Below are 71,210 nucleotides of genomic sequence, written 5' to 3'. Positions count from 1 at the left end.
TTGTGGTATTTTTACACAATGGAATACTACTTGGCAATCAAAAATGAGGAAATCATGAAATTTGCAGGCAAATGGTGGGATCTAGAAAAGATCATTCTGAGTGAAATATCCCAGAAGGAGAAAGACAAACATGGTATATACTCACTTATATAGACCTACAAGATATGATAATGAAATCTAAACGCTTAAAGAAGATAATCAAGAAAGTGGACAAGGGTGAAGATGATCAATTCTCGTTTAGAAAGACAGATGGGATGTGCATTGAACATATGACAGGAGTCTACCGCAAAAGGCATCTGAAAGACTCTAACTAGCAGTGTTTCAAAGCAGATACTAAGTCTCATAACCAAACCCTTGGCAGAGTGCAGGGAATCATATGAAAGAAGGGGAGTTAGTATGATATGGAAAGGATAGGAGCTCTACAAGGACCAAATATATCCAGGCACAGGGTCTTTTCTGAGACTGACACTCAACCAAGGACCATCTATGGATATAACCTAAAACTTCTGCTCGGATGTGGCCCGTGGTAGCTCAGTAACCAAGTAGTTTCCCAAAGTAAGGGGAACAAGGACTATTTCTTACAGGTTCTCAAGGGCAGGCTCTTTGACCTCTCCCCCCCACCCTCCCAAGGGGAGGAGCAGTCCTGTTAGGCCACAGAGGAGGACTTTGCAACCAGCCCTGAAGATACCTGATAAAACAGGGTCAAATGAAAGGGGAGGAGGTCCTCCCCTATCAGTGGAAGTGGAAAGGGGCAAGGAAGAGACCAGGGAGGGAGTGTGGGGTTGGGGAGGGAATGAGGGAGCGGGATACAGCTGAGACACAGAGTTAACAAAATGTAACTAAAAAGAAAAATAAAATTTAAAAAAAATGTAGCATTTTAACCAATAGATGCTTGCCAGGCAGGAATCGCCCCTGCCTTGGGCATGCTGGGTTGGACTAGAATCTTTAAATCACTGAAACAACCTGGGCATGGGGCACTCAGCTCCCACCATTTTGGCGGTGGGTGTGTGTGGGCCCATGCTGCAGCTTATACTTTACAATAAAAAGAACCTCGTGTATTTACAGTGGAGTCTGTATATTCCTGGTCTTTTGGGGTTTGTGAACTGGGCAGAATATAGCCAACATTAAACTAAACAGAGAGAAACTTAAATCAATCCCACTGAAATGAGGGACAAGGCAGGGATGTCCATTGTCTCCATGTCTCTTCAACATAATTCTTGAAGTACTTGCTAGAGCAATAAGAAAATGAAAGGTGTTCAAGTGGATACACTTTGGAAAGGAAGAATTCAAAGTATCACTATTTGCAGATATAGTATACATGAGTGACCCCCGAATTCTACCAAGGAACTCCTTTAACTGATAAACACCATCTGCAAAGTGGCCAGATACAAAATTAACTAAAAAAATATCAGTAGCCCTCCTGTATACAAAAGACAAATGGGCTGAGAAAGAAACTAGGGAAACAACACCCTTCACAATAGCCACAAATGACATAAAGTTACCTTGGTGTAACTCTAACTAAGCAAGTCAAAAACTTGTATGAAAAAAAAAACTTTCAGTCTCTAAAGAAAGAAATAGAAGAAGATATCAGAAGATGGAAAGATCTCCCATGCTCTTGGCTTGGCAAGATTAACATAGTAAAAATGGCCATCTTACCAAAAGCAATCTACAGATTCAATGCAATTCCCATCAAATTACCAACAATTCTTACAGACCTTGAAAGAAAAATTCTCAACTTCATATGGAATAACAAGAAACCCAGAATAGCTAAAACAATCCTCTATAATAAAAGATCTGGAGATATCTCCATCCCTGATCTCAAGCTGTACTATAGAGCAACAGTAATAAAAACTGAAAGGACCTGGCATAGAAACAGACTGGTGGATCAATGGAATCAATTCAAAGATCCAGAAATAAACCCACACACCTACAGATACTTGATTTTTGACAAAGAACACAAAACCATACAATGGAAAAAAGATAGCATCTTTAACAAGTGGTGCTGGTCTAACTGGATTATCTATATGTGGAAAAATGCAAGTATATCCATACTTATCACCCTGCACAAAATGAAAGTCCAAATGGATCAAAGACCTCAATATAAAACACAATAATCTGTTAGAAGAAAAAGTCGTGAAGAGCCTTGAACTCATTAGCACAGGAGACAACTTCCTGAAGAGAATACCAACAACATAGGCTCTCATATCAACAATCATTAAATGGGACCTCATAAAATTGAAAAGTTTCTGTAAAGCAAAAGGCACTGTCATCAGAACAAAAAGACATCCTTCAGACTGGGAAAGGATTTTCACCAATGTTTTGTGTGACAGAAGGCGATTATCCAATATATATACAGAACTCAAGAAAATTAGAAAATAACAAATCGAGTAATACAATTAAAAATGAGGTAAAGAGCTAAACAGAGAATAATCAATAGAGAAATATCAAATGGCAGAGAAACACTTAAAGAAATGCTAAATGTCGCTGGTTATCAGGGAAATGCAATTCAAAACGACCCTGAGATTTCACCTTACACCCATCAGAATGGCTAAAATAAAAAACTCAAGTGACAACACATGCTGGAGAGGATGTGGAGAAAGGGGAACCCTCCTCTATTGTTGGTAGGAATGTAAACTTGTACAACTATTTTTAAAATCAATGTGGTGCTTTCTCAAACAATTAGGAAAATAGCTACCTCAAGATCCAGCTATACCACTCCTAGGCATATATCCAAAAGATGCTCAAGTATACAACAAGGACATTTGCTCAACCATGTTGGTAGCAGATGTATTTGTAATAGTTAGAATCTGGAAACAACCCAGATGCTCCTCTCTTTAGGAATGGATACAGAAATTGTGGTACATTTACACAATGGAATACTACTCAGCAATTAAAAACAAGGAAATCATGAAATTTGCAGGCAAATGGTGGGTACTAGAAAAGATCATCCTGAGTGAGCTATCTCAGAAGCATAAAGATACACATGGTATATACTCACTTACAAGTGGATAGTAGATCTATAAGATAGGATGATCATGCTAAAATCTGTACACCTTAAAGAAGCTAAGCAAGAAGGATGACCCTGGGTAAGATGCTCAATCCTCATTTAGAATGGCAAAGGGTATGGATATTGGAAGAGAAAGAAAACTTGGAACAGGACAGGAGCCTACCTCAGAGGGTTGCTGATAGATTCCACTCTGCAGGGTGTCAAAGCAGATGCTGAGACTCATAGCCAAACTTTGGGCATAGTACATGGCATCTTCTGAAAAAAGGGGGAGATAGAAAGACCTGGAGGGGACTGGAGCTCCACAAGGAGAGCAACAGGACCAAAAAAATTCTTGGCCTAGTGGTCTTTTCTGAGAATGATACTCCAACCAAGGACCATGCATGGAGATAACCTAGAACCCCTGCACAGATATAGTCCATGGCAGCTTGGTGTCCAAGTGAGTTCCCTAATAATGGGAACAGAGACTTTCTCTGACAAGATCTCACTGGCTGGTTCTTTGATCACCTCCCCCTGAGGATGGAACAGATATAACAGGCCACAGATTAAGACAATGCAGCCAGTCCTGATGAGACCTGATAGACTAGGGTCATATGGAAGGGGAGCAGGACCTCGGTTATCAGTGGACTGGGAAAGGGGTATGGGAGAAGAAGAGAGAGGGAGGGTGGGATTTCGAGGGGGTGAGGGAGGGGGCTATAGCTGCAATACAAAGTGAATAAACTGTAATTAATAAAAAAAAAGTTTTAAAAAGTGGCAGTTGTGCTTTTACCACTGAATCCACTTATTCCTTTTGGTGTTTTGTCATTAACATGGGTCTCATGTATACTATGTATACTAACTTAACATTGTATTACTCACCTATGACTTCAGTCTTTGTAGACACTGTCCATTTTTTAGATTTATTTATTCTCTTATTTAATGTATTTGTGTGTTCTGCCTGAGTGCATGTCTGTGTACCACATCCATGCCTGGTGCTCAAGGAAATCAGAAGGTTTTGGATTTCTCCTTGCTTTCTTCTCTCTCCCGTCATTTTTCTTTCCTTATCTCCCTCCTTCTATACCTCCCTCCCTTCTTTCCTTTACCAGTATTACTTTTGCTACATCTGTGTCAAAACAACAGATCAGTACTTCTCCTAAGCTTCAAACTTTAATAGAGAATACTCATGTCCATGTATATCGACTCACTGAAAAATTTCCAAAGAGAAATGCCTGGCAACTCCAGTTGCTTGTGCTCACCAGGCAAAGGCCTTATGTCCAACCATCCTTTCTGACCTCTAGTCTTAGAATATTTCCACCTCCTCTTCACTGATCCTCGCATAGATTAATGCACTCCTCTCAATTCTCATGAGAGAACATACTGCAATAACGGTTATAGTTCACTGCAAAAAGAAGCTTTTTTGATAAGGACTAGGAGCAGCACTCACCTAATGGGCTTGAGGACAGTTTTTTTTTTTTCCTTTGTTTACTTTGGATTATGTATATATAATTGCTTCTTCTTCCTCTTATTATTTTACAATTTATTCACTTTGTATCAGAGTTGTAGCCTCTCCTTACTCTCATTCCAGTCCTATCCTCTGTCCTTCTTCCTCTACTGTCCCTCTCCCTTAGTCCACTGATAGGGGAGGTCCTCCTCCCCTACTGTCCAACTCTAACTTATCAGGTCTCATCAGGACTGGTTACATTGTCTTTCACTGTGGGCTATCAAGGCTGTACCTCTCAGGGGGAAGTGATCAGAGAGCTAGCCACTGAGTTCATGTCAGAGACAGCCCCTATTCCCCTTACTCGGGAACCTGCATTGAGACTGGGTTGCCTATGAGCTACATCCGAGCAGGGTAGTCTAGGGTACTTTCTATACATGGTCTTTGGTTGATGCATCAACCTCTACAGCCCACACCCTGGGCCCAGCTTTTTGGGCTTTGTTGGTCTCCTTGTGGGGCTCCTGTCCCCTCCGAGTCCTTCTATACTCCCCTTCTTCAATACGGTTTCCTGTGCTCTGTCCAAAATTTGGCTGTGAGACTCTGCATCTGCATCTGGTTGGAGTATTTTAGAGGTCATCTATGGTAGGCTTCTGTCCTGTTCCCTCTCTTCTACCACTTCCTGTGTCTATCGTATTTTACCTTCTGAATGAGAACTAAGTATCTTCCCTAGGGTCCTCCTAGTTATTTACTTCTTTAGGACTGTAGATTTCAGTATGTTTATCCTATATTATATGTCTAATATCCACTTATAAGTGAGTATATACCATGCGTGTTTTTCTGCTTCTGGGTTACCTCACTCAGGATGATCTTTTCTTGTTCCATCCATTTGCCATCAAATTTCATGATTTCCTTGTTTGTAATAGCAGAGTAGGATTCCATTGTGCAAATGTACCACAATTTCTCTATCCATTCTTCACATGAGGGACATCTAGGTTGTCTACAGATTCTCGGTATTATGAATAAAGTGGCTATGAACATAGTTGATCAAATTTCCTCTATGAACGGTGGAGCATCTGGGTATATGCCCAGAAGTGGTATAGCTGGATCTTGAAGTAGCTCTATTCCTTGTTTTCTGAGAAAGCACCAGATTAATTTCCAAAGTGGTGACACAAGTTTACATTCCCGCCAGCAATGGAGGAAGGTTCCCTTTTTTTCTACATCCTTTCCAGCATATGCTGTCACTTGAATTTTTGATCTTAGCCATTCTGATGGGTATCAAATGTAATCTCAGAGTAGTTTTGATTTGCACTTCCCCGATGATGAAGGATATTGAGCATTTAAGTGTTTCTTTGCCATTCAATATTCCTCTGTTGAGAATTCTCTGTTTTGCCCTGTACCCCATTTTTAATTGGATTATTTGTTTTGATTTTGTTAAATTTCTTGAGTTCTTTATATATTCTGGATATTAGCTCCATGTCCGATGTAGATCTTTTCCCAGTCTGTCATTTCGTTATGTTGTGTGTGTGCATTGCTCAATCATATATATATGTAATTATATGTGTGTGTGTGTGTGTGTGTGTGTGTGTGTGTGTGTGATCTTAGCAATGACCACTTGGTGTTGGATAACCAATTGGGGTGCTTTTACCTGGAAATATCAGAGAGGTTATCCTCATGAAGTCTCATCAACATGGTGACTACACAAGATATGAACAATGATGACCTCAATAGACATGCTAACATGGAAGGGGGAAAACTTGTGGGACACCAATCCCAGACAAAGAGCTACAGGCAATTGGGAAATTCTGAGTGTGGTCTTTACCTGAATATTTTTATAATTTGTAGTTTGTGACTATTTGTTTGTATCCCAGGTTCAACTTGGATTTGCTATGTAGGAAAGGATAACCTTGAACTCCTGTCTCTACCTCCCAATGGCTGATATTAAAGGCTTATGTTATCATATTTGCTTTGTATAGACCTGGAGATGGATCTCAGGGTTTTCTTCATGCTATGTAAGTGCTCTGTCAAGTGAATTACATATACAGCTCTGCATCTTTTTAGATTAGTGCAAAAGAAATAAATATATCAATATTTATAAATATATATAGCACAATATATATAAATATATATAGCACAATATATCAAATGATATTAAATTGACCTTGAATATTAAAAAAAGAAAGCACAATACCTAAGCATTTAAATAGCTTGCCTTGGGTAGACTTGTTGTGAATGTTTATTTCTAAACATACAGGTCTTATGCTTTGTGATAGGAAACGAAAGGAAAAAGTCAGAAGCTGAAACAGAAAGACATGCCCCGTGCTTATGGAATTAGTCTGATATAAATGGATGAGGAAAATAAAATGTCAAAGTGGTCAATGCTCTACAGAAAAGACACAGAACGAATAAGGTGATGTTATTTTTTTAGATGGGACATTAAAGTAAAACAATTGAAAATATACAGAAGAGAGAGCTGATGAAGTGGATTCATTGAGTTAACCTGCCACTTTCCCATGGTAATCTCAGCTTTAGCCACAACGGCTCTTGTCCCTATCGCAGGTCCTTAATTCCACCCAAACTGGTATCAAATGATCAAACAATGGGTAGACAAGGGTAAGCATGTTGTTTTGCTAAGGAATCATTTCTATCCTGAAGCAAAAACAATCTCAAGCCTGTAGCTTTGTTCTCAGAGAAAGAGGCAAACATTTAAGCTTGCTCAGGTTGCTAAAACAAGGTACTCAAGACTAGGTAACTTATGAATAATGAAAACATATTGTTCATAGCTCTGGAGAATGAGTATCATGAATTTGACATACCATCACATCCAGATTCTTATAGATGGAGCCTTCACATGGTCCAAAAGAATCTTAAGCTTCACTGATGCTGTTCTTGAGGGCTGCATTCTCTTAAGGCTTCACCTTCAATAGTATCACATTGAGGATTATGTTGCCACATATCGTTTTTGGAAGTTTGCACACATTTAGACCATGACAGGGACAAGATGGAAAATCCTTTGGAAGAATAAGAAATTCATGTCAGAAATTGCCTCATGGTAGCCTTGCCTAAATGAGGTAGAGGGAAAGGGTTCTGTGACAGCTTCTGAAAAAGCTTCTTTGGGAGGACCACGGTACATTCCAACAGTTGAGTAACCAGTGTGCATTGTCATACAAGGTTGCCTGGGTGTCAGAGTAGAGTACCTCCTTTATCTCAAACATGTCACTAACACTTCCCTAGGGTCCTTTGCAGGTGTCGTTCATTTTTCTAGAATATTCTCCAAATAATGTGCACAACCATTATTCTTACCTCCTTTCCATGGAGCTCAAACGCTACTTTCAAGTGAGCCGTTAGAGCAGTGAGCTCATGTCTGCCATCTCTACTGCTTCTCACCACAACTTTCTGTTCAGCTCTTCCTCACAGGCCTGTTACCATCATATTACCAGAGGCCAGTGAGCCCAAGACATATATATTCTACATATACTTCACACTTCCTATTCTCAGTTTGTGCATCAGGATCTGAAGTGAGGGTTAGTTTCATATGACAATACTACATCTGCAGGCAAGGGTCAGCATTTGGAGAAGAGACTCCTGAATAGACACAAGTCATAGACAGGACTTAGACAAGTGTGAGTCTAAAAGTGACTTATGAGAGGGCAAATTTGAGCAAGTGCGTGTTCACCACTTTATTCTGCCTGTAGTTTACTATTAAGCAGAGTACTAGACAGAGTTATGAGGGTAAAAATCAGTGGCTGTTGTATTCTAAGCAGAAAAGCAAGTACTGCACCACTGCTCAGTTGGCAGTTCAGCTTAATTGGTAGGTCATGAAATTGTTGTCACCTTTAATTTGATGGGACCTGATCTATACTATACTACACAGTATACTGATCTATACTGTGCTTATTTACCAGTGTGTCATCTGTCTTCCTTGTTGTGACAGCCCTGAAGGCACAGTCTTCAGTGTTCTTGGCCTATTGCTCTGTTCTCAGCATCAAGAGCATACCTGTCCTTAGTGGAGGCTCATGAAATCCATGCATGAGATACCATGACCTGACAAATTTCAAGCAGAATGGACACTGTGTGGCCTTCCAGGAGGCACTGAGATTGACCTTCCTATAAGACCTCTCAAGTCTATCACCAAACTTCTCACTTTTAAAGTGGCCATTTTTGACTGTCAGAAGTTCATTTGTTTTTTTTTTAATTTTATTTTATTTTTTTACTTTGTGTGTTTCATATCCAAGGCAATGAAGTCTTTGTTATCCTCCTGCCTCTCAACCTCTGATATGCTGAGACCACAGGTGTGTACTGACTAGCAGAGAATTCTGATGGCTCAGATAAAAAAAGAATGTTTGCAAAGGACTGAGACAAAGACACAGAGAAGGGATAGGGGTAGGGGTATTGAAGATGGGATAGGGTGAAGAAGAAGGAAAGGAGAAGAGGGAGGGGACGGAGACAGAAAGAGATGCAGGGAGATAGACAGGGGGCCACTGAGATAGAGAAAGAAGCCTTCAAGGGAAAATGCTCGGGCTAGAGCAATAGTTGTGGAAGTTTGATACTCCCACATTGAAGTCACTGGACACACTGGGTGGGTGTTGCTTGCAGAGTTCTAGTTCCCCTAGACTTCTTGGACCTATACACCATACAGATGAAGACACGAGAATAATATGGTTGCAACGAACCCAGGAGACTTCTGTACATTATAGTGTCTGCAAGTGCTAGTACAGTGGCTCCTTTACCCTCAAACAGAGCAGTTGGGCAAAAGAATAATGATCATTCAGTAAAAGGCAGGTAAACCAATACCACTGAAGAAATTTCTTTATTTTATAAGGCAAGCCTACAGCCTTGGGTCATTCCACAGATATTTCTGGACTCTCAGGGCCTCAGCCCCACTGATGAAGACTTTCCACGAAACACTATAGGCTATGTGTGTAGAAGCAATTGTTGAAAAGTTGTTCAGTAGGGGCTGAGGTAGGCGTAAGCTGACCTAATAACTCTAGCCCCGTAATTTCTACTTCTTTGCCTCTTGAGTCTGTTTATTCTATTAGTGTTTTTCAAGAGAAACTCAGATACTTTGATTTTACACATAGTAAGTATTCAATTAGAAGTGAATGTTTTTTTCACTTCTTGGTCATTGTAAACATTGCCTCAGGAAATATAGAATTACAAGTAGATCTTTTGAGTGTACACTCAGCATCATTATATGCTATGGAGGATATGACAATTCTATTTTTAATTTTTGGATCAATTTCTTCATTGATTTAATAACAACTGTGTTAATTTATATTCCAATCCACAGTGTGCATATCCTTGCAAAACTTGGTATTAGGACTATGATGTATACATACAATGAAATAATTCATTTGTTGTAAAACCAAGGAAATCCTGCCATTTGCAAAATAAAGGCAGGAGTCAAGGGAATTTATGCCAAATGAGAAGAATCCAGGCACAGAAAGAAAAGTATTACATGCTTTCCCTTGCATGTGGAAACTAAGGAAATTAAACTCATACAATCCTTTAGAGTGTTGGTGGGTACTAGGAGTTAAGGTTGCAGAGGTTAAGAGAATGGGGGGATGGTTAAAGGGCACAAGGCTTTTCTTTTTTTTTTTTTTTGAGAGGAGGATTTGTTCTGGGGGATCCACAGTGTATCCTGGTAAGTACAGACAAAAATATGCATTGTATCCTCACCACATGCTGGAAAAATGCTAATAATGTAAGTGTTCTCACCACAAATAAACAATAAATTTATTCATTGGCTTCACTTACTCATCTCCTAGTGCATATTATTTTCTATATTATTCATTTATTTTAAAAAGGAGAAAAGGTTCAAGGACAAGAGTGCAAAAGGGCTGAGAGGTTGCACCTCAGAGAGTAGCTCTTGCAGTGGTAATGCTCGGTGGTGGGGGCTAAACAGAATAAGGGAACTTAAGGCAGCTTTGGTGGGGTAAGGTGACAGTGATGTTGGTCCATCCATCCCTCAGGTTCACAATGAATCCAAGGCATGGGATGAGCAGTTGTCAGAGAAGGCTTCAAGGAGCTGCCATTAGACTTGGTTAAATGTGCACACTTGTCGTGATTTTGTGTTGACATAAGTAATTCTAGACCCAATGTTTCTACTTCCTAGCATTTTGCTCTTCTCACTACAATAGATGCTTACTTCTATAAGCAGCATCCTTCTGGAATCTTCCTTTTGTGCCTCCAGCTCTCCAACAGCCAGCTAGGGATCCTGTGTGTGGTTCACCAAATTCTGGCTCTCCCTAAATTCTGGCTCTGTCCTTACCTCCTTCCTTATACAGCCAGAAGTTGACAATTAGTTGTGTGAAGTTTTTCCTTAAATCCACATACCTTTTGAGCAGTCCTCTGCTGTGCTCATCTGTCAAAACCCCAACTCTGATTCTGCACCTGTGTGATTGAATGTGGCTGCAGAAACCAGCACAGATGCACTGAATAAATACTTTCACTTTAAAGTAAGGCCCATTAATCCTCAAGTGGGTTCTTGATGCAGCCCGGCAATCATACCACAGTTCTGGAGAACATGAACCCTTCTGTCTCCCAGGAGACTATTTCAAGTTTTCTCCCCTCAAATCACTAGCCTACACCCCCCTCCCCGCTCAATACTCACCTGGGCTGGCATTCCTACCAAGTCCAGGATACTCTTAAACTCAGTCTTCTGTATTAATCTCCCAAGGGAGGTTTTGGGATTACAGGTCCCCCTCCAAATTTTCATGCTACCATTGGTTGGTTTCCTCCATATCCTAGTGGTTCATCTCTTGCCAGCCCATCCTTCCTTTCTGCCTTTTGCATCTGCTCCACATCCTCTATTCTGCCTTAAAATATAGGATTGTTTAGGGCTTAATTCTGAAGGTGCTTTCTTTCTCCACATACAGAATCTTGCTGAGGGTCTGACTTGTGGCTTAATATTAACTAAATGATAATCTTTCTTTCCCATCTCCAGCCTTGATATTTACTCAGAACTTTAGACTTCTGTATGTCACCAGCTCTACCTTGTCTTCTGCATCTTAGTTAAAGTATTAAATCATTTCTGTTTCTTTGACTAAAGCTCTGAACACCCTCCTTGACTTCTGTTTGTAGATCTTCACTAAATTTAATGCTGTCATTTAATATTCATGTATCTTCCATCAAACTCCATCTATAATTTGTTTTCTTTCTCACTGTTTGATACAAGTCACCATCATCCCTCTCTTGGATTGTTCCAGCAGCCCCCAAAATTATCTTAGCTTCCACCCCTGACTTCACGTTTTCATTAGGAAATCAGTCTGACAGCTTACTTGAAAGTAGAAAAGATTATTATTGTTCTTTGATTCAGAGTCCTCAGTTTATTTCCACATCATTGAAACTGACAGTCAAAGTTCCTCATGATAGCCTGGGAGGACTTGTGTGATTCCTGCCCCTACCCTAAAACATACCAGATGAAACTCTGCTTTTGCAGTGCTTACACTTATAAATCTGTCTATCATGTCCTTCAGGTTTCGGCAAAAAAAGAGCATACTCTCAGTAAAGCTGTTCATGACCACCTTACTCTGCCAGTCATCATTCACTATTGTACATATTTGACTTTCTTGGGGGGGGGCTTGCCTAATGTCCGTGAAATAGCGGTTTTTGTTTGGATCATTGTCATCTCTAGGTCCTGGAATAACACCTGGAAGGTAACATCACTGAAAGTACAGGTTATATGACTTTGGGATATCAGAGAAAAGCCCCAAAGTACAGTGACTTGAACAGGAATATATATATATATATATATACAGTTTTTAAAGATGGAAGTTGAAGTTCAAGATGCTAGCAAGATTGCTTCCTTCTTGAGATCTCTCTCCTTGGATTGTAGATAGCTGTCTACAGTGCCCTCACATGATCACCCTCTGTGTATGACTGTGTCTTAGTTGTACTTTGTAATAAGGATCCCAGTTACACTGCACTAGTGCCCACCCCAAAGATCCTGCTTTACTTTAGTTCCCTCATTAAAGACCTTGTCTCCAATACAGTCACAGTCTTAAATACTGAGGTGAGGGCTATGATATCAAGGACTGAAGGGACACAAATGAGATTACAATCTAACCAGTGAATGGTGTGTAGAGGGTGAAGAATTTGCAGAGAAAACTTGAGTATTTTGTGGAGTAAAGATCAAGGCTTTCACTTGAAGATTAAGTGAGGCTCAGAAAGAAAGATTCACAGAGGAGTTAGATTTTGATGAATGCATGTCAGGAAAATAATGTGTCTACAAATAGTTATAGGAAGGAATGCAAGAAGGGGTAAGGGAAAGAAATATTAGGAAGACGAGGTGATAGGATTGGTGAAATTGAGGGACAAAGACAGGGTGGTCAAGGCTTGCAGAAGGAGGAAGCAAGTTAAACCTCTCATCTACAAGGACTTAGCAAACATCTGTTGTGGATGAGCCTCTATACTGGATGTCAGTGATGTAGAAAGCTACATGATCCCTAGTTCCAAGAGGGAGGAGGCACCCAATGTACAGAATGCAAGCAAGAGTTACTGTGTCTTAAGCTCACTTGTACGTACGAGGCCTGCTTTAACTGATCACTGACTTTCTGAGCAACTCTTTGAAGCAGGCATGGTTAGCTTCATTCCTACTTGGCAGATAAACAAACTGAGGTTCAGAGATGCCCAGTTACTTGCTAATGATCACAAAGTAATATGTGGTCCTGTCTAGAGGTGGAGCAGGGCCCTGCTCTTCAGGTCGTGCTTGCCTCTTTCCTCTCCCTTGGCATACACAGAGGTCTCATGCTTCTAGTCCCTATAGACAATGTTGAGAATGCAATGGTCAGTGTGGGAGGGTGTGGAAAGCCTTGCAAAGATTTCATTGGTACTGTGTGGGCAGAATGAACAAAGTACACTGACCGATAGTGGGAGGAAAGATATTTTGAGTGGAGAAGGAACTAGAAGTAGGCTGCTGTTGCTGGAGCAAGAAGCTCAAGTGGAGATGCTAGGCGGACAGTAGATGTCACATATTCTTTTTGTGCACATAGGTATACTCAACTCTGCCACCTTCTTTGGGGTTGTGTACCCAAGGGCCTGTGTTGAAATGAGACCAGGAGCAGGCTGATGGTCTGAGAGACTAAGGTTAGCTTTGAAACTGCCTTAATCATTTTCCCCACTGACCATGACTCCATCCAGCAAGAACATCTACCCACAATTGTTTGTACTAGCCAAAGGCATTCTCATCCCAGGGCTTCTTATTTTTCTTTGTGCAACCTGCCTATGGGCATGGCTGTCCTGACCTTCCAAGGGGTAAAAGTTACAGAGGCTCTGCCATGGGCAAGGAAGCCTCAGGAATCTTGGGGGAAAAAAAAAAAGAGGGAGGACTCTGAGTCCAGGGACAAGTGAGGAACAGTGGTGGTGGTTCAGGAAAGAAAGAAGTATAGGTCCAGGAGCAACAAAGAATAAACCCAGGAAGCTGGGGCATCAGGGGCTGTGGGACCATTTTTCCATCCCTTATCTCATAATCTTGGGCTCATTCTGGCTCATTCCCAAGAAATTTAGTGCCTGGGGGAGGATGACAACCCTAGGTGCAGGGCTATGACAGAAAGAGTTCTTTCTGTTAACCCAGTAAGGCACACTGGGCCTTGGTGCCTAGGCTTTCCAAGACCCATGCTTCTATCTGTGGATCAACGTAAATTCCCAGAATAACGCTTTTCTGTACCAGAGCTTTCTCCATCCAGGCTGAACCTCCCACAGTACAAACTGAGGTGTGCTCCGCCCCAAACCCTCTCAGGCCCACAAACTTGAGTCTCCTTTTCCTTTCTTTCCTTTCCTGGGCCCGTTTTCCCTCCTTCTAGCAGTGGCAGATCTATGAGGAAAGCAGGATTCTCCCCATTTCTCGGATTTCACAAGAGAAAACCCTGCATTCCTTAGTCAGGGTAGGGCATGTAAGTGAGGAAACCAAGGTCACTCATTTATTGGCAGAAGGAGTGGAGAGGGACCTGAACTTGGCCTGTTCTCTGCTGACCTAGGAGCCTCACTAGGCGGCCTCGGCCTATGGTTACATACCCCTCTCTTATCCACAGGTACCCTGGCCAGATTGGCTGGAATGACAGGTGAGCCTGGGTGTGGCCCTAGAGGCAACTCAACTGTGCGACTTCCGACTCTGAGATGCCTGGAGAAAGGGCCTTGAGCGAGGCAGCTACTGTGCTGGGTCTTTGCAGGGCTAGAGCCCTGCATCACCACTGGGCTAGACAAGTGTCCTAGGGTCCCTAGGGAGTCCCAGGCCCGCCGGTCAGGCCCCGCCCCCCAGCTGCACGGGGCGGCGCCGGTGGAGTTGGGCGCGGGCGCGCGGTGCTTGGTGCGCGCCACCGCCCCTCGGCCTAGCTTGCTGGCCTTCCCCACCTAAGCCCTTGGCCGGTTCAGCTGGCCCCACCCCTTCTTCCTCTATTGGCCGGGAGGTCTGGTGCGCGGTGCATCGCGACGATCGCGGCCTGGCTCTCGGGGCAAGGCGGTTTTGGCGCTTGAGGGTGGCACGCCAGGCACGGGGCGTGAGGCAGAGCTGGCGCGGCAGGGTGCTGGGGGAGGGTCCGGCGGAGCCTCCAGAAGAGAGCAGGGCCAGGCGGGGGGTGCCGAGGTAATGGGCAAGGCCTCTGCGCCTGGTTGCGAGGGGTGGGGGCTCCAGGCGCTCTTTGGCCCTGGCCTGGCGGGCTCTGGGGATCCAGGGGCGGCGGGAGGGAAGCGGGACAGGGAGGGACTAGGACTAAGGGAGGAGACTGCTGGGATGGGCCGGGGGCTTGGCCGACTGGGAGCAGGTGGGCGGGGACAGGGGCCCTGCTTGTAGAGGCTCAGGAAAGAGGTGGCGGGCTGAGTGCGCAAACAGGGCGGCTGCCTCCTGGGCCCGGAGAACGGTGAGGCCATTTGGTTGGATGCCACTGATCTGGGAACCTGGCACTGATGGGGAGGGAAGATTAGGAGTTTAGGCAGGCCAAGGTGTTTGGAGTCCTGAGTAGACCCCGGGAAAAGAGTGTTGCTGGGCCAGAAGCGGGAATTCTTCACCAGGGCGCTGGTGTACAGCGAAGGTGGGCAAAGCCAGGCACTTTCAGGACCGGCATGAGTGGAAGGGGACAAGAGACCCTAGAGTTTGAGTTTGAGCACAAACTGGGAGTTGCCATGTCACTGGGTGGATCGATGAATCACAAGATTTGGAAAGCGCAGAACCCTTTCCTGGCGAGCAGATCTGAGTGATGAAAATCACAGGGGCTTAGGATTTGGGGAAGTGATTTTGGAGGCCAGGTCTAGGGGCACCAGGTGCTCAAGTGGGCCACCGGTCTCTGTGGGAGGTACTTTGGGAGTTTTGACCCAGGGAGCTGGGATTCAGAGGCCTCAGTCTGGAGTGTGGTTAAAGAAGGTCTTTGTAGTGGCAAATTCCCTACCTTCCTTCCTTCCTTTCTAGAATGTCAGGATTCAGCTGTGTTCCTGTGGGGAGTGGGTTAAAAATTCTTTCCAGCCTGTAATCAGTACAGTATCCACCAGGGGCTGGAGGGACATATACATGCGTGACTGCAGCTGCGTTTTTCTGTCGTGGATCCTTCATGCTTCCTCACTGTTGCCATAGTAACTGCCTATTGATGGTGTATTTATAGGGGAAGAAGCAGGAGATACATTTTGGGGGAGTGGGGAGCAGCCCTCGTAGCAGCAGCAGCAGCAGCAGCAGCAGCAGCAGTGATTGATGGTGGCTACAGAATTGCTAATGGGGTGGGGGATGCCATGTGAACTGTCTGGGGAAGATCCTGGCTTCTTTGAGTCTCAGAAATGAACTAATGGTTTTTCCAGGCCAGGAAAACACAAACAAGGAGCTATGATGCTTGTATGTATGACCGCATGGAAGTCCATGTGTTTGATTGGGACCAAAATGGCTGTATATAAAGCTATTATGTAATTTTTCCATGTAAATTTTTTTGAAAACTCCACCGTTCACTTCAGTATGCAATGGATGTGTTTGCTTTCTTATTATATGAAAGCTTTGCTCACTCATTTCAAACTCTGATATGACAGATTTATTTATTTTTAAACAAAACACCCCTATCATATGGAACCCATAGATCATAATGAGGCCAAGTTTTGCAATATTAACTTTTTTCTCATTGTGAAAATTGAGGTATTTTAGTGAAACCTGTTGGTAGTTTTTCATGAGTTCTAAAGAGAAAGCCCCTTGATACAGTGATGGCTGTTGGTTCGTCACTTTCCCCGCCATTTAAAATGTACGCATGATTTTTATCCTTCTTGTTTTCCAAACAGACTAGTAGCCAGATTTTAAACACACAATAGGAATATGGCTCTGGAAGAATAAATAGAATACCGTACCAAGTTGTGGTGAGAAAAGCATATGTGAGTAACAGCTGGGCTTCCAGAGCACTTGTATTTGGCCATCAGTGTTAATACTGAACTTCCTGTCAGCCTAGGCAAAAAGAGTAGCATAATGGGTTACAAAGCTCATGTGTCTTACATCCCATTAGCCATAAAACATGAGCTTCTGTTTGGGGAGGGGAGCTGAGGGGTGATTGCTCCCAGATGTTGATGGCTTAGACAGTGCTTCAGAATATGTGTATGAGTAGGACTTTATCAGAAAAAAAGGCGGGCTTTATGGCAATAGAGGCCTAAGTTACCTTTGTTGATTTTTTGTAATTTATTTACTTGTTTGTGTGTTGTGGTCCTGAAGAACAAACTTAGAGTCTTAGACATGCCTGGTATGTGCGGTATGAAGAAGCTAGATCTATACTCCAGACCTGTGTATTTGTGCTCATCTTTTATGTATGGTGTTTACAAGGTTTCTCTGTTGTAGTAGTAGTTAATGCAAAGAGAAAAGATGTACTTTCCTCCAAAGAAGTTCAAACATCTTGTCTCTCTTTCTGAGCAAGATGCGATGAGCAGATTGTCTGAGTCTGGTCCCAGTAGATTAGACCAGAGGGTGTAAGAATATTTCTATGTTGTACATGATGGGTCTGACCCTGTACAACAGATATCCACAGAAGATTATTATAAGTCAGCCTCAGCTAGATTAGGATATTGGAGGTGTGTGTTGTTGCTGCATTGAGTTTGGTATTCAAGGAACACATTCATCTTTAGAGGTATCTGGGACTCACCTTCACCATCAGTTTCAATTCTAGGTCTTGTTTCTGTCTATCTTAATTTGCTTAACCTTAACTCTACTCAAGCCCATATCCAGGATTGATTTCACATCTGTCTGGGTTTTTTTTTTTTTTTTTCCATTTTGAGTGGACAAGGATTCATTGGAGAGACAGGGAGTGTTAGTTCTAAGATGCTTTCTCTTGAAACTGACCAGACTCTGTGTGTATGTGTGTGTGAACAAGGCACTGTTGGGATTTGGGGAGCTCTCGAGGTTTTGGAGGAAGTGACTGTATGAGGGTGTTGTGCCTTATGGAATATTGCTTTAACCTTTTAGCCAGGTTGGGGGAGGTCACATCCTAAACTTAAGTGGGTTTCACCACAGCTTTTTTCCCTTGCCAGGCAAGTGATCCTCTGGAGCTGAGGGAGCATCATGGCTGGTGAGTGAGTATTATTGGAACCATGCGAGTTGGGCAGGCTCATGCAAAAGCAACCCATCCATCTTTTCAGCTTTTCTCTCTTTGGATGGCTCTGGGGTACACTAATGAAACAGTTCATGGATCTTGGGAAAGAGGGCCCACAGGCCAGACCTATGAGCCTGGGCATAGAGGGGCATCACTTCCTGTGGGGAGTAAACAGTCTTACCATTGGGTGATTGTTTTCATCCTCCAAAGCCCAGATCATGACTGATTTTAGTCCTATTAGTGGTAGCCTGGAAAAGGAACCAAAGCTCTGGCTTTCCTTTTTCAAGAGAGATGTAGAAGCTACTGGAAGTTTTCTACCCAAGACTACAATACATAGAGTTCTTGCTGGTCCTTCTTCATGTGCCATCTGATGTTCCTTCTCAGTTGGGTCTAGTTTTCCTTTGTATAGTGAAGGACCTGGACCATGTCAGGACCCTGAGGATTTGCTGGAGAGCACAGCATCATAGAAAGTCAACCCTCCTGTTCCCATTGCAATAGGCCTTTGGTTGGAGTCCCGGCTTTAGGCTTGCTGGATTTGCCCCATTTCCCCTCATAATTGGGCCAGTCTGGTGTGTAGGGACTGACTTGCCTCACTGTAGTTCTCTCTTCAGTGTTTCTGGAAGCCAAGAATGCCCATGCAGTCCTGAAACGGTTCCCTCGTGCCAATGAGTTCCTGGAGGAGCTACGTCAGGGCACCATCGAGCGGGAGTGCATGGAAGAGATTTGCAGCTATGAAGAGGTCAAGGAAGTATTTGAGAACAAAGAGAAGACAGTACGTACTGCCCTGGGGCTGGGCTCTGGGTGGGGATGCAATCTTGGGAATAATAAGAACAGGTCTGAAACAAGGGAAGAATACCACCACAGCCTATATCCTGCTTGTTGGAACTCCAAAGGAACACTGGGGTGTCCCTCAACAGCCTTTTGAGGCTGTTGCATGATTTATGTGGACTTCCTCACTTGCGAGCTTTGTCTTTCTTCCTTGGTGGACTTCCTGAGCTCTCTGAGGGCTCTCTCTAGCCAGTAGGATGCCTCAGGGTGGAGAAGGAGTCACAGGCCTGTCCTTGGTACATATTTGTCTAAAGCATGGATGTTAGGTGAGCATCTCCTTGTGTCTGTCTTCCTCAGGAGTGAGTGGCCCTTCTTCTTTTGCAGATGGAGTTTTGGAAGGGATACCCAAATGCAGTCTACTCAGTCCGAGACCCTTCCCAGAGCTCAGACGCCATGTATGTGGTGGTGCCCCTTCTGGGGGTAGTCTTGCTGATTGTCATTGCCTTGTTTATCATCTGGAGGTGCCAACTGCAGAAAGCAACTCGTCACCACCCCTCCTATGCTCAGAACCGGTACCTAGCTAGTCGCGCCGGACACAACCTCCCCCGAGTCATGGTGTATAGGGGCACTGTGCATAGCCAGGGAGAGTCCTCTGGGCACCGTGACACAGGGAATAATCCACAGATTGTTCTGGGGCCCAGCCGGGGAGGTAGAACCACTGTCCGGTTGGAGAGTACCCTCTACCTCCCTGAGCTCTCTCTCTCCAGACTGTCCAGTGCTACCCCTCCCCCATCCTATGAAGAGGTGACTGCACCCCAGGAGGGTAGCAGTGAGGAGGCCAGTGTCTCTTACAGTGACCCTCCCCCAAAGTATGAAGAGATTGTGGCAGCCAGCCCCAGTGCAGAAAAGTAGCTGAGCACAGGCCCCGGCCTGTAAAAAAGCCTCTGCCAGAGGTAGACTGCTTTCTTTTGGACTTCTGAAAGACTGTGCCACCACAAAACAGCCTTAGCCTCCTTGTTGCCAAATAATTCCCTAACCGTGTAGGAAGTCATTTGGAAGAGACAGTTGGTATGTGTGCTCTTAAGTGCCAGGGGTAGGGGGATGGGAGAACAGGGGCACAAAGGACAAGTGCATGATCCCCCTGGGAGGAGCTACAGACTTGAGAGCCCAAGTCTTCCAGATCCCCTGCCCCCATCACCAAGTCCCCACTATCCAGCCCCTCATTAGGAACTGGCTTCTTTTAAGCCAAAGGCACCATCCTATGGTGTTGATTGTGGCTAGAATGACCACAGGCTCATCACCTGGGCCTTTGGGGCTCTCTGGGGACCCCTGTATGTCTCGGGACCTAGGTCAAAGCCAGCCCTACAGTTCTTCATTTCTGAATAGTCCATGCTTACTGTTCTCATTTATATTATGAGGACAGAAATAAGGATTGAATTAGGAACAAAACACACATAGTAACAAATAATGAATCATAGAAGAAAACAAGAGTACCTGGACTATTTTAGCCCTCCAAAAGAAATCAATTGAAAAGACCTTGGCACAGCCTTCCTCCAACACCCACCCCTATGCTCCTGACCAGGGTGAAATTTATATGTAGAACAACCCGCAGGAGTACAGGGCATGGGAAGGAGGAGGGGAGGGGGCTGGGTGGCAGAGCTCTTTTTTCCAGATCAATCAAGGGGCCCACTTGAACTCTGCCATCTTGTTTCTGATGTGTACCAGATGTGCTAAAACATGTAGGGCTGGCATAAGCCCCAAGTGTGGGGGAAATTGATAACCCCTTTCCCCATAGAGTCCAAGGCCTTTCCCTGGGTATTACAAACTGGCACATAGAGCTCAAGATTCCTCCTTTTGGGGGTTGATAAATCCATAAGGTAGTTAAAACCATGAGCTCCACCTCCTTGGCACTGTGCTAGCTGGCTTTGAAGTTTTAGGATACTTCCTTCTCTTGTAAATAGGTGCATTGAACTTGAACTTCAGCTTGTGAATTCTCCTAATGATGGTGCCCATTTAGGGAGAAGTTCCCGAAGTGTCTCTTTAAATTTCTCATAGTTGGGGAACCCTTGACCTGGGATCTAAAGCCCACCTGGGATTTGCTTTGCCATGGCCAGGTGCTGCTCTATTTTCATTGAGGCTTTGGAAGACATTGGGAAGAAGTGACTTGCTCTTTACCTGTCAGTGATGAAGTAAAAGACATTGTTGATACCATCTCTACCCACCCTAGCTCTATTCTCCTGGTTTCTGTGCTAAATCATTTTTCCTCTGTGGTGCTTTAAAAAATGTAGCACATTTTTGTTGGGCTCAAAAAGAGTGCATAGCGTGGGTCTGTTGGCAACTGAAATGGTTTCCAACCCACAGAGTTGATAAGCTTCCTTCTGTCTAAACAGCCCTCCAAGGCAGATGCTGAGACACATTCCTTGAATGCAGCCCTGTCTTGAGGCCTCAGATAACTTTTAGAGGCTGTTCTAGTGTTGAGGACTTTCCCGGGAGGGTGTTTTTACTCAAGCTTATGTTCTTACCCCAGTGAGGATGCCAGCGTGGATAACTCAAGCCTGTGACTCCCCTACCTCACCATCCCATTAGAGGCTGATGAAACTAATGTTTATGAAGTGTTTGAAGCGCCATGGAACCAGTGAAGCTTGCCTTTACCAAGATTCTTCTAGAAATAAGCAGTAGCTATAAGAGACTGGTTTTAACTGAGGGCTTCAAGTGCCTCTGATGTTGAGTGTCAACCTGAAGTGTCCGTCTCTTTCCATTTGACCCTTTGTAGGCCTTCCTCTTTCCCCAGAGGTTCCTGACACCAGAAATGCTGAACAGGTGGCATTCCTCCTTTTTTCCCTCCATTGACCTTCTTCTTCTGTCTCTTTCTGCTTTCTTTTCTTCATGTCTTCCCTCTTCCCTTTTATTTCCTTCCATTTTTCTTTTTATTCTTTTTCTTCATTAGTGTTCTAGTATTGCACTCTGGCCTTTCCTTATGAAGGAATTTGGGGCTCAGAAGTCCCCTACTTTTTCATGATGGAGATTGGGATCAATCTCATCCAGATATGTTGGAGATCCAGAGCTAGAAGCTCCGGTGCCAGCTCAGCTTCTCCCAGCATTTTGTTAAGCTAGTGCTTGATTGTGACTTGGGATACATGAAAACAGACTTAGCCCAGTGTAACTCCTCTCCAGGTTGCAGAATGTCAGGCATAGGCTCCCCTGACTAGAGCCACATAGTGGATGTCAAGGAATGCCTACTGCTTTTGGCATCTGTTGAGGTTTTTCTTTTGAGTTGCCTGGCAGCTAGAGGCTAGGGATGTGTGGGTAAGAGCAGGAAACTGACTCCCAAGGCCTGTAGAAAGTGACATGTAGCCCACATGGGCTGAAGACTTGATGCAGGGTGAGTGAGAAGCAGCTCCTTGGATGTGGCCAATGGGCTCTGGGTCAGGTGCTTCACAGAGCTCTTTCAGGTGACTTGTGCCAAGGCCTCTGCAATGGTTTTCATAGCATAGTGTTTAGTACATATAATGGGCATAATTCCTCAAGGTGCACACTTGGATTTTACGAATGCCCTGTACATATCTTTTCAAACTCTGTCTTTGTATAGACATTGATTTGATACAATGCTAACACTTCAGTAGCCACATTTTGTTTGTTTGAGATGTGTGAGTGTGTATGTGTGTGTATACATGTGGGCACGTTGTCTTTTCTCATTGCTTCTATGAAATGATAGCTGGTGTGTGGTTGTTTGTCCCAGGAGAGATCTGCTCTGAGGGGAAGACTGTCTTCGTGTTATGAGGCCTGCATTCTGTGGGACCCCTTCCCACTCACATGCCTTTTGGCATGGTGCCCCCTGCCTCAGCTCCTATTCTGGCAAATCTGAGCACTGTGTGTGTGTGTGTGTGTGCGTGTGCATGTGCTTGCGCGTGCGCGTGTGCGTGTGCGTGTGCGTGTGCGTGTGTGTGTGTGTGTGTGTGTGTGTGTGTGTGTGTGCGCGCGTGTGTGTAGATGTGTGACTGTTGACTTTGGAAATGGTGGGTGAGACTAGTTACTTAGATATTTTTCACTAAAAATGAAAAAGGCTTTAAAAATTCCTTAAAATATTACCGTCACTTGTTTTCAACCAAAACCTTTTTAATACTTTTAAAACAAGAATGGCAACCTAGTCAGTCCCCTCCCAGACTGCCTATCACTTTGGGTTTTCAAAATGAAAGCACAAGAGAAAGAGTGGGGTGCACAGGTGCCTGGCATGTGCATACCCTGCACAGCTGTGTTGTGCCCTCACTGAGAGAGCTGTGATCCTGAGCAGTTGGACCCAGGAAACTGAGGCCTCCGCTGCTACTTGCCAATCCCACTGCCATTGGTGTGAATTCCTTAGGGTGCTCCAGCAAACAAGCATCTGCCCAATTGTTTGGACATCGTCTTTTTGGTAGTTCAAACATTAGGGACTAGGGACAAGCAGTGAATTCTGTTTAAGCAGTTAGTGCCAGATGCTTCCCCTCTCCCAACTGGATGATAACTCCCTAGATCCCAGACTTGATGGATCTTTTGACAACCAAATGCATCCCATGAGAAAACCAAGAAAAAAATCCAACATTGTCACTAGATTGTCTTTTAATTCAAGTGAGAGCAAGATTGCAGAGAGAGGCTGACTTGCCATGATTGTGTCTTTTTGAAACAGTGGGTATGCTCTGACTGTGTGTCTGCTGGGCACACAACAGACACATAGTCTCAGCTTGTCAAATGCTGAAGTTCCATTCCCAGGCGTCACCTATTCTGAAACAGTCACATCTTCCCCATTGAAGTCTCCTAATACTAATCAGTATAATTAGCTAATTTTAGATTGCTACAATCAGACTGCTTCCAACTACAGTAAAAACCCATTAATTTGAGCCCACTAATTCAGGACCTAGAGGAAATCCAAATTGGAGATAATTCACAGTAACTGCTGTTTTTGCTACATAAAAGTATTTGAAAGTCTCCCTTTCAGTCAGTCTTCAGGGACTTCTGTATAAAAGGAATTAGTTTTAAAATGGGTACACTTTTCAAAGGAAAAGCTTGAGGTACCAAGGATCCCGTCATTGTGCCTTCAGCTTGGAGTTTAGCAGTTCTTGTGTTTGTAAGGCTCTTTCTGTCAGGGTTATCCCTTGTTCTCTCTCCATTGTAGGGATGCTAGTTATTGCAGCCTTTTGCTCCGTGTCGTATTTATCCTGTGAATAACATAGTTTGTGATCTTGACTGCAATTTAAACACAAGTAGGTGTCTTTCTAAGAGTTCTGTAAAGCAGATGTTGCACTAGCAGACTGCCTGCTCTCATTCACTCCCATGTCTTCAAATTTTGGAGCTTCTCCTTTCCCAGGCCGTGGGAGGTGAATCTCTCTCTAGCAAGAATTTCTCTGACAAAGATCTCCAAATAGCACAGCCCCTCAGCTCAATGCCGCAACAGTTGTTTCATTGTACTGCTATCTGACCGCTAAATGTGCCTGCCCTTTTCCAGCCCCCAGCAAGCATTAAGACTGATATTGGGACCAACCCTCCAGCTGCTTTTTGCCACCCAACCTGTCTTGCCTCACTGATGCCATTTTCCCATGCCTGAATCCACCTGCTATTTTACTCTGTCATTATGAATTTGTGACAGTGGCAATCCTAATACGTGTAACTAAGCTTATAGAAATGATTGCTGTGAAACGGATTAATTTTGGTACCATTTGAAACTGTACTTGTATTCATGTGTTGACTGATGTCAGCTGGGGCATCTGTATAGTCAGTCATATGTTGGGATTTCAAATGGAGCCTGGGGGCAATAAACCAACTTGCTTCTGACCTTTCTCATGCATGCTCTCTGGCTCTCTTTTTATAATTGTTGAGTTTAGCTGTTAACTTTTGTCTCTTTCTGTAAAAGAAAATGAGTAAAAATAAAGATCAAATGGCATCCACTTACACCTTGTCCTGGTCCATTATAGATCCTAGATGACTCCCCAAATTCTGCAGAGTATGGAAGTCTGGTGGTCAAACTTCTGGAACCAAAGGTCAGATCATATAGATAAGGAACCAGCTCAAACCAGTTTAGGAGCCAGTTGGAAGCAGAGATAGTCAGAAACCTAAAGTTTGTGCTCACAGTGTGTAATATGATCTTTCCTCCCATCCCCCTGTGGGAAGAGGTTAGTAAGATCTGTCACAGATCTTGTTTTGCAGCTCCTAGTCACCTGATCCCTGGCTAAGTGATTGCTGGGCTAAGGCTTTGAAGCTCTAGGTAGCCCCCTTCCCCCTCCCCCCAAAAGAGATAAGTACCTTAAGGCTACAGGTTAACACCTACAAAGAAGCTAATACACCAAAAGGACATTCTGAAGTGTCCATGATGAGGAGGATGCATGCACTGTTTCTAAACTATCACAGCCAGAAATTATTGAATACTTACTTTGTGATAGGCCCTGTATCTTTGTGAACTGAAACAGTCCTCCCAAGTTATGGGATTTATTTCACAGCCAGAAAGCATAAGCCTGATTGGGCATGCCATTTGACCGGGGTCTTATGGGAAGTAGGTGCTATGCTCAATTCTGATCATAGATATTTCTTCAGTTATCTTACCTCATGCTATTCTATAAACACTATAGGGCCTCCCCCAGCAAAAGGTCTGAGTTTGGTCTGGTGTTAATTGTCCATTCCTTAGGCTTTTCCCTGCCTTTCTAGTTTTACAGTTAGCCTCAGAAGTGCAATAACTATGTAAAACATTTTACTACTTCTTCCCTAGAGTACAACATGGCTTACAGTAAGTGTTCAATTAAAAGAAAATGTGCTGACCAGTTATATTCTCTAATTCAGAAGTCTCAGTGCCATGACTTAGCTTTCTAGGGCTACCATCACGAACAACCAGAGTCTGGTGATTTATACAATAACTCTTTTCCTCACAGTTCTGGAGATTGGAAGCCAATATCAACATCTCTGCAGAGTTAGCTCCTTCTAAAGCCTATCTCCTTGAGCTATAGATGGCTCCCTTCTCCCTGTGTCTCCACATAGTCTTCTTCTGGGCTTATCTGTGTCCTAATCTTTTTAGGAGGACCAGTCACACAGGCTCAGGAGCACCTTAAAGAGCTTATTTTATCCAATCTATCACTTGCAAGATCTCGATTTCTAAGGGTATAACTCAACATATGAATTGGAGGTACTGTTCAGTCCAGACCACTCCACTCATGACAAGGGCAGTCTTTGTGCTTTTCCTCCTAAACTTGAGCACACTGTAGACAGTCAAAAAGAGCAGTAGGATTGAATAGCTTAGCTTCTCTTTGATGTTGCCAAAGATGTGTCTACCTTCTAGTTTTAAATCAGACACTGGATCTGTTCCTTGCCTGATCCTGGCAGATGGACTCAGGACAACTACCAAGGGTCCCTATGAGCTAGTAAAGCAGGGCGGGGAGAAGTTGAGCTTCAGAATGGTTTATTTCTCTTGGGTCCTTTTGAAGGCTATAAAGTGAGAGTCTAACACCCAAAGAAAAGATAAAATATTTGGACCCCTCTTATGATTTTTCTAGATGACAAATACCATTTTAAAGAATTCACAGGAGTAATAACTCCAATAATAACTAACTTCCTGTGGTCTTGCCAAATAATTCAAACTTGGGATTTTTCAGTTCAAACCAGTATGTGTATAATATAAAAACAAGACACTGGGAGTAGAAAGATGTTTCAGCAGTTAAGAGCACTGGCTGCTCTTCCAGAGGGCTCAGGCCCAGGTTCCAGCATCCACATGGTGGCTCACAACCATTTGCAAGTCTAGTTCCAGGGGCTCTGACACCTTCACCCTTTTCTGGCCTCTGCTGGCACTGTACACATGTGGTACATATACATGCGCGTGGACAAAAATCCATATATATAAAATAAAGCAAGAAACAGGAGAATGCTTTCTCTTAGGTTGGTAGTACTGGAACCCAGGAACACAATGGGCTGGGCAGTCAGTGATGATACTTTAAAGCTGAGAGCACATACAAAGATAGGTGCTGGTAGAGCATCAACAAGCTAGGATATTCTTGCCTCAAGCCAAGCTACAAGGTTCTGTAAAGTGCAGCATGCCAGGTCCCAGCCACTAGCAGCACCGAGTACAGCTTGTATATAAAAATCCATAATTACAGTATACTTTGAATTTAGAATGTGGAGAAGACCAGCAGGGCTGGGTAAGAAGGCTCCATGAGAAAGCCTTCTTGAGGACACCATGGCCAGCTCAAATAATTATTAGACATCATCCAGACAGAGAACATGAAAGTGAAGTCAATGGCAGAAGGATAATATATGAAATTATTGGGGTCTAGCAAGCCCATACTGTTGTTAAGGAAACAGGAAGCCAGGGTTTCATGTGGGAAAATCCTGTATAAGATGAGGTAAAAGGCCAAGTGACAATGGGAAGACACAGAGAAGTGCTTTAAAGAGCAAGACCTGTCTAGGTGCACTCTTACCTGTTATCTGGATAATTGGCTAGAGAAGATCAGAAATCAAATGGCCATGTAGGTTGGCCAGGTGTTCACAGTCGCCCTGACAGGAGACAGCAGCTAGAGAGTACACACGGCCATGTCACCATTTAAAATGAAGAATATAAAGATTTTGAAACCACACTGTTACCCAAATAAGCCCAGCTGATTCTTTTGTTAGACTATTTGTGTCACACTGGGAGAAATACTCTCCCTGGCAGAGATCCCTGCAAGGGAAGTGATAATTAGAAAGAAGGGAGGATACATTCAGATTTAGATGGTGGGGCCATTCACTGTGAATACTTTCATTGGAGGAGCAACAGGTAGGGGAAACACAGACTGAAGATTCATTCTGAGATAAGTCATGAGTGTGATGTAGAAGATTTGGACCTGAGGAGGAATCCTGGCTTGGAACAGGAAAGATCAGTGTTGCTCAAGTTACAGGAAAGATAGAGAAGGCTTGAGGACAGAATCCACAGAAGCAATGGAGAAATGGCAAGAGTTTGATGTCTTAGACTCTTTCTTGAAGGAACATTTGTAGAATGATGTGAAATGCTTCCAAGAAGTGAGTAAAGGTGACACCTATAGTTGATTTATTAGACTGATTCAACAGAGGTATCTGCAAGGGCTGGTTTCAGCTGTATGACAAGGCAAGAAGAATTAGGATGAGTAGTGGGCTGTGCATTGGAGATGAAAGAGTAGAAGAGACAGGATGTAAAAGCCTCAATTTCAGAGCCCAAGAAAGGCAATGGTATGAAAGTCATGTTTTCAACATGAGCAACAGGTCATCTTGAAATCACTAGGAAGATCTCATGCACTGTGTGAAACTTAAAGCAAATCCCATGCCCTATGTATTAGGAAAAATTGCAGCTCAGGACCCCAAAGATCAAGTTTTTAACACAAAGGAGACTTATTTGCCCCAGAGAGACAGCAGAAAGCAAAGAAGAGACAAAGACAAGAGAAAGAAGATGATAGAGAAGGGGAAGGGAAAAGGGGAAAGAGCAAAGGAGAAAGGTGGAAGAGCTATTTGTCTCAGGGGAACAAGGGACTGCCTCTGGATGGAGAGGAGACAGATGAGGCACATAGGATAATGACAGTTTATAAAGGTAAAATGAGAAACCTTGTGTTAGAATGAAGTGTTTAGTTTTAATTGTGCATATTAATTAGGTGAGTCAAGGAGGGCTTCTGGTTGCTAGACTTCAGTACTTTGACAGCTGGACCTTGCTAGTCAGCCTCAGGAGGAGGAAGTAGCCAAATAAGGGACTTGACCTTGGATGCTAGCTTTAGGAATGTAATCTAATGGGTTTGTTTGTTTGTTTGTTGCTGTGTGTGTGTGTTTTAACAAGGCAGAGGGAATTTTCGAGAAAAGCAAAGCCTGCCAGAGTCATGCTCTCAATGCTGAAGCTGGCCAGAGTTACAGTGAAAGTTTTGGAAATTTGTTTTCTTTGATAAAACAGAAATATTATAAGAATTTGTTTTCATTTTAATCCCAGGTGTGGGGATATGAGGCTGCTTCCTAGCAGCTGACTACAATTTGCCTTGTGCAAATCGTAGCACAGGCATGGTTTGCCAGCAGCAGACAGTTTCTGCAATTGTGTGACTTTTGGAATTCTGGGGACTTTTCAGAAGGTATGTAAATGATAGGACTCTAAGAGGTCTGGTGAGTTGTTGGTGATTTTTGGTTGTTCAGGGGCGTTGTTGGATGGTTGGTGGTTGTTGTTTGTCAAAGTTTGTTATGTAGTAATGTGCAAAGAAGAAATGAGATAAAGAAGAAATTAGATATCCTGCTGGTGAAGATTAAACTTGCTCCAAGGAGCTCAATGTCTCTAATCAGCAGGAAGTGGCCTTTCTTTCTGACCCCTGGTTTTATTCAGGGATCTTTTTCCTTTCCTCTCTGACTCTCATATATATAGTGTTAGGAGGTTGAAAGGGAAGAAGGAAGGGGTGGAGAAGGGTGGAAAAAAGAAGAACCCACAAGACAACAAACTCAAGTTACAAGCCATGCCCGTACTAGAGCATGAGGCAAACCATAATCAGATGCTGCAAAGTAGCTCCAAATCCCCACATCTGGGATTAAAATATTTTTATAATAGTTCTGTGTTTTTAAAGAAACCAAAATTCTCACTACACAGAGTCCCTTCACTAAGCATGACTTCTCTGCTAGGAACAGAATGTTTCATATTACATGGCCCTTTATGTATTTTGATAATTCAGGATTAGGGAAGCACAAAGAAGGCAAGTGCCCTGAATTACCCAGGGTGAGAGTCTAAAAAAAAAAATTAAAAATCTAGCAGTGAACCCCAAAGACTGGGAATGATTGGCAGCTCAGAGCTCTGACTCACTTCCATCTTCATTTGTCTGAGGGGTGCTGAGATACAACTTGTCTGCTCACCTCTGGTTTCCATGAATGAAGAACAGACCAGCAAAGAATAGGGATTGGAGCAAGTTCCCTTAAACTTTGCTGAGCAAGCTCTTCCCTAGGACTTCCAATTGCCCACCTAGCATGGAGTATGACTGATGTTCCACTGAATCTTCAAAGCTCACTACTGGTCCCCATGCTAGTCCTTCCTCTTCAGTTTTTCCATGTGTAAGTTGGAGGCATACTTGGAAGAGTATTAACTTAGAGATGAAAGTCATGATGGATGATCTTCATTGTTCACTTAACCAGATTTAGAGAGAAAAGAGAAGCATCTTGTTGGTTTGTCTGTCAGGGTATTTTCTGAGTTTAACTGAATTTGGATGACCCAACTTGAATGTATATGGCACAACTCTATGTGTTGGGGGTTGGGGTCCCAGAATGAATAAAAAGAAAAAACTCAAGTTAATCATCAGTATTCATCTCTCTCTGCTTACTGACAGAGCTACAATGTGATCAAAAGCCTCATCATCCTGTAGTCAGGTCTTCTCCAACATAATGAACTGTATCCTCTTGAACTGGGAGTCAAAAATGACCCATTTGTAGAGTGTTTTTGTCATGATAATGAAACAAGTAACCAATACAGGAATGTTTGTTGTGAACCTTGTGTATGAGGAAATGTGCAAAGTTTCTTCACCTCTTTGAGAACATCTCTGTCCAGGTTACTGGGGCGGCTTCCAATTATCCTCTTGAGCTGGCTAGTGTGAGGCACTTTTTTTTTTTTTTTTTTTACCTCTTTATTATCTGTGACCATTTTCCATTGGCTTCTGCTCTTTCTGAATTTTTACAAACACATCAAATTTCAGACACTGGCCACAGAAACAGCTGAAAGCAGAGCCATTTTCATCTGAGAAATCACCATGTGGTCAAGGGTTCCACGGGGTCCCTTTACCAAACTGTCTTCCTGAAGACCACCACGGGCTTTTTACAATGGGCTTCAATGGTTGTTTGCACTCAGAGGTCACCACTTAGATGGAAATGTACACTGGACCACTGTATGACTGATAAACAGGGTACTGAGCCTGTTCAAGTCTCAAGATCTGCTGCCATTTGGGGGGTAAGGAGTTTTGGGACACTAGAGAGGAAAGGAGAAGCTAGAAGATGGAGTGGGAAGTGACAGAAGTAGTCAACACTACGATGTGAGCTCCCCATCTTCTTGCTCAGTATGTTAATGGCGAAAGACATTCTGGCTTATCCCTGAGGTAATCAACCAGGAACAGCAAAATCACCCTAACTTTGGCAGCACCTTCAGTCACTGAGCCAACTTCCCTTCCCAGAGGGAGCCATCAGGTACTGTTTGGCAGCAACACAGAGATGCAACAAAGTATGGTGTAAGTTTCTTGGCAGTGAGTTCTATCTTCTGGAATGTAAGCTAAGACTCTGTCTCTGTCTGAGGCCCCCAACTCACTTCACTGGAATAGCTCATCCCCTCCACTGAACTCGTTTATACTCATTGCAGGGAAGATATTGCTCTGTTTGAACAAAACTGTACCTTTGCTCTCTCCATTATGCTGGCAAAGTTCTAGTCAGTACCTGTCATATTCCAAAATCAGCAGGCATAACTGCCATAGAATTAATCCCCTGCTACTGTCCTTAACGATCCATGTTACTTTCTCTCTGTTTGTTTGATACTATCTGCCCAAAGAACATGGACTCTGCATGTTCCTATCCCTAGCACTTATTACACAGCTAATCTTGATATAAGACAAGCATTCTGGGTGTGTCTGAACACTAGAGATTAAGGTTAAAATTTGAGTGATCTTAGTGTTGCTGTCACAACTTTTAGATTCCAAGTGTTTTATTCAAAAGATATTTGTACATTTTTAATTTATAAACTGATAAGGCTTTACAAAAACATTTTCATTCAAGCATACTACATACTTTTACCTTATTCATTCCCATTTTAACTTGAGGTTTAGGGCAGAAGCTTTAGATCCAAGCCTCACTAAGGTAGTTTTGTCCTCTGGGCTCAAAATACCAGTTAGATAGTATTGATTAAAAAAGTGAAAATAAATTTAGCCAAAGCAGTAGGAAGAGAAACAAATAAAGGTGACCATTGACTCCAAATTAATATTTATGGTATTGATATGTACTACAGGTTTAAATAGCAAAAGAGAATCAAGGAGCATACGTGATTAATCAGGTGTGCTTAAAATATAGTTCTGACTATCGCTGTGTCAACTCCAATCTTACAAGTCGGTCTTCTAAATTGTTAATATGTTAATTAGTGTCATCATTAAGTTGGGGACCAGTCTGGTTCTGACCATTTAAGCTGCTTCTTGGTGTAGCCTTTTTACCACATATGATTGCCTTCATATAGGGGTTTCATAGACAATTGTTTTCATCTTGAGACCAGATTTTCTTTCGCTGTTATTGGAATCCAAGTTGACTTGCAGATTTAGAGTAAGAACTTATCTCTATGTCTGCAGTATCAAAGGAGGATGAATAAACTAGGAAGGCAGATGCTTTTTGAATAATTAACTTTCTTACATAGAGTCAAGCAGAAATCAGATTCAAAGAAAACAAGACAGTCACAAAGTACAGGCAGCGATGCTGGAGCTTGCTTCATCCTGCTTTCCTGTTTTAAGTCACCGTGTGGGTCCAAGTGTGGAGTCAGTGCCTTTTTATCAAAAGCAGCTTCTCTGTGTCTGTTACATGATAACCTTCTTCTGTTCTTACTCATTTCTGCTTACATTTTTTTTTCTGAAATAGGGTTTCTTTTACTTTCACATCATATTGTGTGTGTGTTTCACATTTTAGAGAGAAAACTTCATATTTGTTTTTCCAAGTCTGCTGTATTTCTCTCAGCAAAGTAGCACATTAAGAAAAGCAGCCAACAAATATCAGTGGCTTTTCTATATATCAATAACAAACATGCGGAAACTAAAAGAATCCCATTCCCAATAGCCTTAAAAACACCTTAAAGATTATTTAACAAGAGAGGCAAAAGCACATCTACCATAAAAGTTTAAAACACTAGGGAGATTGAAGAAGAACTTAGAAGTTGGAAGACCTCTCAAGCTTATGGATCAGCAGAATCACTATTATGAAAAGGGCCAGGACATTTTATCTCCCTGCCTCTGCTCAAAAAGACCTTCCTTCTCCAAGCTAACTCCAGTTCTTTGTACCTTGATCCTAGGCCCTTTTGTTTGTACATCCTGTCTCTTTAATAATGTGATGGTCCCCCTTCTCTTTCCTGTCTAGTGGGGGTAGCAGCCTGGGGCTTGAAGTATGACATCAGTACCAGCTGCTTCCAGGAGGCTGAGAATTGTTAACTGGTCTATAAACCTCATTAGCAAACAAAGAGGAAGCTTCCAGCTGCCTGGAAGATATGATCTGGTAGGTTCATTTGCTTGAGTTGGGGGATGCAGCTGTCTAAGATGGTCTGTGGATAGGCCTTGGAGGCAGGAGTTCATTGCATCCAATAATGTTTGGGATTTCTCTGAAGACCTTTGATTGGATGAATTATATGGCATGGTTAACAATGTCAGTTTGACAAAGCCTAGCTAATCAGCTGGGAAGACAGTCTCAAGTAAGGATTGTCTGCATTGGGTTGGACTGTGGATGGTGTTTGTGGTGGATTGTCTAAATTAAATTAGTTCAATAAGAGTGTAAGAATTGAACCAAACATACACGCATTCATTTCTCTCTGCTATTGACTGTGGATATGATGCGACTGGCTGTTTGGAGTTCTTGAGTTGAATTTCCCCCCAATAATCCATTCTAAACTGGAATTGTGAGTGAAATAATAATCCCTTTCTGCCTTAAGTTGCTTTTTGTCATAGTATTTTATTGCATGAACAGAAATGAAACTAGAATATATAGGAACCCCAAAGAAGAAAGTGCCTTGTAAAGAGACAGCCTAGTGTCTGTTATGAAGTTCTGTTTTCTCCCAGTGTACTTCTCTGAAACCACTAAACACAATTTGAAAATCTGGTTTGGCTCAGTCTTTCACATGAAGATGGGAAGCTGAGGTTCAGAGAATAAAAAGAAGCAACTTATCCAAGATGGTCCAATGCAAGCCTAGGAGTCAATTCATGGTAACTGTTTTCTTGTTTGGGCTTCTGACATCTCCCACCACCACTGCCAAAGCAGGTGGAAACTAGAATCTGAGAAGAGTACTTAGCTTGTTTATCAACTGGAAGAGGCTAATGACTGAAAGGCATTATTGGAAGCAGGTTATGAAGCAGCCAACACAGACAGACAGATAGACACCCCCACACACATACAGAGAGAGAGAGAGAGAGAGAGAGAGAGAGAGAGAGAGAGAGAAGAAAGAGAGAGATCAATTTGTGTGGTTAGACACTTTTTCTTTATAGGAGCTAAATCCTTTCAGGGTTCAGCGTGAAACTTGCATATAATTAACTGGCTGTGTTTGGTCCCAGTGGAGGAACACCTTAAGGAAAAAGATGATACATTTCCCGTGAAGAAGCTTGGCTTGAAGGGAGAGAGAGCTTTCACCCCCGTCCCTTTGTGCTAATAACACAGCTCGTGTTTTAATAAAGATTCAAGCCCTCCAGCAGACAGTTCATAGGGAAGAAATGCAGATCAATAAACAAATGAAAATGGCTCAGGTTTATTCATAATTAAAGAATTGTAAATTAAACCAACAACAAGATAGATATCATTTTTCAAAGTTTTAAAAAGTCCCATAATATCTTTTGTTGAAACTACTGTAAAGAAAAAAAAAAAAACATTTTATTTACCTTGGTGGGTCCTACTTTGTGCAACCTGCTTGGATGCATTTTGATAGTATTGACAAGTACAACTCAAAGTCATCAACATACGTGCCTTTGAACCTTACAGTGCCACTTCCTGTTCTACAGACACATGCGTGCAAAAAGGAATGCCCAGAAACACCGAGTCCCACTGCTTTGTAAAAGCAAACAGCTGTGGACACTCATGGTACTCACAGGAGAAAGGTAGTAGGCAAAGTTGAAAAGAAATTTTATACTTCTGTTCTGACACAGGTAGGGACTCCAGAGCATATCACTCTCTTACAAAATAAGTTGGCTAATAGCACACTTCTGAGATACACAATTTCATTTGTGTGACGTCTTTGTATAGAGATACACCTATAAGCAAGACATGCTCTGATCTTTTCCTTCCCATTCCCAGAGATATTTGTCTAATGCCCATGTGAGAATTCCTTGGCTTCTTCTCTGGGAGCCTACCATTGAAGCACTGGTACACTTAGCCATGGCCATCTTTCTAGACCTGGGTATGATGGAAGACTTAGCAGAGTTGTAGACCTTTGAAGTTCTAAGATTAGCACAATAGACAGTGGAAGACTTTCAGAGTATTTGGATTACAAATTTAGGGACTTTTCAGATGGAAATCATGATACAGCTAAAGTTACATAAAGGTTGACATGTCAGACATGTACTCTGGACAAAATTTAAAGTCATGCAAAGGATTGTGTCTTTTCTTCCAGCCATCCTTGGCACTCAATGCAAGAGAAGAAGGTACTGAAGAAAGTAGAGTGCTAGTAGTTCTGGGTGAACTTGGGGGCCCAGGAATGGGAAGCAAAGTCTCTTCACTCTTGATTTGATTCAGGTGTTGGGTTCCTCTACCACCAGGGGGCAGTGCCTCCACATGCACTGTGACCATTGTTCCTGTTCCCAGGAAGCCCCAGGGGGTAAAGTCCAGTTGGCAGCTAGGGGTGAATCTGGACAAGGAATTTGCTCAAGGCCTTGTAGTAAATCAGTGTAGCTGACTTCTGAGCTCTTCTCTTAATCCAGCCACCATGTAGGGAGAGAAGACTGTTAGCGCCACTATCTATCAGACAGACTGTGGAACAAACGGTAGTATTGTTCAACCAATATTGAGGACTTGAAGAAAGGCAGGACTCATGGTTGTCAAATAAAATACAGGATATCGATTTAAATTAGAATACAGGATTAACATGAGTAATTTCAGTTTAAGTGGCTTCCAAATGTTGCATTGAGCAATACTGATACTAATAATGATTTTTTTTAAATTTAGACTTCAAATTTACTGGATAGTGAAATTTTTTTGCTCAATCTGGTAGCTGTGATTGGACACAAATGTAAGGCTCAGCTTTTGGAGCTCCTAGGGTTTAATGAAAGCACTCTGTTTTCTCTGCTGCTAAGATATGCTACTCTACAAAGCCCAGGTTTCATTGTGGTTCTTCCAAGGAGAGAATTGTTCAGGCCCTTAGGAATGCAGTTAGGGCCCACTTATATTTGTTCTGAGTTGAGCAAGTGAGCTGGGGAGGAGGGTCACCAAACCGCATACGCTCTATTAGTCCTGTTTCCTCCCCTTCCTTCCTCCTTTTCTTCCTCTCCCTCCCCTTGTCTTACTTCTCTCTTCCTCTTCCTAGCTGTGCCCAGCTGTGATTGATTCTTCTGACAAATAACCTCCTCTTCCTTCAGTGACTCTGGGAATGTAGAGCCAGGGTTTGACTATTCATAATGATATCAGCCCAAGGCTACAGAGGAACAAAGCAGACAGGATGTACGTGCAGATGCCCAAGTACATAGAAATTCACTTAAACAATTGGCTCTTGGGCCTGCAGGGAAGGTGGCTGGTAGGTCAGGGGCAAAAATTGTTGCTGCAATCCTGGTGCACACTTTTGTCTTCTTCCTGGAAACCTTAACGTTTGCACTTGATTTGTCCAGCAGATTGATTGACTGAGTGGAAGCCCCCCCCCCCCATTTAAAATTCACTAGGAATAATAATCACAGCTACAGCTGTGTAGAAATACTGAGAGATGAGTGTCTGATGGATCAGAACCTGGCTAAACTGACACATTCAGCTTGTCTAATCAGTAGGATAACTGAGGCAGAGTTAAAATTTACTTCAGGGTACACAAGCCCAGAGAGTCCCTCTTGCCCCTGTCTGCATCCTTCTCAGGATGAAGATCAGAGAAGGCCATCTACTTTGTCTGCTGACTCTGCATTGGAGGAGGGAGGATGTTCTTAACAGAGAATCTGCTCTGATAGAGTGCTGTACCGTAGCTTATTGGGCAGTTCTGGGCTTGTGGGAACCATGATAAGCCTGGGACCTGACACTGCTTTGGGCACTTATGGATGCTTGGGCTCTATGGGAGCCCTTGTCTCTTCCTAGACCATGATGAAGGATGGGCCCCACTGAACCATGAGTAGCAAAATCAAGGGGTAGTAAATCAGAGCAGTTCCCACAAGTAGCATGTCTTGGAGCCCTATCTCTTCTCCTATGTTGCTTACACAGCAGAAAAGAAGGCCATGGGCACTGCCAAAAAGATACAGTGGGAACACAAGGTGCCAATCCAAGGCCTGGGCACAGACAGGGAGATCTGGCTCCACCCTCTTGTGCCAGTATATCTTCATTGCATTTCTCCCACTGAAACAGGAAAGCTTCTGAGTTTCTTCTTTGTGCATTCCATTCTGAGCATACTTACAAATGAATACTTGGTAGTGATGGCAAGAAGCTCGTCTTCTGTCAAAGAAGAGTTAGAAATGTCTACTTCTGAAGATCTGGGAACTGGAAAGTTTGAACAAGGCCAAGAACAGCAGGTGATGCCAGGTGAGAATCCCCCAAAATGTTGACTCACTTGTGCTTCTTTTACAACATCCCACGGCCGTTGTGTATACTGTTCACTTAGTCTGGAAGGCTCTCTTTTTTAGTTCTTTCAGTGTTGACTCCTGCTTTTCTCCTGCTATATTAGCCTGTTTTGGTTTTTAATCATCCATGGATCATTTGCTTATCTAAACTTACACTGATGGATTATATTTTTATTTGGGTTTCCCATTCTCCCTTATACAGAAGTGGTTGATGTTTGCGATTTTGTATTCATGTAGTCTCTGTTCTTCTTTCTAGAAAAAACAGACAGTGGATACAGGTCGATGGGAGGATTCCAGAGACATTCAAGGGCAGAGCAAAGGCCTGCTGGATCTGGTTCAGGCCAGCCATTTTGGAATGTGACTGGACCTCGTCCCAAGAAAGGGGTATTGACACATGGTGGCTAAGTTAGGAGTGGGGGTCTTTACTTCTGGAGTTCCTGCCTGCCCACGGTAGATCTAGCTAGAAGTTGATTGTTGGGAGGAGAAAGCTTTTGTATGCCAAGAAAGCAAATAAGAGCAGAATAGTTCATTGAAAGATTGGGGCTGTCCTGTGTAATGCTGTGGCTTCAACTCTGCAAATCTGCACACCCAACAAACATGTTAACTGGAGAATACATCTATAGTTGGCTCTCTGCAATCATAAGTCTTGCATCCGTTGAGTCAATCAATGATCGTTGGACAATATCTGGGGGTGGAGCAATTATATCTGTAGAGAACATGTACAGGTTTTTTTTTGCCATGATTCTCTACACAATACAGGATAGCATTTACATTTCATTAGACAATTTAAGTAATAAAAAATACATATAATATGCTTGTGCTATATTTGAATATTACATTTTACATGAGGGACTTTAAAATCTGCAGATTTGGGTAACCACAGGGTGGGGGTTGTTCTAGAAACAGTCCCCATGAGACCCAAGGGTTGATTATACAATGTTTCATAAATCTCCATGGTGTGAAATGGCACTTACTTCTAAGTTACTTAAAATCAAATAGACGGTTTACATTCTTCTTTAGTAGGTAGCTTGACCTTTCAGTGGATGCCTGCATGTAAAAGTTATATCAGAGGAAGAAAAGTCTGTCACTGTGTTTCCTTTGCCACAGCATGCAAGGCTGGAAGCTACCAACAATAGGCATAGTGTGGGTGGGTAGGAAGATGATATGATGTTGTGGAACTCCTCTGGAGTACACTGTTATTCTGAAACTGCAAGGGCTGAGCAGATGACTTGGAGTGGCATTTCCTTTCTTTCTGTAGGGACATCAGATGCAGATGCCCCGGGTCCCAAGAGAGCAGAGCCATGGAGATATCTATCTCCAGGAGTTTCCTGGGACCTACCAAGGGGGAAGGTTTCCTTATGAACGGTAGGAGATGAATTGCCTTCCCTGTCTACTTGGGGAGGAACAAGCAGGGATGGGGTCATAGGGACTGGTGAACATCCAGGTCAAGAGGCAGTTGTATGTACCTGAAGTAATGGGGTACCATTGCCTTTTGGCCATTTGGGATCTTCATTTATTCTGTAAGACCCTCAGATTTTTTTTACTATACAAGAGAAAGACTGAAGTCTTTATCCAAAAAGCCACCAGGCCTATCTGATTATATCTTGCCTGTGACCATTAGCACCTCTGACCCTTGTATCCTTTCGTCCCAACAGCCTGGAGGCTGATATAGTGGCAGGGATTGGCCTGGAAGAGCTCAACGGCTTGGAAATGGAAGTTATGAGAAGGCAGGTGAGCATGTGCTATACAGGTGGAGGAGGCATACTAGTGGATTTTGGCAGCTGTGAACAAAGCCACCCCCTGAAATTTCATAGCCTTTGCCATAATCATATCTTGTAACAAATGAGGTGAGGTCAGGCTCCTTTTTCTCTTCTTCTCAGGCCTCATGGCTTGGATACATCTCCTTTGACTTTCTTCTTTGTTGGAGATGCTGGATGAGAACTGGGGAAAGGAAAATGAGATGGAAGGAGAACAAAGGCAGTAAAAATATTACTTTTGTTTTAAGGTCATACTTTCCCCTTGTCTTCTGTCTCACCTTTCTCATGAGAGTAATTTCTGCTTACCAGCCCTGTTTTTGGTCCCTCCACAGATGCAAGTGATTTCTGGGCGGCTGCGTGACCTTGAGGACCGAGATGCAACCTGGCGCCATAAGGAGGCTGTGTTCTTTAGTCTTCTGATGTCCGTTTGCATTGCCAACCTGTGGCTTTGGTTGCGCCAGTGAAGTTTCACAGGCATCATAGCCCAGCTGGAGCCATCCCCCTTTCTCTTCCCTTTGCTTCAAGAGATGCCCTTGCCCACCCCCCTTTTATCTTCCAGCAGCCCCCAGGTAGCAGTTGGGTCATTTTATACTTAGGCATCTTGCCTCAAAATGAACTCATGCTATTGAGATTCTAGCTGCTAGGAGGCTGGGGAACCACTGGATAGCATCACACAGGTGTGCATGGGTTGGGATGTCATTCTTCTGGAGAGACAAGAGGATGGCACCAGCCCTGACAGAAATACCAGCATAGGCACTACCACCTGCCTGCCCATGGAGCAGGACTCTGTGGGCCTCTGTCACCCAATGTTTCTTCTCTTCCATCCTCTGTGGGCAGGGTTTTGTTTTGTATTCCTCTGTTTGCTTCTGCACTTCTCAAGCATTTGCTCATAAAAACATGCTCAATAAATGCTTCATGATTGCAGCAAAACCTGGTACCTGGACTTCTTCATCTAAAACTCACTTTTGGCAGGGATGCGAAGGTATACTAGGGGATAGTCTTCTGGTACTAGTCAGTATTGCTGGGCCTGGGTTGCTGCCATTGTCCCAAGGTCCCTGGTATTCTCCACTGCTTACTATTCCTCACATTCACTGTCTTTTGCCCAGGCAAGGCTTCACACTGAATTAATCCCATTGATTTCCTGTCAATAACAGGACAATGGCAGGTAATATAGAGACTCAGTCAGAGAAAATGTCATGTAAAGAACCAGGGATCTTTCCATTTTCCTAGGAAAAAAAATTGAGTTCTTGAGAGGAAAAACCTGTCTCTAGAAAGACAGAAAGTGTTGTGTCTAGGCTAGGTTCTCCAGAGTCCTAGGCTAGGGAGTGGCAGGCTTCCTGCTGAGTGTCTGAGAAGGAGATCCTGATAGAGTTCTGGAGGTTACATCCTTGCCCTTTGAATCTATAGCCCTTATAAATCACCTCTCAGCCTGTCCAGCCACTGGGAGAGCTTGCCCAGGTACTACTCCTTTCCCTGTGACCAAATGGTTGACAAACATTTGAGAGCTTTAAGGTTGATTGTCCACTGGCTTGGAGTTAGCATCAGAGTGCAGCTCTCTGTGTGTCTGTGAGTCATTTTCAGGTATACTTGGCTCCTGAGGGCTCCAATGGAATGAATGGGACAGGGGCTCAGTGACTCAAAAGTAAGCAAGACAAATCTTTCTGGGTGTGGGAACCTGGAACTTTTACATCACCTTTGCAGTGAAGTGGAACTTTCCCAGACAGCTAAATCTATCAAGACTTCTCCATCTGTAGGAGAATGTGTGTCACTAAATATGAAGAGAACTAAATAATTATGAGGGTGGGGTCCACAATGCAGAGGATGGTTAAGAGAAACAAAGACAGCATGCGGCAATTCCTGCCACCATCACAATGCTTTCTCTGCCTTTGGTGGTGTAGAAGGCCATCCTATGGGAGAGGCTCATGTACTACACACCTAGAGGCCTTCCCTCACATTGCTATCCTAAAGGTGCTTCTTGTATTCTGTTCCAACTGGGATCCACAGTGAAACTCCAAGGAAGACAGAGCTATAACCAGGCTGGGCCCTCTGGGACCTGGGTGCTCCTGTGCCTGTGCAGACAAGACATGTTTGCAGAAAAAGTCTGGTTGAAAATATGTTGTGAAACAAAGGCTCCCTCCTGGGAGCAATTTAGCTGAGTTGCAAACAAACAGCCTGGTGGCTCCCCTAGGGAAACACCTCCTGAACTAGGTGAGCTCAGTTGGAGTCCTTGCATGTGCCCTGCCTGCCTTTCTGCCTGCCTACAGTGTGGCTGCTTGATTTCTTTTGACAGGACTAGGAGTGGATTCCTTCTAACTGCCTAATCCACCTAGAAGGCCTCCCAGATCAGACCTCAATTATAGCCAAAGCTTTCCTGGTTGGGCCTCTGTGGCAGGCTGAGAGGTCAGCACTGCGCTGCTCTGTAGTTTTCCTTGAGAGCCACAGGGACAAGATGGTTAATGGCCAGACCCCCTGCTTGTCTCTTAGGCTATGATTGATCTGGAACATTTGTCCCCTGATTATACCCTCTCTACCCAAACTGTGACACTCTTCATGGAGAAACTGTCCAGTTTGCATGCATGCACCTGGCAGCAGGGGAGGAGACTCTTCAACAACATGCTGCTAATCACCATGAAATGTCTCACATACTTCCTAGGCCTGGGATTGGAGGAACACAGCAGCATCTTACTACCTAGTTATTCGTGAGGGTGACAGGGCCTAGTTTTCTCTGCCTTCTGCATCACTGATGGCCAGCAGAAGGAAAGAGTTTGAAGAAAGCCCAAGAGTGTCCCCAGAGAACAAGTTTGTCCGAGGTCATGTACTTGGGCTTTAAGGAGCCCTTTCTATGAAAAACCTCCCCTGAAGAACGCTCATTCTAATTACCACTTTTCTGTGGCATACCCCATTATATGCCATCCACTTTTCATTTTCAAACTATTCAATTGTATGTGCCACACATGAATATATTCTCCTGAAAAAGGCAGACATTAGCTAACACAGCCCTTAACTCCTCTTGCCAAGACCTTCTCTGTGGCTTAATGTGTGTCCTGCAAACTCTCCATGAAGCTCCATGCCGATCTCATACATATCTGTGTCTGCCCTAGGCTTTGATCTTAGGTTGTCAGAGCTCTCATGGCCACCCTTTTGGGGAGTCGTCCAAACTACCTGTGCAGTTGTGGAAACTGGAAGCTTCTAGGAGGATCTCTCCACCAGTCTGATTCTTGTTCACATCCAGCCCTGTGCAGAGGTTGAAACTGTGCATTTCAACTTTTTCTTCTCAGGTTGTCCTCCTAGCAGCTGCGGGAAGGAGGGGGAGAAGACAGCAGGTTATAGGAAGTGGAAGGCCTAAGGCAGGAATCTAGTACACCTAGGATCAGTTTGGAATCCTGATCTCTTGAAAAGAAGCCAAAGGTTTACTACTTGCCCCCTTTCAATTCGCAAATCTTGGCTTTTGTGAGCACCTAAATCCATCAAATTTCCCTCCTCTGGCTGGCCCCACCCGGGATTTCTCTTATTGCTCCCAGATTTCTCGCTGATTTAGCCTCCAATCAGATGGGCTGCCAGGAACTCTGTCAGCACTCTAAGGCAGTGGCTTGGTGGCCTTGAGTTCGCAGCCTTCAATTTACAAAGAAAAAGCTTTGCACCTGCTCTGTGCAAGGGAGAGTCCCTCAGGGAGCTTGGGAGGGGCCAGACAAGCAGCTTTCACAGACAGGCAGCCTAGTATCCAGTCCTCAGCTGCCGGCAGCCTGGGGTGCACAGACCACAGTGAAGACAGCTTTTCCAGGGGCCAAGTTCACCCTTATCTAGGCTTTCAAGTATACCTAGCAGTGGTTATGTGCTCCATTAGGCCTCTATTGGCTTCCTGGGCTGCTGTCAGGCAACGTAGGGCAGCTGCCTGATTGGAAAGCTATTTGTTAGGGTTTCAAAGAAGCTTCCCTGGCTGGGCAAAAGAAGAGAAGCAGAAAATCTCTGCAGGTTTCACTGCTCATGAACTCTCATGAGCTTGACTTTGATTGGAACTGGTGTGGACAGAGAAACAGATGTTGACGGTAGCCCCAGGACTCTGAAGCCATCTGACTGGTGAGCAAAGGGACTGAAACTTTCCTGTGTCTATGGGCTAGTGGCTTCTATAGAATTCAGGGATGGAACTCATGAAGATAAACCTGCAGACCTTAAAGCTGTGATTGACAAGGGCCCTCTGGTGTATGGCTCCTCAGTGGGGCAGATGCAACTGGCCATATGGGAAAATTTTGTACCCTATCAGAGCAGCCATGTAAAATATTTGGTCCTCTGGTAGAGCACCAATATCTGCCAGAAAATGTCACATCAGACTTCCCTGAGACACTAAAACTGTTCTCTAACAGGAAGATGGTGAAGAGGATGACAGAGGGCTTGGCTAGGCATGGGATTTGCAGGAGAGTAGAGGGGTGGCTAATAGACCTTCCTACAACACCTTCCTCTTTCTGTCTTCCTTGCGCACAGCATTTCTGGGCCTCCAAGCTTTAGAGCATGGGGAGTGTGCAGCTTGGAGCTCTGTGGCTGTCTGTGTAAGAGATGCCATGGTAGGAATAGGGGCCACATGGTGCTTCTTCCGATAACACTGAGTGGATTTTAGTCTTTACTTTGGCTCTTGAAGGCTCACGCAGGCTTGCCCAATAAATCCTTAGATTAAAGCACCTATCCCAGGCTTCTCAGACTTGGGAGCAAGACTCTCTGCTAGTTGGATCAATGCATCTGCGGTGAAGTCCTTGGACCTTCTGCTTGAGGGAAGCGCCTGGAGTCAAGCTACAGGACTAGGGCAGGAACAGACTTCCAAAGCTGCAGCAGGCTCCATATCTTATTTTGACATTCTACCTGGGTCTGGAGAAGGATGTGTAGGTTCCATCCACATAAGACTGAAGCCATAAGAGTTAGTGTTATAATGGTTTTATTTCTAGACTTCCTGTCACCCAGTGACCAGGACCCAGACCCTTTCTTCTCTGCAGATGGACCCTTCCAACTTTCTCTAACTCTTCTTCTTAGTGACTGCCCCCTTCAGCGAGAGAGAAACTGAAAGCTTTCATGGCACATATTTGTATGCTTTTTGTTTCTAATAAATATATTTTCTTTAATGTGTGTTCACAAAATAAGTTAATGTGCAAAATATATAGGTATGGATACTGACCGGTAAACTCCATACAGTCTTTTAAATTTTTTTTTATATATTTGTATGCTTTAAGTTGAGGTCCAACTATATAATATAGATGTGGGGGAAAGTAAGCATGAGATAAGATGTGGAGCTGGGAAAGTGTAAAGCAAGATTAAGGAATTCAGTCATTTATTAACCTATTCACTCACTCACTTGCTCATGAATTCACTCTGTCATTCACTTGTTTACTATGTATCAGGCTTCTATTGGGTTGGTGGTAACTGAAGCAGGTCTAAATCAAACAGGCTAAAAGGAACAGAAATGTCCCAGATCTGAAAAGCTTCTCTTTTCAGGGTATTTTTCTAAACATGGCTTTCAAAGTGGGAGTGCTAATTGGGCCGAGGTGTGCACCTAATAATTCATCTGGTGATGGGGAAGGTAGAGAGAAAGAAAAGCTGGGGATCTGAATATGGAGAAACAAGGAGCCAAAGTCTATGCTAAGGGTGCAGATAAAACCTCCAGTAGTGGTAGTCAGGATGGATGGGATAGAGAAGATAGATTTCAGGAGTAGAACAAAGAAGATTTCGGAATTAGTGGCAGGTAGCAAAGGTAATGCTTAAGTTTCTGGATTGCGGATATATAAGAAAAGATGAGCCTTTCTCAGCTGAGACACTGGTGAGATAAGACAGAACTTGCACCAGGATCCCATTGTCTGTCTCTAGAAGACATAGACAGCCTGTAATATGAGAATTTTCTCAGCCTGGGAATATGAGAGCAGAAGGGTTTTCAGAATAAATTCCAGTTTCTGGGTCCAGCCTGTCCTGGATGGCTTTCTATAAGGGCCTCCCCTTTGGGCATAGACTGTACATAGCCGATGTGTCATTCCGGCCTCTTCTTTTACTGTAAATACATGAAGTATGTCTTGAACAAAGCAGACCAGACATATGTTTCTGATACTGAAGACTCCACACTAAAAGTTCTATCTGCTTGTTAAAAAAAAAAAAAAGAACAACTACATTCGTCTACCATGACACTTGGGCAAAGCCTCTGTGTTCTTCCTAGGATTTATTCATTGTACACAGTGTCAGGTAATGTCAGTTTCATAGAGGAGCTCTCTGAAGCCTCATCTCAGAACAGCTAATGAAACTGAAGGAGGGCTCAACATCATCAAGGGCTTTCACCTGTTGAGTGGGCCCACCTAATGAATACAAGTCACTTATCCTCTTCCACAGTCCTTCTGGCTATCCGCACAGTACAGCTCCAAACAATTGTCTCTACTGGGTCACAGCAACTTCATCTCCAACCTCAAAATTCAACCTCAGGAGCATGACACCCTTTGTACCCTAGCTCTAGCTTTTGCTACTAATAAGTGACTACCTGGCTCTATGTACTTTCCAAGTTAGCCCTGTGGCTGAGTGTGCTTTTGGAGCCAAATTGTCTAGCTGCAAATCTGTGTGGTGGACAGCATAACTTCAGTCCAGTGAGATTGTCATGAGGATTAAATAAATTAATTTAAGTCAGTGGCTTAGCACAAAGTAAATGCACAGTTAGTGTGACCTTGACCCTGAATCACTAGGTCCCCACTGCCTGATAGGAGGTCCATTGCTTCCATTTGCTCCCCCATATTGGTTTGTGTCTGGCAGCTTGCCTTGATGCCCCACTGCTTACAGTGTAAATGATATGGTACAATCACTTGCTCACCAGGACTCAGGACTTTTCTACTACAATGACCAGAGATGGGGGCTAATTTCTAGCTAAACTTAGAGTTCACCTCTTTATGGAAGAGATCACAAACATTGTGGGAAATATTTGGCTAGGCCCTGTGTCAACTGGAAATACAAGTCAGGGTAAGTTGGATTGGGAGAGCATATGGAATATCTTGTCACCTAAAGGATCTTATGAAATCCTCTAGAAGACATATTATGACTAATCTCCCTTATCCCATGGTTCATAACCAACACTTCTATTCTCTAAAATCTGTTTTCTGAGAGTCCATAGAACTTCATAAAATTCTATTCTTTATTCCTTGCTCTATCTATCCTTCCCTATCTTCATGCCACTTTTCTTTACCCCTCCCTCCTTTCACCAGTGTGCACGACTCTTTTCCAGGAGGCAGTTCTAGTATCGGGTAAGGCAGTTTGCATATAGGCAGTATACTCATGAAGAATCCTTTCTTTCTTTCTTTCTTTCTTTCTCTCTCTCTCTCTCTCTCTCTCTCTCTCTCTCTTTGTCTTTCCTTCTTTCTTTTTTTCTTTCTTTCTTGTTTTATTTTATTTTTTTTTTGAGACAGGATTTCTTTGTGTAGCCTTGGCTGTCCTGGACTTATTTGTAGGCTGGGCTGGCCTTGAACTCACAGAGATCCACCTGCTTCTGCCTCTCTGAGTGTTGGGATTAAAAATGTGTGCCAGAAGAAGAAGAAAACAGGAAACAAGTTAGGAACTTCCCACAGATGGCCTCTGAAAGGCTCAGCCCTGCAGACTATCAAAGCAGATGCTGAGACTTATGGCCAACTGTTGGGAAGAGTGAAAGAAGTGGAAAATAGTAAGATCTGGAGAGGACAAGAATTCCGGTAAGGAGAGCAACAGAACCAGAAAATTTGAACACAGGGGTCTTTCCAAAGACTCATACTCTAACCAAGTACCATGCATGGAGATAACCTAGAACCCCTGCACAGATGTAGCCCATGGCAGTTCAGTGTCCAAGTGGGTTACATAGTAATGGGAAGAGAGAGGGGCTGCCTCTGACATAAACTGATTGGCCTGCTCTTTGATCATCTCCCCCTGAGGGGGGAGCAGCCTTACCAGTCCACAGAAGATGACAATGCAGCCATTCCTGATGAGATCTGATAGACTAAGATCAGAAGGAAGGAGAGGGAGACCTCCCCTATCAGTGGACTTGGGGAGGGGCATACATGAAGAAGGGGGAGGAAAGGTTGGATTAGGAGGGGAGGAGGGGGGGTTTATGGGGGGATACAAAGTGAGTAAAGTATAATTAGTAAAAAAAAGTGTGTGCCACCATGGTTGGTTGAAGGCTACTTTCAATAAGGCTAGTATAGTCTGTATACAACTTTCACTATTGGACCTTGGAAACTTGGTAGAAAATTGTAGCTATAGAGGAAAAGATTGGGCATTCACTTTACAGAGAAGATTGCATGCCAAGCCATCCTGAGGGCTGAAAGTTAAAAGCCTTGAAGTCCTGACTACTTATAAATGTCACATATCAAAGTTCTGGGGAGTATGACCAAATTCAGTGTGACTTGGGACAAGATGGACTGTAGTTTTCTACAGGCAACCAGAGAAAAATTGTTAATTGAAAGTGGCAGGGAAGCCTGATGTTTAGCAGAGATATCTGTGTTGTTCTTACTGGACATATGATGCTATCCTTGTGCTTGCCATTTAGTGTTGAATATACCTTATTTCACAATTATCCTTAAAAATTTCCCATTATCAACGAACTTGGACATTGAATTATTTTTTGCCTAGGTGTAGTTTTCTTCATTATGTGTGTGTGTGTGTGTGTGTGTGTGTGTGTGTGTGTGTAAATTATCTCTTTAGCTTCTTCTCAAGACATTGGGAACTTTATGACACCCACAGCAGGCCACTGAACTTGTCCCATAGCTTACTGATACTTTGTATTTTTCTTGGATTCTTACAGCATTAACATTGTGTTGGTTATTATAAAGCATCTTGAAACAGTTTAAAGAACATGGGAGAGACTCTCTCTCTCTCTCTGCTTAGCAGCTACAAGCACTTGTTCTTGCAGAGGATTCTGGTTCACTACCCAGTACCTATATGGTGCTTCACAACAATCTGTAATTACAGTTTTGGGGGGTTGCAACACTCTTTTCTGAACTCTTTGGTCACTGGGCATGCACATGGTTGAAATTCATAGGTCCAGATAAAACACCTATATAGATAAAATAAAATAATTTACTTTAAAAATGCTTAAAGAATATGAGAGAGACTGCCTGGTTTATACTCATATATGGTGCTCATATACCCTGCAAAGAATTTCTGACCTTCCCTAGGGCCCTGGACCTAATCACCCCTGAGCATTGAAATTACTACTGTGATGTTTTTTTAATTCCATACATTGCATTATAAATCTCTAGGAGTCTGACTTGAGTACTTTTTAACATATATTCCATACAAAAACTTAATTTTTTGAATACAGTTGCAGTAATTTTTAATGTGTTACCTATTAATTCTACATCTACATCAATTCTAGGCTTATTTCAATGAATAGCTTGTTTACTTCTCTTTATGGGGAAATTATTGACATATCTTGTCAATAATTTTTAAGTGGATATACTATATCATGAATTTTATCTTATTGAATGTTGGAATTCTCTCTCTCTCTCTCTCTCTCTCTCTCTCTCTCTCTCTATATATATATATATATATATATACATACATACATAAATACACTTTCTCTCATACAGTACATCTTGAACGCAGCTTCCTCTACACTTCTCCCTCTCCCTCGTATCCAGCCCCCGACTCTGTTAACTCTTCAGAAAAGAACAGACCTCCAAGAAATAGATAGGCAAACAGGACAAAACAAGATACAATAAGACAAGACAAAAAGCCTCCATATCAAAACAAAAAAAAAATCAATGATATGATTCCTGATGATATTCTGCTATACTCATAGATTGGTGTCTTGTCTAGTTGTCATCAGAAAGGATTCCTCTGGCAGTAGATGGAATGGGTGCAGAGAAAGTCTAAATTGGAGGTTTCCATCAGGTTCCTGACCTCAGAGTTGGGGAAACCCCACTGAAGCGGTGGAGAGAAGATTGTAAGAGTCAGGGCATGGAGGATACCAGGAGAATATGACTTACTAAATCAAGTAAGCATGGCTCACATGGGCTCACAGACACTGAAGTGGCAAGCATGAGGCCTGCATGGGTCTGTACCAGGTCCTCTGTGTATATGCTGTGGCTGTTATCCTGGTGGTTTTGTGAGACTCCTACCAGCAGGAGCAGGTGTGTCTCTGACTCCTTTGGCTATTTTTATAACAGTTTGGGGCTCTTTTTTCTGGATTGCATTTTAGTTACTTTGGAAGAATGTAATGCATTTGAGATTTACTTTTAAGAGTTTTCAATAGGATCACAACATTGCTCAGTGTAGGGACTACACATTCCTCACTACCGATCAAGGCCTTTCTGAGTATTCTAACAAGACCCTACAACCAATTAGGTTTTCCAATCTGACTGATGACATCACTCCCCATCTAAAGACTGAGACTTGTAATATTGGCTTTAGGAGGATGGTATATGTACTAAGCTGACTATATGATAGGTTCAACCTTTAGGTTCCCAGAGCTTGCTTACACATCCTCTCTCTGTCTCTATCTCTGTCTCTGTCTTTACATATTTCTTTCTGTTTCTGTGTCTGTGTCTCTGTGTCTGTGTCTCTGTCTCTCTCTGTGTGTCTCTGTCTGTTAGTCTGTCTCTCTCTTTCTGGCTTTCTGAGGATAACTCTTCTCCCAAAACTCTGCTCTGCAAACACTTGCCAAGCAAGGGTTTCACTGGTCTCTTTAAGAGTCTCTCCTCTCTCCTCAATCCAGGGAATCAATTAAGGTCCACTTTTATTTCTCCATCTATGTTATGGCCTAACAAGATCACAGGAAAAATGAGTGTTGCCTATAAGGCTCACTTTATCTGTTTTCTTCCTCTTTTTTTTAATCTGTATTTTTATTTTTTCCTCTTTTTATTATTTTTCTTTATTAATTTCACTTTACTCACTTTGTATTCCCTCCCCTTGGTTCCCACCCTCCTCCCGTCCCAATCCCTCCCTTCCTCCACCCTCTGCATGCATGCCCCTCCCCAAGTCCACTGATAGGGGAGGACTTCTTTTCCTTCCTTCTGATCCTAGTCAATTAGGTCTCATCAGGAGTGGCTGCCTTGTCCTCTTCTGTGGCCTGGTAATGCTGCTTCCCCCTCAGGGGGAGGAAATTAAAGAGCAGGCCAATCAGTTCATGTCAGAGACAGTCCCTGTTCCTATCACAATGGAACCCACTTGGATATTGAACTGCCATGGGCTACATCTGTGCAGGGGTCTTAGGTTATCTTCATGCATAGTCCTTGTTGGAATATCAGTCTCAGGAAAGACCCCTGTGCTCAGATTGTTTGGTTCTTTTGCTCTCCTTGTGGAGTTCCTGTCCTCTCCAGATCTTACTGTTTCCCACTTCTTTCCTAAGATTCCTTGCACTCTGCCCAAAGGTTGCCCATAAGTCTCAGTATCTACATTGGTAGTCTGCAGGGCAGAGATTTTCAGAGGTCCTCTGTGTCAGGCTCCTGACTTGTTCCCTCTTTTCTCCCTTCCCTTCTTCTGATGTCCAGCCTCTTTGCCTTTCTGGGTAGGAATTGAGCATTTTAACAAGAGTCCTCCCTCTTGATTAGTTTCTTTAGGTGTACAGATTTTAGTAGGTTTATCCTATATTATATGTCTATATGAGTGAGTATATACCAAGTTAAACAACAAAAAATCAAGTAATCCAATTAAAAAATGGGGTACAAAGCTAAACAGAGGAATATCAAATGGCAGAGAAACACTTAAAGAAATGTTCAACCTCATTAGCCATCAGGGAAATGCAAATCAAAATGACCCTGAGATTTCACCTTACACCCATCAGAATGGCTAGGATCAAAAACTCAAGAGACAATACATGCTGGAGAGGTTGTGGAGAAAGGGGAACCCTCCTCCACTGCTGGTGGTAATGGAGACTTGTACAACCATTCTGGAACTCAATCTGGTGCTTTCTCAGACAACTAGGAATAGTGCTTCCTCAAGATCCAGCCATACCACTCCTAGGCATATATCCCAAAGATTCTCAAGTACACAATAAGGACATTTGCTCAACCATGTTTGTAGCAGCCTTATTTGTAATAGCCAGAACCTGGAAACAGCACAGATGCCCCTCAGTGGAGGAATGGATGCACAAATTGTGGTATATCTACACAACGGAATATTACTCAGCAATAAAAAACAAGGAAATCATGAAATTTGCAGGTAAATGGTAGGATCTGGAAAAGATCATCCTGAGTGAGCAATCCCAGCAGCAGAGGGATGCACATGGTTTTCTTCCTCTTAAGAATTACGGTGTGAAGAAGGGGGAGGGAGGCGCTTATGGGGAGATGCAAAGTGAATGAAGTGTAATTAATAATAAAAAAATAAAAAGTAAAAAAAATTACTGCTATTTGTTGCCTACTGTTTAAACTCTTGTAAAATATTATTTCATATCTTTTCTTTTCTGAGTATGGTTATTGCATTCTGAATGGTGTATTCAATCTCTATTACTCCATCTTACCCAAGAGAAATTTGTATATTCTCTTAAAGTAATCTACCTAATGTAAAAAGAAAAGGCACAAGGTGAATAATGAGAGAGAGAGAGAGAGAGAGAGAGAGAGAGAGAGAGAGAGAGAGAGACTGACAGACAGATACAGATGGCCTAGAAAAAGTGGAATAAGGGTCAATTAATCAACTATCTACCCAAAAACTCATTCATTGATTATCTACAGTACCAAGCACTAGAAAAAGTTGGTAGTTTGGATTAATTTAATTGTGATGGAGATAGTGAGCTCGTTATGCTTAGAATGTTGAGCCTGTGTGCTTTGACTATGTAGTGGGACAAATATAAAAGGAATGGAGAAAACACAAAGGTTTTGGAACTGTTATTAGAAAAATGGATTTACCTTTTCTGAGACACAGATTAATATGAGAAGAGCGTGTTTGGAGGGGAAGATCAAGAACCCAATTCTGGACCTATTAATCCTGAGGTGCCTATTCCACATCAAAATGGTTTTGCCAGGGTGTTCAGCTGAAGTTAAGAGAAGATGTTGATCTGGTGTTAGAGGTTTTTAAGTTGTTGGAATTCAAATCTATTAAAAGCCATCACACTAGAGAGGAAATGATAGAAAAAAAATGTTCCAATAAAGGACTGAGCTCAGAAAAACTAAAACTTTAGTATTGGGAAGAGGTGGACACCTCTTCAAAGAACAAGGGAAGCAGCGAGTAGGGAAGGAGGAGGAGAATAAGGCAAGAACTTATTATTTCAAAGAGAGAGGGAATAATTGCTTATATGTTGCTGAGAAACAGAATAGAACATGAACAAAGAATGATTTTTTTTAATTTTTTATTTAACTGTTATTAATTACACTTTATTCATTTTGTATCCCCCCATAAGCCCCTCCCTCCTCCCCTCCCGGCCCCACCCTTCCCCCTTTCTGCATGCATACCACTCCCCAAGTCCACTGATAGGGGAGGTCCTCCTCTCCTTCTCTCTGATCTTAGTCTATCAGTTCTCATCAGAAGTGGCTGCATTGTCAGGGTTCTAGGTTATCTCCATGAATAGTCCTTGGTTGGAGTATGAGTCTCTGGGAAGTTCCCTGTGTTCAAATTTTCTTGTTTTGTTGCTCTCCTTGTGGAGTTCCCGTCCTCTCCAGCTCTCACCACCTCCCACTTCTTACATAAAATTCCATTCACTCTGCTCAACAGTTGGCCATCAGGCTCAGCATCTGCTTTCACAGTCTGCATGGCAGAGGCTTTCAGAGGCCCTCTGTGGCAGGTTCCTAGGTTGTTTCCTGTTTTCTTTTTCTTCTGATGTCCATCCTCTTTGCCTTTCAGGATGGGGATTGAACATTTTAGTTAGGGTCCTCTCTTTTGCTTAGTATGTTTAGATGTACAGATTTTAGTGGGTTTATTCTATGTTGTATGTTTATATGAGTGAGTATATACCGTGTGTGTCTTTTTGCTTCTGGGACAACTCACTCAGGATGATCCTTTCCAGGTCCCACCATTTACCTGCAAATTTCATGATTTCCTTATTTTTCATTGCTGAGTAATACTCCATTGTATAGATGTACCACAGATTCTGCATCCATTCTTCAGCTGAGATTTCACCTTACACCCATCAGAATGGCCAAGATAAAAAACTCAAGTGACAACACATGCTGGAGAGGTTGTGGAGAAAGGGGAACCCTTCTCCCCTGCTGGTGGGAGTATAAACTTGTACAACCACTCTGGAAATCAATCTGGCACTTCTTTAGACAACTAGGAACAGTGCTTCCTCAAGATCCAGCCATACCACTCCTAAGCATATACCCAAAAGAGGCTCAAGTACACAAAAAGGACATTTGCTCAACCATGTTTGTAGCAGCTTTATTTGTAATAGCCAGAAGCTGGAAACAGAGAATGAGTTTTAAGATGGAATGTTTTAAGATGGTTGTCTGAGAGTAACCCTGACATTCCAACTAGATTACCATCTCTAGCTTTAGCATCCAGTTCAGGAACTCCCAGTGGGGGACTGGTGTGTTACAGATGAGTGAATAATAGAATTGTGAGGTGGTGAGTGTTTTAGTAAGCTAAGAGCCAGAATGTCTAGTCTTAGTTTATGATTGATTTGGACTCTGTCTTCCTGGCTTTCATATCCCTGTGTATAGTCTGAAGAAACTCTAAAAATACTTTTAGCCAGGGTTCAAGAAATTTCTTGTGCCAGTCTGGTTATCTCTATACTCCCCTGGTTAGTCAGCTAGTGAGCTAGTAGATGAGAAGAGTCCCAGAAAGACCTCATGATTGAAACTGGGCTTTTTTTGAAATGTCATTAGCATGTCTTATTCTAGGTTTGAAAGGTAATTTTCTTGGGATCCCACTCTTCACCTAAGATCCCCTATCCACTTCTTTACTCTGATCAACAGTATAGCCTGCTGTCTTTTTTGCCAACCTTGGTTTTGCCCCTAAAGTCCTTTGAATTATATTATTCATTTCTACTGAAAATCTTACTTCCTCCAAAATCTGCACCCAAGTCAGCTTGGCAGGTTTGAAGGTGGAGTCTCATTCCGCTTGACTTATAATACTGGAATTACACAGAAGTGAACCCTTTCAACTGCTTTTCACTATATCCATATTTCCACCTAAATTAGCTAGCACTTTCTTTGGTAGCCATTCCTGATGCACTTGCCAAATTTAATCTCATTTCTCATGGCACCTGACTCCACCTAACACACTCACTGTTCATGGGCTCTAGTTCTAGTGCAATTGGTCTCAAGCACAAAACTCACTTTTCTACTGAATCTCTTCTCAAAACTGTTAAGCCTGGTTTGTTAAATCCTTGATGTTAAAAGAAATGACAACATAAAAATAAAAATTGACAATAAGTACACAAAGAGAACCTTTCCTAACCCTACACCATTTTCCCGTTCCCACTGTGTTTCTGTCCTTCCTCAACCAAGATTTCAGACTTTAGTTACAGTTCTATCTCTTTTCTCTCAACTCCTACTCCTCACATCCTGAAACATAATTTCTTAATGCTGCTCTTATTGTTCTCCCACAAAGGACCTATTGCTCTCACCAGATTTCTTCCATCTCTCATTTCAGTGGGCAGAAGCATGGACTCTCTGTTAAGTTCCCTGGACATTGGCCTTGAGGCATCAATGAGAGTCTTCCCAGGAAACTCTCTTTTCATGCTTGTTCAAGACTTCTACCTGTCATCATTCTTGTCTTCCTTTTGGTCAGCTACTTGGACTATTTGCACAGCTGCAGCTCTTCTGAAATCTGCCTTCACATTCCAGCCTTATCCATTCATAATATGAGAATGGATTTGTCCCCATGAATGGTTCACTCTCTTACAAGCGAAAGTTTGACAGTTTCTAGGCCAGACCCCAGGGAGTCCTGACATGTAAGAGCCTGTTGCAACAAGCTTTGGGAGCCATCGTAAAGACTGTGTCATTGGCAGATGGAAATTAGAGAGAGATGCTTGATACTTTGAAAGAGGATGGATTAACTCTTGAGAGATGCTGCTTGGATGTGATCAAGGGAACAAATAATTATGGTGCAATCCAGGTTTCTTACTTGAGTGACTTGGCAGAGCCCTGTTAGGAAACTGGCAAACTAAAAAAGTGGTTAATTTATTGCTGAATGTGTCAAATGTGGTTTTAGTTATGCAGGCTTTGAGGGTCAGAGGTGCAACTGGAGATGTGGGTGTGGAAGCTGATCAGAGATCTGTTGGTAACAGATGCCTTTGGAGTACATGAGTGTTTTATTTATTTATTTATTTATTTATTTACGTATCTATCTATCTATCTACTTATCTATCTATTTATTTGTGCAGAATGCAACATTGAGAACCACTTAGCTAACTGGGTGAGCTGAAGCAATGGTTAGCTGCCTGTCCTTGTTCTTCTAAGTGGACAGTTCTGATGAAAGAGCATGTGTGATTGGATGATGTCACAAGAGAGTTAGAAAAATAGGAGGCCCTGTTCCTGGTGGAGAAGCTGTAGAGGGTCACAGCGGAAGAAGGAAGGAATCTTTTTTTTTTTAATTTCAGAAGCGTAGAAAGGGACCACATGCGTTACAGTCTCTCCTGATCTGCAAGCTTTCACTTCATCACTACCAGTCCTGAAATTGTTCAGGAAAGTGGCTCTGGATTTGTTTGCATTGTCTGGAACTTTATTATTTTTTTTTGTCTCCATGGTCTGCTGCCTCTAGGGTCCAAGCAAGTACTTGTGGATGCTAGTTCTTTTCCCTCAGGTGTCCTCATTAGCATCCTGAGGCCATGGTCCCACAGAGAGCACCAGGAGAGCATCTCTGAGGCTGCTTGACGTGACTGCTATCTCCATGGTGACAGCTTCAGATGCTGGAAGAAGTGAAAAAAAAGCTGTAAAGAGGTCAGAATTAAGGGCAAGTGCTGGGGTTCAGGCATGACCTAGAGTGCATCTAGTGGATGTGGGTGCCCTCATAAGATCTCCCATGTAATAACAGGAAGATCTTCAGGGCAAAATGGAGGTTTTGTTAAGTCAGGCCAGGCCAGCACAAAGGTTGCTTTATCTTGCTGGAGCTTTGACTCTGTGATGACAGTTTTCAAATCCTATATGTAGGCTCCTCTGCAGTAGAGGATATTTCACTTGTCCCAGTGCTGAGACATCCTCAGTGTCTTGTACATACCTGAAAAGAAAGCCTCTACTGTCCACTCCCAGCTTGCATCACAGGAGTCTTGGACTACTCAACTCTCTAGGGTCTGAGAATTCACAGCAGCAATGTGGAGTCCAGAGGCGGCTGGGAATCCAGCAGTAGAAGCTATGAGAAATCTGGGGGGCCATGCTGACCATCCTTATCCACATCTAGTGGGACATATTGATCAGCCTCAGAACAGAAATAACTACTGTGAGGATCTCAGACTCCATTCTTCCTGACTGAATCAAAAGAGACTGTAGTACACAACCTTCTTTCTAACTTCTGTGTTTCTCTTTTGTCAGCTTCTATTTTTCAGGCTGTTTTGTGGATATTCTTTTTATTCTCTGGATATGTCAACTTTTCCATGTTTGAACAAACCTCATAACTCCTTGAATAATGACTGCAATAGCAATACGAATCCATGAAACTCAGCATTGCTTCAGTGTCAGGCTCTGATAGTTAAGAAAATAATTATACTCCCTCACTCTGGTGTGTTATTTAAAATTTAAACAGTGCTAAACTACACAATGTAGTTTTCTTTCCTGTACCCTAGTGAATATTTTCTTTGATACATGAACTACTAAGGTCAGTTGGCCTGGTTCTATTTTCACTCTGTTCACCTCTAGCTCTCCTGGTCTCTATGGATACTAGGGTACACTGTTTATCGCTTTGTCAGGTGAGAGACCTGGATGTACATGGAGGATGACTGAAAAATCCAATGGTGTGAAGAACTCTCCAGCTAATAATCACAACCATCATCCCCCGCCTTCTATCAAGGCCAATGGCAAAGATGACCACAGGACAGGTAGCAGGTAAGGTCACCAAAGTTAAGCGAATTTTGTTTTCCTTCTCTCCTTCCTTCTTTCTTTCCTTCCTTCTTTCCTCCTTCCCACGTCCTATCCTACTGTCTCTCTTTCTTTGCCAGACTTAGGATGGGACTTCTATCTTGTACATACCAGGAAGGTACTCTACCCTTGAGCTTCACTCTCAGCTCAGACAGGGTGACTATGTCAATAACTCACAAATCTATATTACCTCTTTGAAGCTCTGACTTACAGTCACAAAGCAATCTACATTTGGCTACAGGACTTCTTCAAAAGGGCTATGAGATGTTTAGGCATGTTCTAAGAGGGAAGATGACTCATATTGAGAATCTTTGTCTCAAATCTGTTGTTTTTTTGTGTAGACCACAGTCTGCGGCAGCTGATGATGACACTTCCTCAGAACTGCAAAGGCTCGCAGATATGGATACCCCACAGAGAGGGAGGGGTGGCTTCCGAAGGTGAGTTCTGTACTTCAACTGATCTGCTGCTACCCCTTCTGTTCTTGGGCCTTGTCAAATGGCTACTGTGTCCATCCTCTCAGCTGCACTAGGCTTTTTAATAAGACCCTAAAGCAGTGGTTCTCCATCTGTGCATCCTAACCCCTTTGGAGAGTCAAACCATCTTTTTACAGGGTTCGCCTAAGACCATCAGAAAACACAGATCTTTACATTATGATCCATAACAGTAGCAAAATTCCAGTTATAAAGTAACAATGAAAATAATTTTATAATTGGAGGTCACCACAACATAAGGACCTGTATTAAAGAGTCGCAGTCTAAGGAAAGCTGAGAACCACTGCTCTAGAAGCTGTTTTGAGGCAATCTGAGACTAGGCAGGAGAGGTTTCCCTTTATATTTGGCTGGCTCAGCCCTGGTAACAGAGAATGCTTTACAGAAGAAGGACTTGTATGTAGGGTCTCAGAGTAGTAGGACTCATAGGGAAATCAGGAAGCCTGGCCAGGCTTTGTACTGGCTTGTTCTGACTCTTTTACAATCTCTATCTTGCCTTGAAGATCTCCTTTTTGTGCTTCACAGTGGATTGAAAAGTCACATTACACAGGAAATCTTTGGAGGGCCATCCTCCCCCACAGGATATACTTCAAATCATGCCTGAGCCCTAATACTTGTCTACAATGCTGGCCTCTTTCCAGATCTTAGCATACAGGAAATCATGTCCTAGTCTATTTCCAGCATTCTCTCTTCTCTTGTCTCCTTCAACAGGCAGTGAAACTCTTGGACAGGTCTTGTCTAAAAGCACAGGTTGTTTCTTTGGCACACACTTTTTTCTTTCTCCCCTCTAGGATTGTCCGCCTGGTTGGGATCATCAGAGACTGGGCCAACAAGAATTTTCGTGAGGAAGAACCAAGGCCTGATTCATTCCTAGAGCGTTTCCGTGGGCCTGAGCTCCAGACCGTGACAACACATCAGGGGGATGACAAAGGCAATAAGGACAGCGAGGGAAAGAGCACTAAGTACATCTATACAGTCTTTGGGGCCTCCAAAGGTTCCCACACCTACTGTGGGAAAGCTCAGTGGGGATTCTAAGCATTATCTGGGGGCAGTTCAGGGCTGGGCCATGCTCTAAGATAGTAAAGGACTGGGCAGAAATGACCTCCCATGTTTCTTTTTACTCTGAATATTTTCATTGTCCTTATTCATGGCCTCTGCAACAGCAGTGATCTTCTTTCCATGGGAAACTGGAGTGTATTTTCTCACCACAACTGTTCCCTAATCATTCTCTTGCTGTTCATGGAGTGAATTTGGGCAGAAAAGGGGCTCAAACAAGGCAGCATACTGCCTCTGCCCTAGCTCCAGAAGTCAGTACATGGTGATCAAGCAGGGAGGTATAGTCACAAAGTAGTATTGAAGCCTTGCCCACTCCAGCTCCACCAATGCCAATAAAGTTGGTTTTGAAGGGACTTATGTAGGAGCCTGGGGCATGAGGTCCAGACGATTGAACAAAAGAGAGGAGAGGGAGAGGGGAGAGGAAGTAAAACGTAGAATTAGAGGGTCTGATGTTTGAAGAATAAGTATATGACAGTGAATGTCTGGACAGTGTTTCCCATCTCTGGTCAGTGGAGGGAGAGGGCTCTTGCCAAATTAGGATAAAGCATCTGGGAAAGTGATTTGGGGAATGAAGGCCAGAGAACAGAAAGGGAGGATAGGGAGGAAGCACATACAGATCACTAGCCTGGAGTTTCTCTTCTTTTGTAAGGGACTGTGGGAACAGGTCTTAAAGTTCTTTTACCATCCAGAGGTACACACTCCTCAGACACCCAAGAGCCTATCTGTGCTGAAAGTTCTGTCCTTCATATATCTTCTGGGCAAAGCCCAGAGGGCAGGGGTGATAAGGAACCTTTCAATGGTCAGAATAGATCAGAGGCCTGGTGTCAGACTGTGGGTCACAGTAAAAGAAAACCATAAGAGAACCTACTCCTCAACCCACACATTTTAATTTATTGATGTTTTGAAGAATTTTGAGTTCTAAAACCTGGAGTCCTGGTGCCCTAGTGACCTTTATTTGTCTCTTCAGGAAGAAAATTGAACTGTTTGTTTTGGACCCAGCTGGAGACTGGTATTACCACTGGTTGTTTGTCATTGCCATGCCTGTTCTTTACAACTGGTGCCTGCTGGTGGCCAGGTGAGCATGGAAGGGCTTGAGTGGGAGTGATCACAGAAGCATAGTCCATAGGAAATGGGATTAGGATCACAACATTCTCAATTCTGGAAAAGGAGTATATAATAATCCAGTGCTCTTTCTGAATTCTCTGGCTGCTGAAATTTCTTTTATCTATTGTTACCCCAGTGCTCCACACTATTCAACTCTTCATGGTGGTCCTTTTTCTGGTTCTTTCCTATAATCACCAGCTAATTTTTCATGTGTATCACTACAGTCCTTGGTAAGCACATCCTTTCCCCCTGTCTCTCTGGAAAAGCTACAGTAGCCCTTCTTCTATGCCCTGGAGGTGCATTTGACCCTTCCAGTGCCTCTGCTACACTTGCAACTAATATTGTATGTAGACACTGGGATCTGGTTATACTACTCTCTCTTCCAAACCCATTTAACTGCTTCATATTGCTTACACGAAAAAGCCCTAAGGTTGATCTGTAAGGCCCACTGAACTTGGTCTCTCTTTTCCTGACAGCATTCCAGGTAGCACGATACCATATGGCAATCATTCAATCAGGAAGAATTACCTGCATACTTTGTGTTCTGTGCTGGGGTGTACCATAGACAGCAGGACAGACATAATAACTGCTTCTTTCAGTGTTCGAAGCTAGACTGAATGCAAAAATACAACAAAAGAAATGAACAAAATAGAATCAGGGACTGGAGGTGGCAAGTTACTAGAGAAATAACCATCACAACGGGCCTGTCAGAGACCTTAGCTGAGATCCTCCTAGGAGGTAGTAATCTGTTCTAATATATGAGGCTGGCAGAGAGGGCATTCTGGGCAGAAGGAATAACTCAAGCAAGGCTTCTTATCTTCCACTGGCCCAATATGGCTAAAGGTTGTATTCCAGTTTGTGTGGGAGTTTGGTTCTGAATGTGACCATTCTGCCCTTGGACCTAGGATATAATCAAACTCTCCCTTCTTCTGTGATCACCCTAGTCCCTTGCCTAGGTTCTACTTTCTCATTTCCCAATCCTGCCAATTCTCCCTACAAGGCTAGCCAATAAACTTTCTCTAGTCTCACCACCTCTAGCTTTAGCCCCACTGCTATCTATATTCTTATTCTGCCAGGGTTCAATGATCTGTTTAATAAGAATCTCTTGAAGTAATGAATACAGAAGCTAGTCAGCTTTTCTTCTAATGCCATTTTTCTTTATTCAACTTACACCACTGATGGCTTATATTCTGGGGACCTGGACCAGGCATGTGGCATATAGTCATGACTAAGATGTGTTCTATTTCTGGAGCTCACAGTCTAGGGGACAAGAATTACAAGCAATGGTCAATGGTGATGCACATTGCAGTTATGTCTGTTTAGTAATAAAGGTTGAGAAAGAAGTCATTAGTTATTGTTACCAACCTGATTGTGACTCACACGTGTCTCTGGTGGCCACATAAATATCTCCATGCAGAAGTGGGTATACAGTTTAGGGCCACTAGGGGATCTTACCAGTCTCTGTTAATGAAGCCAGCCCTGACCTTCCACAGAGCCTGTTTCAGTGATCTACAGAGGAACTATTTTGTGGTATGGCTGGTACTGGACTACTTCTCAGATGCCGTCTACATTGCAGACCTCTTCATTCGACTGCGCACAGGTGAGTGAGCACCTGGGATGCATAAGCAGCAGTTGAACTCCCAAGTTCAATATATCTGAATCCAAAATTTGAAGAAACCTACTGGACATGGTGCTAAAGCCCATCTCTTGGGGGTGACCTCTGCTAGGATCCTCTCTAATGGCCTTACATGCTTATGGAGGTACAATCTGGCAGGGATTTTTTTTTTCTGGCCAGCCTTACTATGTGGTCTGTAGGTAGGAAGGCTAAGTGAGCAGTTTGTTCTTCGTTGAGAATTATATTATCAGGAGAGAGAACACTGAAGACAGAAGTGACCTGTTACCTTGTATCTCTACCAGGCTTCCTAGAACAGGGGCTCCTGGTCAAAGACCCCAAGAAATTGCGAGACAACTATATCCACACTTTGCAGTTCAAACTGGATGTAGCTTCTATCATCCCCACTGACCTCATCTATTTTGCTGTGGGTATCCATAGCCCTGAGGTGCGCTTCAACCGTCTGTTACACTTTGCCCGTATGTTTGAGTTCTTTGACCGCACTGAGACACGCACCAGCTACCCCAACATCTTCCGAATCAGCAACCTGGTCCTCTACATCTTGGTCATCATTCATTGGAATGCTTGCATTTACTATGCCATCTCCAAATCCATCGGCTTTGGGGTTGACACCTGGGTTTACCCCAACATTACTGACCCTGAGTATGGCTACCTGGCTAGGGAGTACATTTACTGCCTTTACTGGTCCACACTGACCCTCACCACCATTGGAGAGACACCACCCCCTGTAAAGGATGAGGAGTACCTATTTGTTATCTTTGACTTCCTGATTGGTGTCCTCATCTTTGCCACTATTGTGGGAAATGTGGGCTCCATGATCTCCAACATGAATGCCACACGGGCAGAGTTCCAGGCCAAGATTGATGCTGTCAAACACTACATGCAGTTCCGAAAGGTCAGTAAAGAGATGGAAGCTAAGGTCATCAAATGGTTTGACTACTTGTGGACCAATAAGAAGACAGTAGATGAACGAGAAGTCCTCAAGAACCTGCCAGCAAAGCTGAGGGCTGAGATAGCCATTAATGTCCACTTGTCCACTCTGAAGAAAGTACGCATATTCCAGGATTGTGAGGCTGGTCTGCTGGTGGAACTGGTACTGAAGCTTCGTCCTCAAGTCTTTAGTCCTGGAGATTATATTTGCCGTAAAGGGGACATTGGCAAGGAAATGTACATAATCAAGGAAGGCAAGTTGGCAGTGGTAGCTGATGATGGTGTGACTCAGTATGCTTTGCTCTCAGCTGGGAGCTGCTTTGGAGAGATTAGCATCCTTAACATTAAGGGTAGCAAAATGGGCAATCGGCGTACTGCCAATATCCGTAGCCTGGGCTATTCAGATCTCTTTTGCTTGTCCAAAGATGATCTTATGGAAGCTGTGACTGAGTATCCTGATGCCAAGAAGGTCTTGGAGGAACGGGGTCGGGAGATCCTGATGAAGGAAGGTCTTCTGGATGAGAATGAAGTGGCAGCCAGCATGGAGGTAGATGTTCAGGAGAAGCTGGAGCAGCTGGAGACAAACATGGAGACTTTGTACACTCGCTTTGCCCGCTTGCTGGCTGAGTACACTGGGGCCCAGCAGAAGCTCAAGCAGCGCATCACAGTGCTGGAGACCAAGATGAAACAGCACCATGAGGATGATTACCTATCAGATGGAGTAAACACCCCTGAACCAGCTGCAGTGGAGTAGCCATAAGTGCCTATTCAGATATGCTTTGACCCCAGCATTTAGAAGTGCTGTATAGAACTCCACATTACACTATAATCCTCATGCCTCTCTGTACTCTCTCCAAAGACTTGTTGAGGCTTAAGGTTTTGGTCACATCTTGGAATACCATTCCAAGTCCAGCTAACAGCCAAGCATATGGACAGTGCAGATCATGTGGATTGAATTCCCAAGAGCTTGACTGCCTAAGTCTGAAAAGGAATCAGGGAACAGTTAAATTGTATTTCATTGTTTCCCTCCCTGGGACCAGAAATCTAGACAGTGTTCTCTGAAGAACAGTGTGCACCACAATGCCTGACTCTTCCTTTTGCCTTCTTTATATCTAGTCACACCCTACTGCATTCTGCCCCTAATACCTTTGTAATGTGCTCTGAACAGACCATTTCTATGCACATGTATGCATTGAAGAGTTGTTCACCTTTGCCTGTCTCCCAAGGCATGCAAGAACTGCATACCTTGGGAGCAAGAGGTAGGTTTGAGTGTGCTTGCTCCTGGCAGCTTTGGCCACTACCCTTTTATGCACACATGTTTTGAAGAGTTTGTGAAGGTTACTGATGGGTGAGATATTGTGAATTAGAGGCACTTAAAAGTTAATAAATTCCTTTCAGATCCTTGTGGTTATTCCTTAACTTTACTTCCTTTCCTTATATTTCCCTTACCCTCATTGAAGAGATTTCCTCCTGGCATGTATTTGGGTACCTTTCTCTGCTTACCTAAGCCTTGCTGGTCTTTTGGGACTCATGCCTGGAACCAAATCCTCGTAGCAGATCCTCTTGCTTACACCCACTCTCCCATTAAGTAGTATCACTTTCTCTAAGCCTCCATATTTCTCAGAGTATCCCCTTTTCTGCATTTCATACTGTATGGCCAATTTTGACAGATTTGGTTCCCTTTCCAGACTGTGAGCTCTTTTCTGGTATGGTCAAGGCAGTCTCACTTACTGCTCTCGCTGCAGCCCTGGTAATACAGTTTTCACAGAGGAGACACTGTTTATTTATCTAGAGGGTAAGGGAATGACCAAGTGAATGAATGTCAGAAAGAAGGAATACAAGTCACTGAAAATCTTATGGTTCTACCTGCAAGCAGTCACATCCTTAGAGAAACACTGACTCTGGAGGGAAAGGTATCTGACTTGGGTATTGCCAGATGATCAGGAAGAAGGGCTGGCTACTGGATTCCATTTACATACAGACCCCAGTTTCAGATTCAGGCATGCTACTAACTCACTCACACATTCACTCATCCACTCACCATAGGAAAAAGTTTATGTAAACTTTACCATCTTAACCATTATAAAATCCATCATCAATCATTTTCACATTGAGAAATTCAGTATCCATAAACAACTCCCTATTCCACCCCACCTAGCCCATGACAAGATGCATTACATTTTCTACAAATGTGACTGCTATAGGAACCTCATATAAATGGGATTCTATAGTATTTGTTCTGTGTCAACTTACTTTACATGATATCATTAAAATGCATCCATGTTGCATTGAATGTCATAATTCCTTTCCTTTTCAAAAGCTAAATATCCCACTGTATGAGTAAAACATCTTTCACTTATTTCATCCAGCAAACGGTGAGTATTCAGTTTTTGTCTATGACTTAGCTATTGAAATAGATGCAGTCTTGCCAGGCCACAGAAGAAGAACATCCAGGCAGTCCTGATGAGACTTGATAAGGTAGGGGCAGATGGCAGAGGAAGAGAACTCCCCCTGTCAGTGGACTAGGGAAAGGGGGTGGGGAAGAGGAAGGGAGGGTAAAACTGAGAGAAGTTGAAGGAGGGGGCTTTAGTCGGGATATATATAATAAATAAATTGTAAAAAAAAAATGCACATTTAAAAAATAAATACTGCTGTAAACATGGATATGCAAATATTTCTGGGATCCTGTTTCTAGTTTTTTGGAGACAAACATTTCTTGAAATGGAATTGTTAGGTTCTATGTTTTTGTTTTTTTTTAAATTTTTAAGAATTGCCACATTTACAATTTTCCAATTTTTCCATATCCTCACCAACATTTATTTTCAGGTTTTGGATATGAACCTTCCTCCTGGATGTGAGACAGTTCTTTATTTTGGTTTTGACTTGCCTTCCTCTTATGAGTTATACATTATGTGCAGTTTTTTTTTCACATGTTTGTTGACCATTTGGATATCTTCTTTGGAAAAATATCTTTTCAAATTCTTTGGCCACTTTTGAGCCATCAACTTGTGTTATTTATATATTATAGGTATTAAATCTTCACCACATTTACAAATATGTTTCCTGTTCCTCAAGTTACCTTTTCACTCCCTTGAATGTTCCTTTCAACATATGATTTTTAACTTTTTAACTGTGATTATTTTATTATTTTATTTTAACTTTTATTAATTACACTTTATTCACTTTGTATCCCCCATAAACTCCTCCCTCTTCCCCTCCTAATCCCATCTTCCCTTCCCCTTCTTCACGTATGCCCCTCCCCAAGTCCACTGGGGAGGAGAGAGGTTCTCCTCTCCTTCTTTCTGATCTTAGTCTATCAGATCTCATCAGGAGTGGCTGCATTGTCTTCTTCTGTGGCCTGGTAAGGCTGCTCCCCCCTCAGGGGGAGATGATCAAAGAGCAGGCCAATCAGTTCATGTCAGAGACAGTCCCTGTTCCCATTACTATGTAACCCACTCGGACACTAAACTGCCATGGGCTACATCTGTGCAGGGGTTCTAGGTTACCTCCATGTATGATACTTGGCTGGAGTATGAGTCTCAGGAAAGACCCCTGTGCTCAAATTTTCTGGTTCTGTTGCTCTCCTTGTGGAGTTCCTGTCCTCTCCAGATCTTACTATTTCCCTTCTTACATAAGATTCCATGCACTCTGCCCAACAGTTGGCCATAAATCTCAGAGTCTGCTTTGATAATCTGCAGGGCAGAGCCTTTCAGAGGCCCTCTGTGGCAGGTTCCTAACTTGTTTCCTGTTTTCTTCTTCTTCTGACGCCCATCCTCTTTACCTTTCTGGATGGGGATTGAGCATTTTAGTCAGAGTCCTCCCTCTTGATTAGTTTCTTTAGGTGTACAGATTTTAGTAGGTTTATCTTATATTATATGTCTACATGAGTGAGTTGTGATTCTATTAAATTTAATTTCTTATCTCATTCTCTGGATTAGAGTAAGAGGCTTTAGCTAAAGGAAGTTTCACCAGAAGGAATCCGTAACTTTAAAATATTCAGGTCTTAGGCCCAAGGTGGTATCAGTAGATGGTTAGCACTGGTGGTGGGTCACTACTTTGTGACTTCTCTATTTTGGTATTATGCTGGAAAAAAGACTGTAAGTCCTTCATCTTAAGAGAAGTCCAGCCAGATGGCCACAGTGGCACAGGTCTGTAATCCCAGCACTCAGGGAAGCAGAAGCAGGCAAGTCTGTGAGTTCAATGCCAGCCTGGCTTACAAAGTGAGTCCAGGATAGCCAAGGCTACACAGAGAAACCCTGTCTTGAAACCTACCTCCCCATTAAAGAAAAGAGAGGTCCAGCCAACAGGAGGAGAAGCCCCTTGAAATATAGCCCTAGATATCTACTTGCCATGATGCTTGTTGCTAAGGCTGCACCGAGTTCATTTTTTACAAGTACTGGAACCTGCACAAGATTCTTGGAAGCATAGAAGAGCACCAGTGCCAGGAACAGGTGTTTGGCTTTACTGAAAATGTTTTCTTAATTCAGAAAGGCAAACGGGATAGACACTGGAAGAAGGTGAAAATAAGGAACAAGACAGGAGCCTACCACAGACGGCCTCTGAGAGACTCTACCCAGCAGGAGACTCATAGCCAAACTTTGGGCAGAATGCAGGGAATCTTATGAAAGAAGTTGAAGATAGAAAGACCCGGAAGGGTCTGGAGCTTCACAAGGAGAACAACAGAACCAAAATGGTCTTTTCTGAGACTGATACTCCAACCAAGGACCATTCATGGAGATAACCTGGACCCCTTGCACAGAGGTTGCCTGTGGCAGCTCAGTTTCCATATGGGCTCTTTAATAAGGGGAGCAGGGGCTGTTTCTGACATTAATTCAGTGGCTGGCTTTTCGATTACCTACCCCTGAGGGGGAGAGCAGCCTTACCAGGCCACAGAGGAAGACAATGCAACCAGTCCTGATGAGACCTGATAGACTAGGGTCATATGGAAGGAGAGGAAGCCCTCCACTATCAATGGACTTGGGGAGGGACATGAGAGGAGAAGAGGGAGGGAGGGAGGGAGGGTAGGATTGGGAGGGGATGAGGGTAGGTCTACAGCTCAGATACAAAGTGAACAAATTGTAATAAATAAAAAAAATATATTTTTTAAAAAAGAAAATGCTTGCCTTCCTATCAGCAAGAAAATGACAGTTTCTCTATGTAATCTGGTTCACTGTCAATCAATCCTTACAGCTGCTTGCTTTGACAAAGCAGGGCACCCCCCTGCTTCATAAGGTTTAAGACATAGACTTTAGGGCTCATCTTCTCTTTCCCAAGACATCTGTGTGTTTAATCTTCCACAACTTTTTGATGTGTATAAAATGTTTATTTTCACTTAATCTTGAGTGAGGAGGGTGTGTGTGTGTGTGTGTGTGTGTTGTTGTTGTGTTTGTGCATCTGTTTGGACATGGCACAGATATCCAGTCAGCATAGTAAGACAGTGACTATTTCTGACCAAGCCTATTCACCCGCTCTCTTCTGTTCTCTCAGCAAGATCATGACTCTCTGCTGCCTGTTGCTGGCCACCACTTTGCCTCTCTCCTGTAACTGGCTGTAGTGTAAGAACTGAAGCACATTTTCCATTATGAGCTTTGCTTATTCAGTATAACTTGACGTTCTCTGCTCTTAATTTACAAATGTTTAAATTGGAATGCTTTTATTTTGCTCTGAAAATATCCACAAAGATAATTTGCCCCATTTGTACAAGGCTATCAATTGTCTTTGTATTGGTGAACTTCTATAAAAAACAAAAGCCTCCACTGCCTCCCACCTCACCCCTTTCTCTCTGACGTCACCATGTTGGTCCATGCCTGTCTTACAGACTGCTGTTACCATCCTGGCCCAGTCTGAGCTCCAGACTCAGCAGTATTAATCTATTTGTTCTTTAGCCTGAAGCTGAACGATAGACCACTTGTCACATCCTTCCTTGGGGGTAGGCCAAGCTAGGTTCTCTCCCATTGTTTATTCCAGAGACAAAGATGTCCTCAGGGCACAGACAAGGAATCCAACCACCAGAGGGCATACTGACATCAAGAAAATGGGGTGGGTTGTTTTGTGTTACATTCCCTCTGCAACATGACACACACAGACTCACACAGACACACACACACAGACACACACACACACACACACACACAGACACACACACACACACACACACCAAGCCCTGGTTCAGCTATTAGATGCCACTTTCAGGGCCACTCATGGTTGTTAATAAGTCTCTTTTCCAGGACCTCCCCAACTTCTACGCCTCTTGTCCTGGCCTAGGCTACTGCCAGGTCTCTGCTGGACAGCTTCAGGCATATCTAAAGAGATGTACTGGCTTTTGACCTTGTCCTTATCAGTCCATTAGCCACAAGAAAATCATACAGTAGGTTTCCATAATTCAAACTCATGCTTCCATTTCCATCATCCTAAAAGATATGGCCCTGCTGACTCCTTTTTACAACCAACTTCTCTCTACCCCAAGCTTCCAGTCTCCTTTTGATTCCTCATGAACACCAGGCATCTTTCTGCCTCCATTGTCTCACACTTGCTCTCACTCTTTTAGATCTTGTCAAGATTGACTCTTCTGTCAGAATTCTACATGACCCCTTGGAGATCAACCATGAAAAGAGTCCCTATTCCCTCCATGCTCTTCTGTTACACTACCCTGTTTGATTTTCCTTTTGAGTACTTAGGCATTTTGTTGGTTTGCCACAGCATCTCCAGTATCTAGAACAGCCATTGGAGTGTTACTGTCCTTTCCCTGGACATGCTGTTAGAGTCTTAAGTTACTGGATTCCTTCTGCTCTCTCCATTGAGTTAGACCCTACATCCTCAGTCCTGTTTCTTTGCCCGTACTTAGTCCTGGATATACTTCATCCACACACAATTCCTGGGCATTCCACTGCCTACCCCAGAACTCTTCAAAAAGAAACTCAGCTTACTCCTATTTCTTCCCTCCAATCTTTCCTAGAAATATTCTTCACATTTTTTTAAAGTCTCCTTCTCTCTGAACCTTCCATTTATCTCTTAAAAGCAGATGTATATTCCTCCCACTAGTGTTCATGGGTATTGGATTTTCTTTCCCTTTCTTCTTTAAGGAGCGATCTCTAGGAGATTCATATTGCCGGCTTGTAACCTACTTTATTGTGTAGTGTGTGTGTGTGTGTGTGTGTGTGTGTGTGTTGTTTATTTGGTCTCTGGAGGGTTTTTCAGATGGCAGAGTTCTTCATCCAGGGCAAGGAGCTAGCATAAATAGGGTTGGGATGCCATCGGGTCCCAGCAGGAGGGATGGTATGCCATGCTTGCTACCTGCAGGGCACTTTTCCTCTGAAAGACACTGAGCTGTCAAATATTAAGTGACTTTGCTTCTCTCTGAGTTGAACATTTCCATGGAAGGACAATCTAGCCCTGATTTAGGACTTGCCAGCAAATCAGCTAATGGGAAGATGTATTTGTTCCGAAAGAGTTTGCCAAACACTATTCTAGAATGTGATGAGCTTTCAGATCAGGACCAAAACCAGTCATATGGAGGATCTAGTAGGAGCAGCATCTGTGGAAAAGAGCAGCATCCTTATAGCCAATACATTTTCATGGTTTTGTCCAGACTTTGGTGAGGCCCAGCTATTTTTCAACACTTTTTTCTTTATTAATTATACTTTATTCACTTTGTATCCCCCTGTGGTTCTCTCCCTCCTCCCGTCCCAATCCCTTCCTTCCTCCACCCTCTGCATGCATGCCCCTCCCCAAGTCCACTGATAGGGGAAGACTTCTTTTCCATTCGTCTGATCCTAGTCAATTAGGTCTCATCAGGAGTGACTGCATTGTCTTCTGTGGCCTGGTAATGCTGCCTCCCCCTCAGGGGGAGGTAATTAAAGAGCAGGCCAATCAGTTCATGTCAGAGACAGTCCCTGTTCCTATCACAATGGAACCCATTTGGATACTGAACTGCTATGAGCTACATCTGTGCAGGGGTCTTAGGTTATCTTCATGCATAGTCCTTGGTTGGAATATCAGTCTCAGGAAAGACCCCTGTGCTCAGATTGTTTGGTTCTTTTGCTCTCCTTGTGGAGTTCCTGTCCTCTCCAGATCTTACTGTTTCCCACTTCTTTCCTAAGATTCCTTGCACTCTGCCCAAAGGTTGCCCATAAGTCTCAGCATCTACATTGATAGTCTGCAGGGCAGAACTTTTCAGAGGTTCTCTGTGTCAGGCTCCTGACTTGTTCCCTCTTTTCTCCTTCTTCTGATGTCCAGCCTCTTTGCCTTTCTGGATAGGAATTGAGCATTTTAGCAAGAGTTCCTCTTGCTTAGTTTCTTTAGGTGTACAGATTTTAGTAGGTTTATCCCATATTATATGTCTATATGAGTGAGTATATACTGTGTGCATCTTTCTGCTTCTGGAATAGCTCACTCAGGATGGTCTTTTCTAGATCCCACCATTTACCTGCAAATTTCATGATTTCCTTGTTTTTTATTGCTGAGTAATATTCCATTGTGTAGATATACCACAATTTGTGCATCCATTCCTCCACTGGGGGGCATCTGAGCTGTTTCCAGCTTCTGGCTATTACAAATAAGGCTGCTACAAATGTGGTTGAGCAAATGTCCTTATTGTGTACTTGAGAATCTTTTGGATATATGCCTAGGAGTGGTATAGCTGGATCTTGAGGAAGCGCTATTCCTAGTTGTCTGAGAAAGCGCCAGATTGCTTTCCAGAGTGGTTGTACAAGTTTCCATTTCCACCAGCAGTGGAGGAGGGTTCCCCTTTCTCCACAACCTTTCCAGCATGTGTTGTCTCTTCAGTTTTTGATCTTAGCCATTCTGATGGGTGTAAGGTGAAATCTTAGGGTCATTTTGATTTGCATTTTTCTGATGGTTAATGAGGTTGAGCATTTCTTTAAGTGTTTCTCTGCCATTCGATATTCCTCTGCAGAGAATTCTCCGTTTAGCTCTGTACCCCAGTTTTCAAATGGATTACTTGAATTTTTGCTGTTTAATTTCTTTACTTTTTTATATATACTGGATATTAGCCCTCTGTCAGATATAGGGTTGGTGAAGAAACTTTCCCAATCTGTAGGCTGTCATTTTGTTCTGTGGACAGTGTCCTTTGCTTTACAGAAGATTTCAGTTTCATGAGGTCCCATTTATTGATTGTTGCTCTTAGAGCCTGTGCTGTTGGTGTTCTGTTCAGGAC

The 71,210-nt window shown here is 43.2% G+C and overlaps 2 protein-coding genes across 6 annotated transcripts; both read left to right on the top strand.

Annotated features, from left to right (window-relative positions):
* Window positions 1-14,689: 14,689 nt before the first annotated feature.
* On the top strand, window positions 14,690-39,833 carry Prrg3 (proline rich and Gla domain 3). 5 transcript variants are annotated; one of them, XM_021628344.2, is made up of 7 exons: window positions 18,711-18,728; window positions 19,109-19,179; window positions 36,935-37,108; window positions 37,403-37,530; window positions 38,405-38,511; window positions 38,802-38,877; window positions 39,236-39,833. In XM_021628344.2, exons 3-7 carry the CDS (start codon window positions 37,003-37,005, stop codon window positions 39,365-39,367), a joined length of 549 nt encoding a protein of 182 aa, XP_021484019.2. In that variant the 5' UTR covers window positions 18,711-18,728; window positions 19,109-19,179; window positions 36,935-37,002; the 3' UTR covers window positions 39,368-39,833. The 5 variants fall into 5 exon arrangements, with proteins under 5 accessions (XP_021484016.1, XP_060232734.1, XP_021484015.1 ...); XM_021628341.2 differs by lacking the exons at window positions 36,935-37,108; window positions 37,403-37,530; window positions 38,405-38,511; window positions 38,802-38,877; window positions 39,236-39,833 and adding exons at window positions 14,690-15,000; window positions 17,895-17,932 and having other exon boundaries at window positions 18,556-18,728; window positions 19,109-24,646; XM_060376751.1 differs by lacking the exons at window positions 36,935-37,108; window positions 37,403-37,530; window positions 38,405-38,511; window positions 38,802-38,877; window positions 39,236-39,833 and adding exons at window positions 14,691-15,000; window positions 17,895-17,932 and having other exon boundaries at window positions 18,568-18,728; window positions 19,109-24,646.
* A 2,813-nt stretch (window positions 39,834-42,646) lies between these two features.
* Cnga2 (cyclic nucleotide gated channel subunit alpha 2) lies at window positions 42,647-63,435 on the top strand. The gene is made up of 7 exons (XM_060376750.1): window positions 42,647-42,980; window positions 56,656-56,791; window positions 57,166-57,261; window positions 58,104-58,274; window positions 59,336-59,443; window positions 60,966-61,072; window positions 61,390-63,435. The coding sequence occupies exons 2-7, from the start codon at window positions 56,682-56,684 to the stop codon at window positions 62,787-62,789; spliced, it is 1,992 nt and encodes a 663-aa protein (XP_060232733.1). The 5' UTR covers window positions 42,647-42,980; window positions 56,656-56,681; the 3' UTR covers window positions 62,790-63,435.
* Window positions 63,436-71,210: the final 7,775 nt, after the last annotated feature.

This window comes from Meriones unguiculatus, assembly GCF_030254825.1.
Source record: "Meriones unguiculatus strain TT.TT164.6M chromosome X unlocalized genomic scaffold, Bangor_MerUng_6.1 ChrX_unordered_Scaffold_30, whole genome shotgun sequence".
NCBI classification, from domain to species: domain Eukaryota; kingdom Metazoa; phylum Chordata; class Mammalia; order Rodentia; family Muridae; genus Meriones; species Meriones unguiculatus.
The sequence above is the reverse complement of the archived record's forward strand: the minus strand, read 5'-3'. Positions and strand labels throughout refer to the sequence as shown.

What these genes read in the sequence shown, in the direction of transcription:
- Prrg3 (XM_021628341.2), top strand. An exon ending in TTGAGAACAAAGAGAAGACA is followed by an intron (nt 18,729 to 19,108) that starts GTACGTACTGCC and finishes CTTCTTTTGCAG; the next exon opens with ATGGAGTTTTGGAAGGGATA.
- Cnga2 (XM_060376750.1), top strand. Translation starts at nt 56,682, where the DNA reads ATGACTGAAAAATCCAATGGTGTGAAGAACTCTCCAGCTAATAATCAC. An exon ending in GGGAGGGGTGGCTTCCGAAG is followed by an intron (nt 57,262 to 58,103) that starts GTGAGTTCTGTA and finishes TCTCCCCTCTAG; the next exon opens with GATTGTCCGCCTGGTTGGGA. An exon ending in TGGTGCCTGCTGGTGGCCAG is followed by an intron (nt 59,444 to 60,965) that starts GTGAGCATGGAA and finishes GACCTTCCACAG; the next exon opens with AGCCTGTTTCAGTGATCTAC.